General features: G+C 39.7%; 2 protein-coding genes across 10 annotated transcripts; both read left to right on the top strand.

Annotated features, from left to right (window-relative positions):
* Window positions 1-3758: 3758 nt before the first annotated feature.
* LOC117409215 (protein transport protein Sec31A) lies at window positions 3759-31744 on the top strand. Of its 9 annotated transcripts, none has more exons than XM_059014087.1 (29): window positions 3761-4260; window positions 6662-6741; window positions 6930-7053; window positions 8021-8219; window positions 8736-8831; window positions 9036-9176; window positions 9787-9929; window positions 10608-10707; window positions 11008-11169; window positions 11367-11519; window positions 12099-12338; window positions 12811-12885; window positions 12976-13026; window positions 13591-13665; window positions 14564-14642; window positions 15128-15306; window positions 16041-16167; window positions 16935-17080; window positions 18872-19045; window positions 19220-19402; window positions 20047-20139; window positions 22823-22937; window positions 23409-23747; window positions 25018-25056; window positions 25778-25836; window positions 28611-28859; window positions 29217-29336; window positions 29612-29683; window positions 30182-31744. In XM_059014087.1, exons 1-29 carry the CDS (start codon window positions 3932-3934, stop codon window positions 30359-30361), a joined length of 4122 nt encoding a protein of 1373 aa, XP_058870070.1. In that variant the 5' UTR covers window positions 3761-3931; the 3' UTR covers window positions 30362-31744. The 9 variants fall into 9 exon arrangements, with proteins under 9 accessions (XP_058870428.1, XP_058870070.1, XP_058870232.1 ...); XM_059014190.1 differs by having other exon boundaries at window positions 3762-4260; window positions 23409-23699; XM_059014249.1 differs by lacking the exon at window positions 13591-13665.
* Window positions 31745-34455: 2711 nt separating this feature from the next.
* Window positions 34456-50976, top strand: LOC117970737 (stearoyl-CoA desaturase 5-like). Its single transcript, XM_034918475.2, has 5 exons — window positions 34456-34885; window positions 42123-42253; window positions 44204-44409; window positions 47760-47992; window positions 48968-50976. The coding sequence occupies exons 1-5, from the start codon at window positions 34657-34659 to the stop codon at window positions 49156-49158; spliced, it is 990 nt and encodes a 329-aa protein (XP_034774366.1). The 5' UTR covers window positions 34456-34656; the 3' UTR covers window positions 49159-50976.
* The last annotated feature ends 409 nt before the right edge of the window (window positions 50977-51385 follow it).

Here is a 51385-nt window from a genome sequence, read left to right as displayed (position 1 = left end):
CCCTATATGTTTCCGTGTAAAAGCTTGCTTTCTTTCTCTTCTGATGGTGTTGAAAGCTGCAGTGATGGTGGTGTTTGGAGTCAGCGACAATCCAACGCCATCCTACTTGTTTCAGTCATGGGATTGTTCGAAACGCTGGCTACAAAAAGACAAGATCCCATGATATATTTGTTTTCTTGACAGTGCCTGAAGAAAAAATGATTAGCAGAGGTAAGAATTGTAAGAAGATTGATGGAGTCGATAGAAAAAAAAATGTGCTGGATCAGATACTTATTGAGGTCATACGCGTTTTCAAATTAATTTTGAATTATAATTTTTAGTCGAGTGTACCAGTCTGCACCGAAGTCTTTTCTAGCTTGGTTACGTGGTTCGAGAAACGCATGTGTCCGATGATTTAAACTTTTTACTGCTGTTCACATCATGACTTGCAAACACGTGATTACTGTATATTCTTATATGAGGACACAATAACATTTTTTTTTTTTTATTGGCTGGGCCTTTGGATCGATCACATTCACGTGAGATTTCGCACCAAAACCAGCATTTGTTTAAATGATGCATTTCGCGAGTTCATAAACATGCCAGTTTTACTGAAATACAATATGGTGACGTATATTGAAGGATTGCTTTGCAATTTAGTAAAGCATGTTTTACCAATATACCGTAAAGCTAATAGTATGTATGTAAGAGAATATTATTTTTTATTTATTTATTTATTTAGTTTTGTTTTAACATTTTTAGGTAACTTCCTTGCACCGAACGGGCATGGTGAACTGTGCAGTTCTCCATCGATAAACTGCTGTTAAGGTAAATCGAGTCGCATTCATGTAATCAAATGTGCTTTAACCAGAATATTCCCAGTTTAATAAAACGATTACGCTTTCTGATGTCCCTAAAAATCACACTACAGTACCACCCTCCCTTTGTGGAAGTCATTTGAGATATATTAGTCTTTGAATGTGCAGCTGGTCCAAGGCCATTCCACACCAGATTGAATTGCTTTTCGACCTGGGTGCTTAATAGGCTCAGTTTAACATGATGGGTACAAAGGGCATTTCCCTGCAGTGCACTTCATGCATTTGGCCCCCAATGATAATCTGTTTTGAAGTCAAAATATTCTCCTAAACATGCCCCATGTGTATTAATATGGCTACTGCAAGCTGGTCATTTGTATTTATCTTGTTGTTTTTTTGTTTTTCTTCTTGAAGGACTAATTCTCTGTCTGCTCCTGGAAGTTGGAGGAAGTGTGCAGTCCAGTACTGCTGTGTAGACATCGGGCAGGTAAGGTCTATGCCCTTGTTGCAGTCAACGTTGCTGTAAAGACTGTCCCCATGATTTAAACTTGTCACTCACTACCCATCTGACCCTGCAAAGGGGAAAGATTATGACGTTTTAATGAGGGTGCAGTCCATGTCTAGAAACCTAGAGGTCCTCTTGAATAGGAGGATTATGTTCAAGCTTCTCTAACCAGTACCACAAATGGAGGGAACTGTACTTTGTCAAAGTGTCCCTTTTTATGCATGTTGCAGATGCAAAGGACATGAAATGTTTCTAATATGGGTGCTGCAGTTAATTCAGTTGAAGAGAAATATCTAGGGAATAAATTACTTAACCTATTGTCAGCTTGATCTTTGTACACAAGAACCTGACCAGACTTGATTTACTGTAGCAGAGTAACTGCAAAGCTAGAGTGATTGTGATTTACTAACACATTGTCTGTACTTCCAGAATACACCGGTCGTGAAGGATGAGGAGTGAGTTTTGTTTCAATCGGGAGAACTGTATTGGGCATGGGCACCACCATTTCTATTCATGGATCCCCTGGAGATGGTCTTTGCTTCATGATGTCAAGCTGGACTTGCCAAGTTGCTCTCAGCTCATGCAGCTAACTGTTCGTTAGGAGCATGTACCAACACATTTTAAAACAGACTGGTTCAGTCACTTTGGATTTGTCACAAGCTTGTTGAGTATCTAAATAAAATATTTTGAAATGTTTGTTTGTTTGTGTGTGTGTGGGTGGGTGGGTGAGGGTGGGTTAAAGAATATTTAGGTGTCCAATGATTTAAACTTTCATTGCTGTTCACATCATGACTTGCTGTGATTACTGTTTAATATGAGGACACGTGGGTACAATTGATTGTAAAGCACCTGTGCAGTGTATGCTGTAACAAATAAAATCTACATAGGTTTACAATTTTTTTATTTTTTTTTCTTTTTTCTACATGTATGATTGGTGCTTGAAGGATTTTATTTAAGGGAGGAGGGAGGGTTACAGACTTGAATGTTGATTGTGATTGGTTGGAAGTTATGGGTGAATTACATCTGGAATCTTAACATAGTGAGAAGAAACAGATGGTTATAATATCTTGCTAATTATTTTTAACCATTTGCTGAGAACATGTTGCAGACACAGCCACTGATCAAGGCCTTAGCTGAAGGCTGAAAGTAATGCAATCTGCACCACAGACTGTTTTGTTCTACCTGTCCGTAATGTAAACGCATCCTTCAGCATGAAGCGATACTAACGTCCTGTCAATCATAAGTCCATGTTGATATGAGTGAAAGTCTTTAAGTGGTTTACATGATCAACCACAACAGGTACATAGTAAAAGCATTTCCATTCCAAGCTTGTGTTTTCTAAGGCTTTTGAACTTGAATTGCACTAATTAGAGATCAGTGGGGGTCTTTCAACTAATCATCTGTGTTTCTCTCCAGCCACATAAACACTGACCAATTTCTCATCTTCATTTGTTTATCAGCCAGATATCTTTACTAATGTTTTGAATCTATGGTAACAAACACTAACCACTTGTGTTGTAAAATGTGTGTGGATTTACTTCTGAGCACTATGAAACTTTAAAACGATGACCCGTCCAGGTTCATAGTAATTACTGAGAGCCCCAAATGCTGAAAAGCTGACATATCCACTGGAGTCCCAAGGTTTTTTAAAATTAAAAAAAATAATGTAGGCTAAATTGACTTACTTATTTGAAACTTTTCCAGCATTGTACACAAGTTACTTTACACAGATATCACTTATTTCTATGGATTTGAGATTATCTATTTCTTAGCAGATGCCCTTATCCAGGGCGACTTACAATTGTTATAAGATATCACATTATTTTTACATACGATTACCCATTTATACAGCTGGGTTTTTACTGGAGCAATCTAGGTAAAGTACCTTGCTCAAGGGTACAGCAGCAGTGTCCTCCACCTGGGATTGAACCCATGACCCTCCGGTCAAGAGTCCAGAGCCCTAACCACTACTCCACACTGCTGCCCAGAGATGAAGGTATTTTTAAACCTTGCATCAAATATCTTGTATTTTTCTAGATTCTGTTTTTTAGTTCTGTTGATGAATATACAATAGGTTGAGGGAAAATGTATTTAATTTACGCACAAACAAAAATCAGGGGGACTTAATTGACAACTTTAAAATCCTAATGTGAGTGTATAAGTTAACTCTAACCTATACTATTAAGAGCAGCATTACATTGAATCTAGTTTTCACCCTATTTAATAATATGCTGGAACATATTCAAACATATACAGTACCCTTATGGATGGTTTATGTTTAGAATATATGTGAGTTTTAAATATTTGTATTTTATCATTCTAATAAATGTTGGATGGTTAGGGATTAAACAGTGCACTTTGTATTATTCAAAAACAAAAAAAGGCCTATTATTTCGAGATGTTTAAATCAATCAGTAAAATGCAGCTGTCTGGGTGTCCGTGAGTGCTTGTGTAGCCTCGTACTTACTGGCAGTTACAAAAGTTTTTTCATAAATCTGGTGGATATGTTATTCTGGGGATGTCTTAATCTCACAAGAAGTCAGTTTAACTACTCAGTAATCGAAGACCGAATTCGTGAGATCAACATTTATTATATGTTACTCAGGGATACACAGTAAATGAGGCTTTCAATATGGGTACCACTAGTTTCTTTTTTCCTTCTTGTCTTCTCTCTACTGTACCCCCGGAAGTGTTCAGGGCTAGGGGTGTGGACTGCATTGCCACGTTGATGAGAGACGTGGACCCTGTACAGCCGCCGTTAGTTGCCTGCTTGCTTGCCTGCCTGCTTTCCTTCCTTCTTGTTTGCAAGCGAGAGCTGACACCACAAACCGTAAGCAAAGCAAGGAGAGAGCCTGCGGAAAACAGTACACAAACCCGGGTATTTCCGTGCAGCACACACTTTCCATCTGTGATTCGTCGTGTTGTATTTATTCTTGCGGGGCCAATACAGTACCGTCTAAGGTAAGGGAATGTTACCAACGTCTGTGATTGACATCGTTGTTGTTTTTTGGTGACAATATATAAGCTGTGTAGCAAACCACAATTCAGTTTGGTTATAAAGAATTCTGTGGCTTCATAATCACTAGGCCTAACTTGCAAAGCCGGTCAAATAATTAGCAAAGGTTTCATAATTTTAGCGTTATATATCAGTACTAGTTTATTCTCTAAATCAAAAGTGGCTTCCTTTCTTGTTTATTTTGCACGCGAAGCACAATTACGTTTGCTTAAAATTCCAGAATATAGCATACGTTTCTTTTCATTCATATCCGATGTGAAAAAGTTTCACATCCGAAAACTGCTTGATTGAGCCCATTCATTGTGTGATGGTGTTGAAAACAGTTTGATTTGTTAACAGTACAACAGTGCCAGCGGTAAACTGTAGACATGCAAAGTACAGTACTTTTAAAAGGGGTGCCTGGCCATGAAACCTATGTTTCTTTTCTGTGTCTTTCCCAAAGACACTAAAGAGAGGAATATAACCTTTGCCCTTCTAAGTTCTAGTCAAATATATCATATGTGGCAGGTATTTGGTGGCGTCGTGATGTAGCACCAAAGCGAGCTGCCAGATGTTGGAGCACTCAAACAAATACAAAACAAACGTGTTTACTTTCAGGAAAATGTTTACTTTCTACTTCAGTTTAGACCAAGTTATGTTTCTGCAAATTATCTGAATACAGGTTGTAGCTATATGGCAAGGCTGTTTTTTAACCCTTTCAATCTGATTATCACTTTTGGATACTTACTGTACAGTTCTTGTAGTGCTCTTCTGTAGGCTGCATTGCAATATCACAATATGGCAACCCGTTTTTATTTGATTGTGTTGCCTAGCCTACGTTTTTTTTTCTTTGCAGAGTATTAGGACATAAAGTGTTTTTGATGCCAATTGGTAACTCGGCATGAATTAGCCACGGCTGCAGGCTGATCTAGTCTTTAGAGGGTTAGCGGATAACTGCATACAAAGCTTCAATGGATCATAGTTATTTTTTAAGCGTTAAGATCTTGGCAGCCTTGTTATCCATGGAAGTACAAGACGGTTGTTACTAAGAGATTTTGGAACTTAAGGAGTTTATTGCCTACTAGCTAATTCTGGGGAGGTGTCCATTTGTAATAGATGATACATAACCACATGTGAGGGAGTAAAGGCTTCCAGGATAGATGTCTTGTTAATGCAAGTAAAGAGCTGTGTACTCTAACTCACAGACTACGTGGCTAGAAAGTATCTAATGCTTGTAAAAATGTCCCTTTGCTGATATTTTCTTTCAATGTGAAGAATAACACGAGTATCATTTAAAAACGTGTTTCAAGGGTTTAAAAACAACATTACGTATCATTTATATTTAGTGGTATTATATTTTGAGGATCAAAGAAAATTGTTGAATTTTAGTACTGGAAATGAATAGCAGGAATGTGCCCAAAGCAGAGCCCAAACCCATGTGCAAATAGATACTTTGAGACTGCCGACCATACTGTATGGGCACTTTGCTTGCCTATTGCAGCCCTTGAAGCACCTGGGCCTCTCTTGTCGAGCCTGTCTTGTCTTGCAAATTGTAAGCCCTTAAGGCACAGAATTGCTTACCTAAATACATGCCCATTCATTGTAGGCTTCAGGAAGCACAACATTGTTTAAGGTCTTCAGCCATGTGGCCCATTGAAATGAAAACTCAAGATTTTCATTTATTCCTGTGAAAGGGCTTCTTTTGATTCTGCTTGTCAGCTTGAGGCTTCCAAGTCTCATTTGGTTTCTTGACGGACAATTCAAATGTTGCAGTATAAAGAGGAATAAGAACACAGCTGCATCGTACTAAGTTTGTGGTAATTTGCGGTCTGTCGGGACGTTCGGTCCGCCTTTGGTAACCTGCAGTCCCGTTATGAAGATCACCACCTGTCGGGCATCAGGTCTGAACTTGTCTTCTCTTTGTTTTTCTCTTGCCTGTGGTGGCACATAGAAGACGAGGGTAAAGTTAATCAGGTCAGTAAAATTCAGCAGCACTTTTCAGTGTGAGAACTTGCCGCTCCTCCTAGTTGATCCATTGACCCGTGATGCTCTAGTACCTGAAGTTCTTCCACTGCGCCACTCTGCAGAGCTGACCTGGTAATGATTGCAGGGGTCATGTGGTTGGTGCTTATTTCAGGTTTTCCCATACGCTTCTAAACTTTAGCGCGATAGTGAATGCTATGTGAATGTGCTCCAAAATCTCATGTCTAGGACTCCAGAGCACACCCATAAACAGCCTTTGCAGAACGTCGATGGTTCATTTTGAGTTGGTTTAAAAATGATTACCAGATACTACCTGCACTAAAACGGATTGATGTATTTATACAGTACATGCTTAGTTGACTCATGGGGCTGTTTCTCCCTCAGGATGAAGCTAAAAGAGGTTGACCGCACTGCAATGCAGGCCTGGAGCCCTGCTCAGCAGCATCCTATCTATCTGGCCGCTGGTAAGAGACAACCGTTCCTGTTTATTCATGGATTTGCTTATAGAAATAAATAGATAAGAACATACTGAACATGCAAAAGTAACATACAAATGTAAAATGAATGAAGAATCACATGATTTTGGAGAAGTACAAAAATCGTCAAATGTAAACAAAATACTCCCTAATAGCTTTTCATTGTTTTTTTGTAGGTACTTCGGCTCAGCAACTTGACGCAACTTTCAGCACAAATGCTGCGCTTGAGATTTTTGAGCTGGATCTCGCAGACACTACGCTGGATATGAAATCATGTGGCACGTTCTCCTCTTCACACAGGTAGAGGCAGTCTGTGCCAGTCTTAATTGTGCATTGCGTTTTGTGGGGCAGTCTCTAGTATATGTCGATTATTGTTTTCAGTGAATTGTGAATTCCGTACCGATTGCTCCAATGTTATGTTGGATTGAGAGAGAGCCAGACTGGGGTTCATAATGACACCCGGAATGTTTCTGTAAACACCTACTGTATTCTGCTAATAGTGTTTATAATCTTGGTGTGGTTGTTATTTTAATACAAAGTCGTGTGATTAAAGGAGGGTGTTGCTTTGCTTTGTTTAGCTGTCATTTTCTATGTCCTGAATTACCCCCCCCCCCCTTCCCACGACCCCACTGAAATGTATCTAAAACATTTTTTTTTCCTTACCTTGAAATACATTATGCTTTTTAAAATATAAAAGCTTTATACTGGATACCACCCAAAAAGATTACAGGCTAATGCAGACACATGGGAAGTTATTGCATTCCCTAGCGGGCACAGGAACCTCCTTCATTCTGGAGAAAAGGATGCTTCCAGTAGCATTAAACAAATTGAGAACTGGCGTTCTAAACCAATCGGCATTAAGACTGAGCTGTATCAGCTTTTTATCTCTGTCAATGGAGATTTCGATCTGGGAATAACAGCTCCTTTAGACATGATGAGAGGTTAAATAGTGTTGTGTGTGTGGTTTTTTTTTGGTTTTTTTTTTAAATCGAGACATGCAGCTTATCAATGTGAAATTAAGTCAGTGTAGCAAAGCTGCACAACTTTCAGGGACTAAAGTATTGTTCTAACCTCCTCAGTCCTGAGTCCAGGTTTACTAAAAAACAAAATCTGGCCGTGAAACTTGTTATTTGCTTTCACGTGTATACCTGAGGGCTCTCTGGCTGATGGTAGCGTGGGCATTTTCAAATGAGAAATGTTCGGTATACTGAAAAAAAAGGACAGAGGAGGATAATTAGGAACTTTTGTTTTTGTTCTCCTCTCCCAGGTATCATAAACTGGTTTGGGGACCACATGGGATGAGTTCAGAAGAACATCCCTGTGGAGTCCTCATTGCTGGGGGTGAAAACGGAAACGTTATTCTGTACGACGCAGCGAAAATCATAGCTGGAGACAGCGATGTGGTCATCGCTCAGAATGATAAGCACACTGGACCAGTTAGAGCTCTGGATGTTAATTCATTCCAGGTAAGTCAAAATAACTCAGCAAGTGTTTATCTCGCAAGATAAATCAATACCCTGCCGTTTTGGAGAAACCTGTTCTCCTTACCCTTGAAATGACATGGAAAAATGCATGATGAGGTGTCAGTGTAATAAAAATAATAAAGCTTTGCTGTGAACTGTTTCTAAAAATATCTCTAGTAAAAATCCTCTATGATTATTTGTATCCACCAAAGTATTGTTGCAATATAAATTTTTCAATCTTTGGTTTGATTGGACCCTTTGATCTCTGATCTCTTGAGTAAGTTGACAATATGTTACTATTGGCAGTTTTGTTGTGTGAACAAATGTCTCCCAGTCTCAGTAACATGATAGCAACTTACCTTTAAAACATGGCATTCAATAACTATTTTTTATATTGCGTGAAACAAATGAGAGGGTGGATTGAATTTCAAATGCCATTAAAGTGTTCTTTGTCTGCTATGTTGTGCAAGCTTCTTTTGCATAATTCCTGTACTAACAAACTGTCAATTTGTTTCTCAGGCAAACCTTGTTGTCTCGGGAGGTAACGAGTCTGAAATCTACATTTGGGACCTGAACAATTTTGATTCTCCGATGACGCCTGGACCAAAATCTCAGGTAGAAACAGTAAAATAATGTTACTTATTTTGGGTGTGCAGACCTGATAGGGGAGCAGGCAGACAGTGCACTGCTGTGTGCAAATGGGTCACGATAATTATCAACAAGGTAAATGACTCTCAAGTGTGACTTGCTGTTGAATTGGAAAGGTTTGTTTAAAAATGTGTCTGCGTTTTTGTTTTTGTTTTTTCTTCTTTTCTTCAGCCTCTTGAAGACATCAGTAGTGTTGCTTGGAACAGGCAAGTCCAGCATATCTTGGCTTCAGCCAGCCCCAGTGGACGTGCGTCAGTGTGGGACCTGCGGAAAAACGAACCCATCATCAAAGTCAGCGACCACAGCAATAGGGTAGGAGATGCTCATTTCTGATTACTTTTGTGTTACTGAAGCGTATCTATTGCTTGTCAGGATGCAATCTCAGGCCCTGTTATCCCTGCCGGGAATTCATGTCCCCCGCAGGGGGGTGTAGTGGAGGTGGGCTGTGTCACACTTTGCAGTTATCTAGAGAGCTACTTCAGCTGAGTTGTGAAACTTGCTAAGGACCTTTCTTTAGGTGAAGTTGTTGAGTGCATCAAGACTGTGTGTCTGTCACACTTACATTTCTCTATCTATCTGAGAACTGCTTATTCAGTTGCGATGAACACCTCGAAGTGTGGTGGTTGTCTGTCTGTCTGTCTGTATGTATCTCGCACTTAGATTTATTTTTTATTTTTCAGCTTATCAGTAATGGAGGTGCCCTGTCTGTTTGTCTGAATTTCTCATTAACATATATCTAGAAACGCGTTTCATTGAGAGTATCAGAATGAGTGACTACAAAGGGAACTTAGTGTTTTTTATTTTTGATATTTCTATAATGGATGCAGGTCATGGTGATTGATGTATTAGGCAGTTTATTTATGTGAAGTTTGAACAGTGGTGTTAGTAACTCCGTATTAAGTGCCTGTGTTGTGCTGTACAGATGCATTGTTCAGGATTGGCTTGGAACCCTGAGGTGGCCACCCAGCTAGTGCTTGCATCAGAAGATGACAGGATGCCCGTTATTCAAATGTGGGACCTGAGGTTTGCCTCATCACCCCTAAAAGTCCTGGAAAACCACACAAGGTATAGGATCAGCAGAGCTCCTCAGTTGATGTAGTTTTTTGGTACTGTGTGATTGCATTACGCACCATAATGATTGCATAAAATGTGAATCTATATAAAGTATCAATTTTCTCTTTGTCTCATTTCAACTGCAAAACACACATTACCTCAAGTGTGCAGTACAGTACAGTACAATATACTGTATAACTATATCCTGAACATGACTTTGCACTATAACCAGAATTAGATTATAGATATGTTACCTTCAGTATCTGATTTTGCCGCACAGCAGCATGTAAAACAGCTGAATCCTTTCTTTGCCACCAGGTGTCTCCAGTGTAGGGATAATAGATACCATATTATAAACAGATGTATGAAAAGCATTCTTCAACAATGGGATGCAAGTTATACATTTCTGTTAAGATAATCTTAATGTCTTTTGATCTTGGATCATGACTACCATAAAATGTATTATTCCCTTTAAGTCGCCCCAGCTTGACACCTTTGTTATCACTCAGTCTGCTAAAGGCAATTCCAGTTAGTTGTAGAATTGTAGCCTAGAACAAAATGTGTGAGCATAACCACTGATGTACTGTATCAGATATATTCCATTTCTTATCATTTAACTTGCAGTAGTTGCTGCACATGCATTGCCTGTAAGACTCAAACCCACAATGTTTTAACTTGTGTGTTACACAGGGGAGTACTGGCCATTGCCTGGAGCTTGGCAGACCCTGAGTTGCTCCTGAGCTGTGGGAAGGACAACAGGATTCTCTGCTGGAATCCCAACTCTGGAGAGGTGAGCACCTTCAGACTTTCGGGGGTGTTATTTTCCACTGTGGACAAATTGCCCGTGTAGTCTGTTATTTACTTATGGGGTATATATCAGCCACCTTCTTAATGTATGTATGTGAAACTTGTACATACTGTTGCAAAATATGAGTGAGGAATAGTTTATTAAAATACGTAAGCAAGCAGTAAATATACCAAATCATATATGTCCTATACCTTCTGGTGCCTCATTTTAACATGTTCCTTTCTGACGTCTGCAATGTGTTTTGTTTTTTATTTATATAATGAATTCTATTAATACTGACAGGTGCTGTACGAGCTGCCCACCAGCACACAGTGGTGCTTCGATATCCAGTGGTGTCCCAGAAACCCAGCTGTCCTCTCTGCAGCAGCTTTTGATGGACACGTCAGCGTCTACTCTATCATGGGAGGCAGCTGTGATGGCCAGAGGCAGAAGCAAGCAGATCAGGTATTTCTCCAGAGTCTACCGGTATTTACATTTAAGCAATGTTGTAAAATAACACTCACCTCCTGAGAAGTGCATTATTTGGCAGCAGCACACACCCTGGCATGGCTCATTGCATTGTAACCGTTATTGCTTTGTTGGTGTGTTTTGTGTTGTTTTTTGGCTGCTAATGATTAGGTTCTGCTTTTTCCTTTCCAAAGCTCACCTCCTCCTTTGGGAATCTGGATCCCTTTGGTACTGGCCAGACCCTTCCTCCCCTGCAGCTCCGTCAGCCCGCAGTCCAGCAAAGCACAGTGATGCCTCTGAAGAAACCCCCCAAGTGGATACGCAGACCCGTTGGAGCGTCGTTCGCTGTATGTTCAAGTTATACCAAGCCTTCCCCTCTTCTTGTGACTCATCACAAACAGTACATCAGTCTTCTCAAGACAAAAGCCAGTGAACAACATCAACTGTCTTAACCGCTAATGAGTAGTGATGTCTGGTTTATTCTCAGTGCCTGCCCATAGCATTGGCATTTTTCCCTTCTCACCCTCGTCCAAACAAGTCAGAGCAGCAAAATACTGCACGACCCACTGCAGTTATGAAAAGAAACGAAACACAGTCATACTGTATTACATAACTGTGTTATGGCTTTTGAATTTTAAATTGAATTAATTCAACTACAAAATAAACCACACAGTTTTGTTTTTTTTGTTTGCATTTTCTTACTATTAAAAACATCCCCACACTCAGGGTTATGTTTTTGAAGTGGCAGGCTCATGGGTTCTGGCTGTATCTGCTCAAGAAATTAATGGGTTTTATTTGGCAAGAGGCTTGAAGGTTGCTGTGATTTTAATTATGCAGTTTTTCCGTTCCGTTCAGATAGCAATGTTTGTATTGTTGTTAAATATAATGTAACTTTCTCCGTATTCTTTTTTTCTTTTATTCCACAGTTTGGAGGCAAGCTGGTAACATTTGAAAATGTAATTGTCCAGCCTCAACAGCAGCAGCAGCAGCAGCAGCTAGTTCCTCATCACGTTTATGTGAGCCAGGTTGTCACGGAAACAGACTTCTTGGAGCGCTCTAATCAGCTTCAGACTGCTGTGCAGGCTGGGAATTTTTTCAATTTCTGTCAGTCTAAAGTAGAAGCTGCACAGACTGAATTTGAGAGGAACATCTGGTCTTTCTTAAAGGTGAATTGTTTATATGTAAATATAAGTCCTGGGCCTTATTTGTACTGTAAATAAACTGCATTAATCTGGAAGCTCAAGATAGTTCATTTCCAGTTATATGTTCATTTCCAGTTATAAGATCAACCACTCAATCAACAGCTCTTTAAGAATAAGAAAAGTTGGGCTGGCTAGGGCTCCCCATCCTGCTCTATGAAGTTTGCATATTCAGAATTATTATATATTCAGAGCTTTATCCATACACAGAGAAAACTAAATGAACAAACTTGAAAGATGTGTGGTCTGCAGTATTGTTAAGCAGTGTAGTGTTAAAGACGATCTGTGCTGTTTCAGTCCTACGGGGGCTGCAGTTCTAATGAAGGCCGTTCACAGGGAATGGGTGTATGTCTGCCATGATATATTCTGAGGAAGTAAAATCATATCTTTCTTTCTCTCTTTCTTGCATTTTAATCTTTTTTTATTATTTTTTATAAAGATCAACTTCGAGGTTGATCCTCGCAACAAATACTTGGAGCTTTTGGGGTATAAAAAGGAAGAACTTGTTAAGAAGGTAAAGTAATGCTCTGTTTATGGTTTAATGCATGTTTACAAAATGCTTTTTGTCTACATTATTATTTTTTTTTTTTTCTACCCTTTTCAGATTGCTGCTGCGTTAGAGAAAGACGCAATTGTAGATGGGAAAGCTGAGGAGGTAGGAAAAGATTAATAACTAAGCATGGCCTGTGCTGTGGTGTTGATGAAATAAACCATCTATAACCTGGCTGTTTAAACTGTGGTGGCGAATAGTCACTTTACAAAGAGCAGTCTTATCTTTGTCTGTATTAATCCATGAAAACCTTTTTTTTTTTGATACATTTATAGGTAAAATAAAAAAGAGATTTGAATTGAAATTTGGTTTTCAAAACGTGGATTTCATTGGACTAAACTCACTTTAAACTAAAGGGGCCTAAATGGGGCGTCAAGGTTATGGTAAACTTGCAGAACCCATCAATCTGCATTCTTTTTATGTACATCTGTAAACCAATGTAGCTAAAAAACAAAATCATAAGGAAATCTAAAAATGCCTGCTTGTTTCTGGATTATCCAGTAAGTACCCTGTATTATTTGTTTGGTGTGAGTGTACTTTCTGAAGTAATTCATATTGCTCGTGCATGCTGTTTTTTAAAAATGATTTGAACTCCTTTGAATCAAGAATCTTTACTGATTTGTTTCAACTCTCTCCCTGTTGCTGTCTTGGGGTTACTTCTGTATTCAGTCTGTTTGTGAAGCTGAGCAGGCAATGGACAGTGTTGAAGGGAGCCCTGTTGCAGAAGAGCAGACCCAGGGAGAGGTATTGAAACAGGCTTCCTTTCTTGCCTTGTCTAGGGGCTCTTCCAAACTCTTTGGCTGTTTTGTCTTTCTGTTTCTTTTTAATGATGAAGTCTGTCAACTGAAAAGTAGAATAATCTACATGCTAGTGCCGTTGTTTATCATGGTGCCGGTTATGTAAAGGTAATGGTATATCTGGAAATGTTCCAAATTAAAGATTAGATCGTGTACGAGACCAGGGAGTAAAAATCCTTTCACCTAAAATCTAGTTCTCTAAATCAAAGAAATATTGCATCCCAGGAATTAAGAGTAATTTAGTCATTGCTGTCTGTAGACTGATTTGCTTGTGTGATAGTTGAGATATATTGGCTGGGCAGTGTGACTGCCAAAACTGTAAATAATCACGCGCTTTAGACAATACTGCCATTACGCAAACCTATTAAATGTGCATGCTTTCGAATTGTTTTCCATCTTCCCCATCTGTATAGTATAGATCAGATACACCACTTGGTAGCTTTATTTTAATCTGTTGTAGGCATGTTGTGTAGCAGGGTGGGTTTTATTCAGTATTCATGTAGTGCAAACGTATGCTTTTTCAGTATTGTCTGTGCCCGGAACATAAGGCACTGTTCTTCTGTATTGTTCTTGAAAACCACATACAGTATATTCAGCTCTTGAGTTACTGTATCTCATCAATTACATGTATTCCTTGCTGTGCTTGAGTGTTCTTGGGACGTCTGCATTTTAACTTATGCAGTATATAAGGGAACAGTTGTTTTACAGGTGGGAAGTGGTCTACCCCATGAACATATGCTTATTCAACACAGATTTCTCCCAGCAGACTCAAGCAAGACATATTTGGTTGATCACTATTCTTCGTCCCTGCTTCTCAGTAACCTGTACACACTTGTCTAATCCAGACAGAGCACCCTGTTGATGCTGATCTTCAAGAACAAGCTTCTGAAGCAAAGGAGACCTTGAACATCTCTGTCAGTGGAGGCAAGCGCTTACTCTTTCCACCAAAACTGCTTAGCGATCATATGGCAGTGAAGATTCCATTTACAGTGCCTTGCACTACAAATCTTTCTTGGAGTAGAACACTATATTAAAAACTCAATTGGCTGGTTCCCGGAAGATCAACAAATAAGTGGAAGAAAACATATTTAAAATTATGAAGTCAAAAGTTTTTCACTGTAGGCTTAAAAAAAAAAAAAAAAAAAGGTGCCATGCAATGTCACACTTAATATATATTTTTTTTTACATACTGCTGGCTCTTATTTTGTATTTACCTGCATGGCATGATTGTTGAATTGAAGACACTGTGTTTTTTTAAAGGGCCCTAATAGAGGTAACAGAAGTGATGGGTATTAGTCCTATGGGTAAAGTCTAAAGATGCTATTTTGTTGTTCTACCCCATGATGACTTCAACAGTCCTACATCGTGCTGTTCTTGTTTGCTTAACTGTTTGACTGTTTTGCTTACAGATGTTGATGGGCTCATTACCCAGGCCTTGCTCACTGGTGACTTTGAGGGTGCTGTGGATCTCTGTCTCCATGACAACCGCATGGCAGACGCCATCATCCTGGCCATCGCAGGAGGGCAGGAGCTCCTGACAAAGACTCAGGAAAAATACTTCGCCAAAACGCAGAGCAAGATCACCAGGGTAAAAGTGTTTCTTATAAAAATGCTCCCAGATACGGCAACTCTGCTGTGAAGCACTGATGTTCTTCAATTCAGGGTTTGATGGGCGATTTATTTTTATAATGCTCCTAGATGTGTTTAGCCCGGGAGTGGGTGCTCTGTTATAACAATGTGCAGTTGTCCGTGTTTCCTCCCCCACCGCGGTGCAGGCGTATACAAATTTCCAAATCAATCCAAGAAGCATTCCTAGAAACAAACATTTAAACATCTCTCCTTAGAAAATGTGTCCAAGCACTACTTGCTGCAAGGTGGCACACCTAGTTAGAAAGGAGTGCATGTTTGTAAATGTCACTGTCTTTCTGCTTGCCAGCAATTACCACAATCTATCCTGCAGTCCACAGATCTACAGGTTCTGTGCATTTGTGTGAGCAGTAGAAAAGGCTTGTGTGAGTGCATGCGTGAGGAGGATTGTGTACCCCAAGGATGTGCAGTGTTTTGGAGTTTTTTGTGTTTAATTTTTACATTTTCCAACATACTATGATTTTATATGCAGCCCCAACTGACTCACTACTTCAAGATAAAATAACCCCAAATTGATTTACTGTAAATGCTTAAGTGTTGACATTAAACCTAGTCTTGCATTTTAATCTATGGTTCTTAATTCCTGAGAATGCTGTGACTCTGGTATTTAAATCAAGAGAACGAGACGATAACAAGTCTGTGTGGGTTTTTTTCTTTTTTTTTTCACCGTTTCAGCTGATTACTGCAGTGGTCACTAAGGACTGGAAGGAGATTGTTCAGTCATGTGACCTGCAGAACTGGAGAGAGGCGCTGGCTGCTGTGCTGACGTACGCTCGCCCTGATGAATTTGCAGCCCTTTGCGGTGAGCACAGCCTCTTGTTTCAAAGCTACTTTCTGCATCTTTATCTTTTTGACACACACACACACATATATATATATATATATATATATATATATATATATATATATATATATATATATATATATATATATATATATATGCATGTGCCAAATGTTTCACATCGATGACTGATTCAATTACTTTTACTACCACTTCTATTTTTACAGAATCCTCTCCAATTTTATATTTCTACATTCATTTTAATAGTTTTAATACTAACTCTAGATCTGCCACTGCAGCTGCTTACAAATCAAAATGGTAGAATTGCTCTCAATATCCTGTACCCCGTGGCAGTCAGGTAGAATCGGACTTCATATTAATCTGGCATTGTGTCTCATGGTTGCTTGATGATTTTCTTTCGGCCTGACTTGCTTTTATTATTGGTTTTGTGGAGAATAAAACACAGTAGAGTTATGTGTTGGCTCACTCAATTGAGGCACGTTAAAAAAAGCAAAGTGGGGCTGGCTATTCAGCACTGTGCCTTTCCATCCATACCAAGAGATTTAACCAGGATTAAATCTTGGGTTTTTCTCGCTAGAAAAAGACCTTCCTTTCTTCTGTGTTCTAATTGTCACGTAAGTTATTTGATTTACCTTCTTTAGATCGTGTGCACGACCCCCCATACAGGCTAGTTTCCTACTGTACTACTTTTGTTTTTTTCCACCTTGCTTTTTCATTACAATAGTAACTCAAATCTAAACACACTGCACACACTATGCTCGCCTCAGGTGATCTTGGTACCCGACTGGAAAGAGATGGAGACCTCAGCCTCCAGGCCCAGGCCTGCCTGTGCTACATCTGTGCTGGTAATGTGGAGAAGCTGGTAGCATGCTGGACCAAAGCACAAGACGGGAACTCGCCACTGTCCTTGCAGGTAGGTCTCAAAACAACATTTTCATTTCTTAGAGAATGCTTTGATAGTATAGCTACAGACAATGAAATGTCTCCTTTCAGCTGTGATATTATATAGAGGAACAATGTGCAATAATAACACATTTTAAGTGCATTTTATTTTTGTTGATTTTGTGTAGTATATTAAGACCTTTTTCATGCAGTTGGGATTTAATTTAAGGGAAATGGTCACATCCCTTAAAAACAAACCAGTTCCTCAACTGACCATGTGATTTGGTAGTCATGGTGTTAGCTAGTTTAGCACACTGGTGTGTATAGCTTGTGTGTGTTGCCTCTTTTCCACTGGACAACAGAGCCGCACCAGGGCCGTACCGAGCCCTCACGGTGTGGTTAAGGAGAGCCTGGGTTGTTTTTCCATTGCAGAGCCGAGCCGTGCTACTGACATCACATGCAACAAAAGACCGTTGTTATTAATTAAATCAGTTTCCCAAAAGATGCACAAACAAATGATGTTCAACGACCAACGATATAGCTGTATCTAGTATCACTATATTTTGTAAAAATATTTAGGAATTTCTTTATAACCCACAAATTATTATATCAACTGTAATGTAGCCTCTCCGTACTCGGCTCGTTTGCCCTTTAAAACATAGACCCAGACACAAGAACTGCACAGCGAAGCACCTTCGTGGACTTTTTTATTTTCACAAAGCAAAAATAAACTAAACAAAAGCCTAGCTGACACGTAGAGCCTAACTGCACTTTAAACAATCCCTAACTATCAGACTGGACGGCTAAGCCGTTTTACCAGTCACAGAAACTTTCACAAACACTTCACACACAAGTGTAACTTTACACAATACCTTTCTTTAACACAGCACTTCTCTTCACAAACCAGCTCCCTGGTGATCTCTCTCTAATGGAGCTAGAAGCTCTCTTGCTGAACTTTTCTCTCATCACACTCGCTGCCCGCCATGTTTGTTGTTTTTCTTTCTGGAGTGTACTGACTGATGAAACGTAATGACAAAAATCCTTAACCCTTCCCCTGGCTCGGCTCGGCTCACAGCCGGATTCAGATGTCTTGTGAGGCCGGAGTTTCACGGTTTGGTTCTCGCTTGGCTCGACAAATAGCCAGTGGGGTAGCACCCATACCCATACCGTACCGAGCCCTCACGGGTCAGATGCACCAGTGGAGAAGGAGTATGAGTGACCATGGTGCTGTCTTCCAGTCCTCTAGGCACTCCCTGCTGCTCGGTGGAAGGTAGACTCGCAACAGTATTCGTTTTGGTCCTTTTCAGACTAAGTGCTCAGCTTTCTGAATATCAAGGCCCTGTTTTCTCCACTAGGGTTTGCTATGTTGCAACACATTGATAATCCTGAAGTGCCTCCACACTGGGGGGCCTTTTATCTCAGGAACCGTTTGAGGTAGTGACTTCATATTTGTGAGTGTGGTGTTGTGTTTTTTTTTTTTAAAACCCTCTATGGTAAGTGTGCTGGTGACCTCATTAACCTGTGACCTAATAGGACTGCTCTGGACATATGAATGATACAGATCTTTTTCACACATCTATTTTGCTTCATCTTTTAAAAATCAATTCGATCAAATGTGCCTTTCCGTGTCGACATCCCAAAGAATGCTTTGCTTTTGTTCACAAAAAATCCCATTTCTAGTTATTTATGATTGGACCTTCCATACTGTTACATCCACATTCAGCGATTTCATTTTAAATAATGTTTTATTTTTTTTTATTTTACTAATGATGCCTTTAAGAAATGTTGATCATTGGCAGTGTAATGTTGTTTTTTTCCACAGGACTTGGTTGAGAAGGTAGTGATCTTGCGTAAGGCAGTTGAAATGACCCAGGGAGTGAGCAGCAATGCTGTAGGAGCTCTCCTGGCTGAGAAGATGAGTCACTATGCCAGTCTGCTGGCAGCTCAAGGCAGTCTGAGCACTGCCATGGCCTACCTGCCAAGCAACACTGATCAGGTATGGCACTCCAGTGAAAGTACTTGTAAAATATTCACTGTATGCTGTTGCAGTTGTGCCCCAACAATGTGTTACCTATCCTCTTCCCAGTTTTCTTTTCTGGATAGCCAGCTACTTTTAAAGACCTGTTACAAAAATAAAAAAATAAAACCTTTTTTTTTTTTTTTAAACCAGACAAACATTGTGCATTTGCGTGACAGACTTTATAGAGCACAGGCTGAACAAGCTCCAGGAACACAGGTTCCTTATGAGAGACAACAGGCAACCAAAGGAAGGGCTTCCGCCAAGCAGGCCCACCCTCCCGGGCAGATGCCACAGCACCAGCCACAAGCCCAGACACAACAGTACTACCCACAGGTAAGGCTGCAGCTGCTGTCCCTATTGTTAGTTGCACTGTGAGACTAGACTCTTTATTGCAGTTAAATGACTGGTATTTCTTAAGGTTTAGTTAAGCCCAAGGGATGTGATACACTGTAAGAGTTGTTTTTAAACCTCCTATAAGCATCTTTTTTTAATGAAATTCTGTAAATGCTCAAAATACAGCCTGGGCAGTCATATTGTCTGTACATTGGCTTGTTTTTTCTGGATTCTATTGGAGAGGATCAATCAACGCAACACCACGGGCGAGCAAAAACCCTGGAAGGGTCACATTCTTGTGATGCAGTATACGTTCTTGATCAGATAATGACGTATCAGATTTGTATTGTGAACAGTATAGGTAGCCTCATTAGTAAGAGAATAGTACAGAAATCCCTAAATGATAACCCAGTACAATAGTGAACTTTTCAGTACACGGTCAGTCAAGACTGGGCAGTATTTCAAGCATGTACAGTTCGATGTTCTGGGAGTGTCAGAATTTACATTGACTTGTGCAGTGCGTGTGTGTGTGTTTTTTTTTTTTTTTTTTTACCATGACCCTTTTTCTTCTCTCTGTTGGTTCTTTCTCTGGGATTTTTGTTGCCCCCTCCCCCATCATTGGTGTTTGTCTTTGTTTAATTCAGGTAAGACCTGCCTCTACTGTCACTTCTTGGAGTAACCAAACTCCCACTGCCCTTCCAAGTATTCCACCTGCAGCCTCTGCCTCAGACACTCAGGTATACAGCTCCATTCCTCAGCTCTCCTACAGCGCATACAATTAGCAACAGACCACTTCTGTACAATCAACCACTTTCCATTCGGCACACGCACTCCAAACACAAACTCGTATCCCGTTCCTGAGACACGAGGCTGCTTTTTGGATTTCCATCGACACTCATTTGAATGTATTTATTATAGATTATGTTTCAATACCGTGTCACTTCAGGGGTGTGGCAGTAGTAGCAGATATCTGCTTCAGCATGGTTAGGGCACCTGTTCTCTTAGTTACAAGCATTCATTATGTGTGTATACCTATTCAATGCACTTGGCTTCTAGGCAAGCTGTCATGGAGGCTTAGCAACATAATAAAGCAAATTATTGGTGCCTGGCACAAATAATACAATGAGGAGTAGAGCTGTAGATCGGCGAGTCACACGACGGGAGATCATTTTAATTTACTTTAATGCATCATCCTGTGCCGTAGTTTCAAATGCTTTAGCAATCATTCGCGTATCACTAACCAAGCGGAAAATGTGCTCTCTGTAAAGAGAGAGTGTTCCGTCAGTTGTAACTAAGTGATACATTTCCCAAATGTATTTGCAAAGTCTGTTGTGGTTTTGAGGACGCTGTTTTCAGAAAATGGGCGGTTTTAAATCTATGGAACGTAGGTAGCACTGTGAAGTAACATCTTGAATAAATTCCTGTTCTGGAAAGCTTGTTTTCCACATTTTACAAGACTTTATCCAACCTGGATTATTTTACTTCGTATTCCCCTTTTCTATCCCAACACATCTCGGAGGCTGTAATTTTGGAATATATATTTTTCATATAATTTCCCTGGACAGGTTTGAAAGCAGCAGGTGCTCTTTTTATAACCCTTCACTACATAATACCTAAATGATTCAGTAGCCTAATAAAAATCCATAACAAAAAGAAACCTACCCCACATCAATTCATATATCTTTGAAATATATACAGGGATATATTCAATTCAATTCAAACCTTTATTTAACCAGGTAAGACATAAAAGTACATACTCCATAGAATATAAAGTACAGTACTTCCACAGACTAGCACCGTTTCAGAATATCGTTTTCACATCAAGTACAGACACTTGTCATAAGAAATTAGGATGGGGGTGTCTATTTCCAGCATAACCAGATGAGCCTACACAATGTAATTGGATAGTGTAAGCTTAATACCACTGAGCTGCCAGGTGATTTGTGCTTCCACCATGTAAATGCGTACCTTGGGTAAACTTTGGTCTAGAATGGCTCGGTGTGACTAACCTTTTCATCATCTTTATGTACTAAGGTTGGTACACAAGTAGTTCACATGGTGCATATAATATGAGCCAGGAATGACTTTTAGAGGAGTCTTTTCAAAGCATTTACTCCAGTCTTTCATAAGCTCCTATATTTTTTTAAAGGAAAACAAACAGTTTTGACATTCTCAGCTTTATGAATCAAATAAGTTGAGAGTGCTTAACAGATGTTGAATTCTAACTTTCAGGTGTTTGGTTCAGCTTTTGTAGAAATATCTGGTGTGTTTAGGAGTTAATTAAAGATCAAAGTAAACGTTTTGAAAAATATATACCTGTTTGCTCTAATCTGAATAATTTGCGCATGAAGACAGGTTTATTTGATATGGGTTTAGAAGTGACATTAGTTTTGTGCCTTTTGTCTGTCAGGATTGTAAGGTGGAGCAGGAGTAGTCTAGCACTAATGGATTGAAAACATACACTAATCAACGTGTTATGCTGTGCTTTGTGTTGAGATGTATTAAGAAATATCCTTTGCCTTAAGATTTAAGATCTGCTGCTCATAAGGAAAAATGCAGCTTTTTTTCCACCCCTGAGCAGTGCTAAGCTGATTAACTTCCTTTTCTATTAGTTTGATGTATGACCGCACACAGCTTCATGTTAGTTTGATGTATGACCGCACGCAGGTTCGTGTTAGTTTGATGTATGACCGCACGCAGGTTCCTGTTAGTTTGATGTATGACCGCACGCAGGTTCGTGTTAGTTTGATGTATGACCGCACGCAGGTTCCTGTTAGTTTGATGTATGACCGCACGCAGGTTCCTGTTAGTTGGATGTATGACCGCACGCAGGTTACTGTTAGTTTGATGTATGACCGCACGCAGGTTACTGTTAGTTTGATGTATGACCGCACGCAGGTTCCTGTTTGTTTGATGTATGACCGCACGCAGGTTACTGTTAGTTTGATGTATGACCGCACGCAGGTTACTGTTAGTTTGATGTATGACCGCACGCAGGTTACTGTTAGTTTGATGTATGACCGCACGCAGGTTCCTGTTTGTTTGATGTATGACCGCACGCAGGTTAGTGTGACATTATTTTTGTTTTAAAATCTTTTCTTTTTTAAAGATTTCAGCTAAAATGTAAGACTTAAAAAACGTAAAGCTGGTTTGATTCATTCTACAATACTTAAGACCCTGCTTTGAGAAACTCCTCTGATCCTGTTTTTTATTGTTTATGTTAAATCTTTCAGGACCTCTCTTGTCATTGCTTTTGTGGCCATGATATGACATTTGGTCAAAATTATGTAAGGCATGTGGCTCTAACAAGAATGGGTGTTTATACCACTTTAATATTAATTGTTGCTTACAAAGTCTGAAACGCTTACTGGTTATACAGCCTAATCTGAGGTCAAGTTTATTTTCTTTATTTTTGCCTAGGTTGAACCCCCACCTCCAGGTTTCATTATGCAGGGACCTGCTAACCCTGTAGCTGTCAGCGCAGCCCCTGGTTATATGTACGGGCAGCCCAGCGCACGACAGCAGTACCTGCAGAGTAAGTGCTGTACACAGCAGGGATGAGGGGGGGAGGAGGAGTGTTCTGAAAAGACAGGTCTATTGCATTAGTAAATGGCTTTGGATTAAGCAGTGAGGGATGATTTTGAAATACATGTTTTGTTTGAACAAAATTGTCAATGCTTTAATCCTGTGTGTGTGTGTGTGTGTGTGTGTGGTGGTTGATTAGTTCACAACAAAGAATAGGTATGCATGAACAGGTAAAGTCAGAAAAAGACATACAGTACTGTATCATTAAAGCTTTAACATGTTCATATATATATATATATATATATATATATATATATATATATATATATATATATATATATATATATATATATATATATATATATATAATTGATTTCCTCATCTAATTAAACCTTTTCCTCACACCTCCCTATGATAAACAGACTTTAAGTCTGGCTCTAACAAGGATATGTAACTAACACTATCTGTTCTTTTTGTCCAGCTTACCCTCAGACACAGCAGTACCCTCAAGGCATGGGGGGGCCATCAATCTATCAACCTCAGCAACCCACTGCATCTCCTCCTCCTCCTTCACCCTCTGCTTCTTACCCTTCTCACTACCTGCACTCTGCATCCTCTCACTCTATGTACACGGGACAGCCTCCAGCCTCGGCTCCAGGACCCGTCTCCCCTGCTTCCTCTTTCCCTCCTCCTGCTTCTGGAGCCTCCTTCCAGCATGGCGGGCCTGGAGCTCCAGCCTCTTCTTACCCACCACCGCCTACAGGACCAACAGGTACCCTGCCTGCCGCCCAAATCGAGCTGCCTGCTTCGCAGAGAACAGGTCGGAGCATGTTAACATTCAGGTTTCTTTTTTCAAATGTTCATTCATTCATTCATTCATTCGTTCATTCATTCATTTATTTAGAAAATCCCAAACGCTGAGATTTTTTTTTTTTTTTTTAATTCGGTTATTACTGCCATTAAGTAAACTCAATTAGCTTGGTTTAGTGCTGCATCAGTTGCATGCATTGCCACCACATGATGCTTTTAAGGCTTGCCTGCTGCATGTTGTTTGAAAATAAGTCTTCGCTGTCCTTGGTCTCTCTCCAAGGCCGAGCATTGTGTCTGGTAACAGCCTGAAGAGCTTATATTTCACCCTTGTTTTTGTTCTTTTTAACCTTCAGAAGTGGGCCCCAAAAATGATCATATACACATACGTACCATATTCCTTTGATAACCCTTGAATTTAAGACGCTTCCCAAATTTCCCAGCCTCAATCTGAGGAAAAAATAAAACCATCAAATAAAGATGCGTTTACAAAGATGCAAGATCAATTGTGCGTAGAAGAGCCATTTATACAAAGGACTGCTCAAGTCATCTTCCTCTGAATTGGAGGAGGCCTCTTTATTACTTGACATCTCCCAGACAGTGTCATCTTCTGTTCTGTTGAGCGGTTCGATACGTAACATTTTTGAAGGAGTGCACCATGTCTCTTTAATAATCCACTCACACGAGCGGGGCAGAGGTGCACGGCGCATTCTTCCAGTTGCCGTCAGTTGTTTAGTAATGTCATATTTTTGTTTGTCTTTTCTTAGGCAGTCAGTCACGTTCCTGTTTGTGTACTCGGGTAGTAACGTCTTTTGCTGGTGATTTTTAATACACGCCATTTTTTTAAGAAGAAAAAATTGGTTTACAAAGTGCGTCTTAAATTCGAAGGAATACTACTGGGGTGTGTGTGTATGTGTGTGTGATATTTAAATTCATATTCTTGCAGGTATTTAAATGTATAGAAAACATACACGTATTAAATCAAGCTGATCCCTGTTAGGTCAATTAAATAAGTTACTCTTATAAATGACATAAGTGCAAAGGTTTCTTGTGGATTCATTTATTTTGTTTAGTGTGCTCATTTTAGCTATAACCCTGCAAGCTACAGACAGAATCAAATATTAGCTGCTAAGTACAATATGTCAGTGATCCAGATGTTTGTTAGTTTGTCCACTGGATCATAAAAACTCCCCAGTTTGGAAGTTGATAGCTTGGTTTTGTACGAGGCCGTGCCCATTAATCATGCTTTAGAGTCTATGAAATAATGTTGGTTTCATCTGCAGGAGGAATAAACACCCCAGACATAACCTGCTTCCTAGAAGGTGAATTAGAACTCATATAAAAAAAATCACCTCCTGAAATTTAACTTTGATTTTAATATTTATATAAATCATCTAATTGCAGTACCAGATCAGTGCACATTAATTCTTAATTAGTACTGATTTACCATTTTGAAATTAAGTACTGATTTGAATTCAAATTTTACTTTATTATGTGGTTTCAAATCAAATATTTTGGATGCTTATTTAATTACATTTTGAAGGATATAAAAACTTTCTTGATTATCCCAAAATGCTGCAATTTGCTACATACTGCTGATCGCTTGTGTGCCACGCATCGCGGGTTTTAGAGTCACAAAACCCAGACAAGTGGCAGAAATAGGATTCACACAAGCAATAGATCAGGGAAAATAATCCACAGCCTAATGGCTGACCTACATAATCCACCAGCCAAAAACTGACATCACTCCGCAGACTGTCAGAATCCTATTTCATGTATATTTGTACAATTTGGACGAGGAGGCACTGCAACAAACGGACAGCCGCTTGAAAAAGGGTTGGTTAGCTCCCGAGTCTTCAGTTTAATTCCGGCAGTGATTGGGAGTCGTTTCCACATGCTGCCTTTTTTAATTTGCTCAAATCATAATTGCATTGTTTTTTTTATGGCTGCTTTTGATCATTAGTTTTGTTCTGCAGTCATGTCTGTGATCGTGCTGCATTTCCTGAAATAACTTTTTTTTTTTTTCTCCCTCTGGCCCCACAGGACCACAAAATGGATGGAACGATCCTCCCAGTCTGAGCAGAGTACCAAAGAAGAAGAAGGTAAACAGCCAGCTCAGTTTTACTGTAGAGTTATACAACAATAAGACACACACATTCCTCCTTAACAGGTATCTTGGAAGATGAATACATTTTACTACAAAAAGTGGGTTACTGCAATTGTGACTTGTACCAGTTTCGTGTCTCCCGCACCCCCCCCACCCCGGCAGAAACCCATTTTCTGGTCACAATTTTAACTTTAGACTAAAAGATGTATGGCCATCCTAAGGGACTGATGGATCTAGAAATTATATACAATTAGTAACATAGATGAAATGGTAGCTGTATCAGTCCAGAGATGGTAGGCAAAGAGAAGGAGAAATGATACCTTTTATTGAACTAACTAAATAATAATTAATCGCAAGCTATCAAGGCCTCAAAATTCTCCTCTTCAGGTGAAAGTAGAAGAGAGAGCACCTGAAGAGATGTGGCAAAATGGTTTATAGTGCGCAGGTGTAGAGGTGATGCAGGGCTTCAGACAATGACAAACACAGTTCTGGTGATATGATGGTTTTTATTTATAATCCAACGGTCGAAACTGACCAACAGAAATTATAATGAAATACAGGAAGTATCCAATGCTTGGTACTGCTCTGTATAAATAATGCATGGGGCAGTCCCAAATAATAACACACAAGAATAGACTCACACAGACAGTAGTGTGCAGTAGTGCTCGTGGTGAATATACACTACATTGTGATTTTAGTGCAGTGTTGTTCTGGGGGGGTGCTGGCCTCTGGAGACAGCTCTGGAACGTGTTTACCCGTGTAACAAGCAACAGTCAGACAAACAAAACACTCACGATACGATGACACGGGTCCTTCCAGTCTCAATACAGTCACCAAAACAAAGGAACAGATTATGATTCTCCGTCCCCTTTTATGCCATCACACATGACCCCTTGGTAAACGAGTGCAACCGCCTCTCCAATCTGCGGCTGCCACGTCGTTTGCCTTCCGGGTCAATGCGTTACTGCAACGGAGTCTCTCCCCCTTCCAGGCTGGCCGACTTCCCTTGAACCCAGGGAAAGAACTGTCAGACCAGCCCGTCCAGAGAACTCTGTTCTCGCTGCTTAGCGCCCTCGCAGGTTGGGAGGGAGATTTACAACCAAGAATCATTGTATTTCTGTCACATATCCCACCGCTCAGAGTGGAGCTGAAGGAACACTCGGCTGAATCTATCGTTCCCATTACTCCCCCCTCCCGGGAAAAATAATCCACATTTTGGTGTTCTTTCCCTGTACGATGTACCATGTGGTACATGAAGGGCTGCAATGCCTGATACCACTGAGTTATCCGGGCATTGCTGTCCTTCATTGTGCTTAAACACTTGAGTGGGATGTGGTCAGTGACGAGATCAAATGAGTGTCCCAGCAGGTAATGTCGTAAAGAGTGAGTAGCCCATTTAATGGCCAAACACTCCATTTAGACTACGGAGTAGTTGCGCTCCTGAGGTAGCATCTTTTTACTGAGGTACAGTATCGGGTGTTCTACTCCGTCTACCTTTTGGGACAAGACAGCAACCAAATTCACGTCCGACGCATCGGTGTTGAGGATGAATCTATTGGTGAAATCAGGTGTGATAAGGGTGGGGGCCTGGCAGAGTTTATGCTTAATAGTATCAAATGCCCCCTGACACTCAGCTGACCACTTTTGGACCACTTTTGGTGAGGTCAACTAAAGGGTTAAACACTGTGGCATACTCTGGGATAAAGGTAATAACTGGCTAATTCAAGTAGTGACATCACCTGAGTCTTGGTTTTGGGGATCACTGCGTTGACCAAAGCCTGGATTTTGGTGACCACAGGTCTTACCCTTCCATTTCCCATTAAAAATCCCAAATATTGAGTTTCTGTCTTGGCAAACGCACGTTTTCTCAAGTTAGCTGTTAGCCGGGCTACCCTTAGAGACTGAAGGACGGCTGTAACGACTGCCAAATGCTCTTGCCAGGTGGAGCTGTAAATCACCACATGAATGTACGCTGCTGCATATTCATGATGTGGGTGTAAAACCTGGTCCATCAGTCTCTGAAAGGCAGCGGGCGCACCATGTAGCCGAAACGGCATGGTTCTGAAGTGAAACAGCCCTCCTGGTATTGAAAATGCAGTTTTCTCTCTAGAACTGCGGGTTAAGGGCATCTGCCATTATCCCTTTGTCAGGTCCAGAGTCGAGATAAACTTCGCCTTTCCCAGTCTATCTAGAAGTTTGTACACATCGAGGAGTCTGTGGTCAGGGGCCTAAATCATCCTCTACGTTGCCTGGGGCTAATAAATAAGACCTCCCTTGCCTGCCAGGGCTTTAATAAATTTACACAATAAATTCTACATTCAGTACGGCGATCGGGCTGTCTAATTTCATAATTCACCTTTCCTGCAGCCTGAATTACTTCATGTGGCCCCTGCCATTTAGCACATAATTTCGATTCTGAGGAGGGAAGTAACTTTGTCTCCTGGTCGAAAGGTTCGAATTAGTGCATTTTTGTTGTACTGCACTAATGTAATTTCTGTCACAAGAGATCATCGTGGTCTTGAAAGCTTGTGATTAATCTTTCTTTAGTTAGTCCAATAAAAGGTATCGCATCTCCTTCACTTTGTCTATACAATTAGTGAAAAACTGAGTGTATGCTACACACATTCAAGACATTGTAGCAAAACAAGCAACTTTGGGAACGTGAACAAATGGCTGCCTTCACTTTTGACTAGCTAGCTCTAAATATGTCCCTACATGTTGGTGAACTTAAGATGGTTTATTCTGTTCTTTTTGTAATCCATCGTGCAGCTTCCAGACCACTACACTCCTCCAGCTCCAATCACAGCCCCGATAATGAACCCCTTAGGGGATCCCCAGGCACAGCAGTCCTCTCCCCCTCCCACCTTCCAGCCCCACCAGCACCCTGCAGGACAGCCAGGGCTGCAGCCCTCCTTCCCCGGGATCCAACAGCCGCTGCCGCAGTCTGCTCTACAGCCCTCTGCACCGAAGCTCAGTGCTGAAGGGCCGCCCGGTGCACCTATAGGAGACGTCTCGCAGGTAAGGATGCTGCCCTCTCTTTCACCGCACATGCACCAACTATGCTGGTACACCTACGGTCTGATGTGTTTGAAGTACAAATACAGGTGTAGTGTCATAAGTTTTTAACACACGACTATGTTTCAGGCTTTAGTCACAGTTTGTAAACCGTTTCAAGAGGTAAATAAAGGAGGGCTGGTAATTTTAGCAGAATATTTGTTTCTGTTTCACTATTATATCGAAGACTGTAAATGAGGTAAACTTTTTATAAAGCATAATTAATAGTACCGTGGAGCTGGAAATGGTCATTTACAGAACATGTTTTTGCTTGTCTGTACAGCCATGATTTTGAAATTTCTGAACTTAACATTTTTCTAGCCATTTCAATCCATACCGGCTGAAAAAATCACCAAAAAGCCCATTCCTGATGAGCACCTGGTCCTCAAGACAGCGTTTGAAGGGTTAATTCAGAAGTGTATGAATGCTGCTACAGATCCGGTATGTGCACTAATTCTGTCATCTACTGCGTTTTGGGTTGTTGGTGGTTCTTTTGAGTTCTTGGTCTTCCAGTACAATGAACAGGAGCATGGAATATGAAAGTGATATGCAATTTAAAAAGAAACATGAGGGGGATTATGGCATAATTGTTTTACTTTGCTATATGAAATAAGTCACACCTTATATTACAGCAAAGTCTAAAATAGGGGCTGTTATTCAGTAAAGATTTAAATTCATTCAACAATTCACATGTATTAACTTTGCATTTTGTGCAGCAAACCAGGAGAAAGTTGGATGACGCAAACAAACGCCTGGAATCCTTGTATGATAAACTGCGTGACCAAACGGTAAGTGCCCTGTTAGTCATGTTTGTATTAGTGAAGAAAACCGATTCGAGCCAGGCAGATGATTCAGTCCTAACTCTGCGCTTAGCCGACAGCAACCTGAATATTTAAAAAGTATTCTGCTGGGAAGACAAACATGGTCATTTGGAGGCTTTTATTGGAGCTGAATTTCCTGGAACTATAACCTCAAAACTACAGAAAATGTCTTCATGCTCTTGAATTTGCCCATTGCCTGAAGGGAATCAATATAGTGTCTTATTGTAGAAGAGTAATTTTATAAAGTATGGTAGACTCCTGTTAATATGACTGCTTTGAGACTGGACCCTGTTCAGGCTAGTGATGGTAATGATTTACCATACTGAAGCAATGTTGGAGTGCATTGCTGTTTCAAATATAACTCATTTTAAAGTGTTTCTTGTATGTTTTATGTTTTTTTTAATTAAATGTATTTATTTAAAATCTAAATTTTCCCTTTTTTGTTTTGTTTGTTTTTTTAAACAGCTCTCCCCAACAATTGTCAATGGTTTACATAACATCGCCAGGAGTATTGAAGCACGGAATTACATGGAGGGGTTGAACATGCACACCCACATAGTCGGTAACAGCAACTTCAGCGAGACGTCTGCTTTCATGCCTGTCCTCAAAGTAGTCCTTACACAGGCCAACAAGCTGGGGGTGTAGTCTTTACAGGATACCGGATCATTCCGTAAAACTGCTTCTGTACCATGACAAGCAAGAACAGATAGGACCAGCTATGATAGCATGTATAGTCTTACTGTGTCACCACTGGCATATGCTAAAGGTCTTAAACATCAACATTTTAAAGCTTTTTTTTTGTGTGTTTTTAATGTGTAATCATCAAATCCTAAGAGCAGAGTGCAATGGCCTTGGTGCTTTTTTTAATTTTTTTTTAGTTTTTTTTAGTGTTCAACAAAGGGCAACTAAATGTAAACAGTATTGTAAAAAAAAAAATGGCCTGCTTTTAATGATCGACATGGTGTGCGAGAAGAAGTCTGTATAAAACGTGGAAGTTTGAATAAGAAGACTGTACAAGAGAAGCCTGTATGTGTTTGTATATGTGTCCGTTGATTAATCACTTTATTATTTAGTCTTTAAGGCTTTTATCACAAAATGCTGCCTGTTCTTTCTTAGTTTTTTGTTCTAATTTTTTTTCCCCTCTTAAACAACTAGGACATTACACAGTTGTGCATTGCATTTTTTTTTTCTAAGAAAGAAACGCCAACAACATGCAATATTTAAAATAAGCAATCATTTATTTATTTATAGATGAAGTGGTATTGGAAATATCTTTTTCTCTTGTCATCTCCTGGTAGATTTTTATGAAGTGTTTCATTTCTGTTAAGCAATGGCATTGTTGTTGTTGATGTTGTGACGAGTCCTACCATTTTTTGTGTTTGCAGTTCTTTCAGTTTGGTCTGGTTTTAATATGTTTGAAGTGTATCCCCATTAATATACATAAGCAGGCACTTGTCTGGAGATGATCATGCAGGCTGATTCCTAGAAAAGCTCTTGCTCCTTGAAACAAATTGCAAATTGAATTGTCCTGATATTCTTAAATAAAACTCATCATATGCACATGTGAAAATCATCACCATGAATTTACAACAAACAGGCATTGCTCTGAACTCAATAATGCATACTGATTCTTAAAATGATTGTGATCCCTTAAAAACATGGCAAAGTACATGTTGTAGTATTTCTTCATTAAGATTCCCACATGTGTACAAACCTGCATTATAAAGTTTGATTGTCTATTTTCATTTTTATTGAATACATGTAAGTCTTGCTTATTTTTAAAGCATTAAATGCAATATATATATATATAATTATATAATTTGTAAATTGTGTTTACAGATGACACTGTTGTATTGCACTATGCCATAGAACTGTCCTAGTATAATTATGCCTGAAATGTATTCCCTCTTTCACTAAATTATCTGAATGTTCTCTGACCACGGTCTACCTTGGTAACGACATTTTAAACCAATACATTGACAAGTATTCTATGTGTATCATTAAAATGTAATCAGTCATCCCATTTAATACATCAGCATTGTCGTTTTAATGGAAGGACAAGTAATTGGTAAAGTATAAGCCTCCTAGCATAACATACATTAGATATTTGAAATATAGGCTTATTAGTGTTTGCCAACATAGCTATAATTGTCCGAGCAACTGTATGTATAAATAGGAGCCGTTTAAACCCAGGTGACTCAAGTCAAACAATTTAAACATTGTATTTAAAATAGCGTTTAACTTAATGAAACACTAACAGTATTTGTCAGTTCAGGAAACAAGGTCAAGGTTACTATAGCATTATTTTGTTCAGAATCGTCCAATTTCCTGTTTTTTTTTTTTTTTTTTTACGTACACTTTTTTATCTCCTTATAGAACAGTGACGTGGAAGTTGGAACTGGTTTTCATGTGTTTTTTTTTTTTTTTTTTAAAGCATTGACCACTTAACATTTACGCATGAATATAGTGTTCTAAGTGTAGGAGTCATTTAGTATTAGGATTTAAATTGAGATTACACTCGATAATGCTCAATGCTTTTTTATTTATTTATTTATTTATTTAAATTGTATTTAATATATAACGAAAATCACATGATAAAAGACTTCCTCGATGCCTGATGAAACAGTCAAATGAATTCAAGTCTTTAAACGCACGTCAGAATTCATGTTACGCGAAGGTGTGTTTCAACGGCAGTAATACTTCAGTTCTGTTCTGCAGGTTGAAAAATATCATAAAACAGATTGTTATTGGTATCGCCCTAGTGCAGCAATGAAACCTGTTTAAAGCTTTCGTGTCGTTTGTGTTGCGCAACCTGATGCTTTCGTTTACCTTATAAACTAAGCACACTATTTAGTAAGGTGTTCTGGAATAATAAGAAAATGATTGCATGTGAATTAGTAGGTGATTCATACAATTCCAAAGACATAATCTAGCTTTTCCCCTCTGTATGGATTTAGAGCCCATACAAAACAGTACTGCAAAAAAAAACAAAAACAAAAAAAAAATGTATGACCTGTTTTTTTTTTTTTTAGCAAGCCTGGCACGTGCCTGGTTATCGCTTCTTGATCCGTGCGTCACTATAATAAACTACTCCAGCTGCAACATTTTTGCGTGGAAACTGAGCATCTATTTCAGATTCTAGCACATTCTCTACTGCAAGAACAAAAAGATAGAATACTGGAAAATCATTTTTAATTTATAAAACCTTATTTGGATAAAATGAAATACTGTACCGTCCTGCTCTCTGGAGGGTGCTTCTCCTTCATGCGAACGCTGACCGCAGAGTCTATAAAGTCATATGCTCCTGTCGTCACTTTAAATGAGCTTTAAAACGCAACACCAAACGTCAAATGATTAGCATTATTGTTATTTTTTAGTTGATTTGTGAGATTAACACAATCCAATGCGAATTTCAGGTTACAGGCTTGATTCCCATTTTAGCGGTCGTAGGATATCAGTCTATGGTTATTTTGTTGTGGGGCTCAAGTTTTAAAAAGAACAAGAACGTGTTTGCAAGTATAATTTTTCAGACACTCATTAAAATATACAGTTCTATTTTAGGCTATTTATATAGGTTCAGTTTGGGGAACGTTACACAGAACTGTATAGGACTGTTCCTTTGTGTAATCTTTGCAGTCTTTACACGATAACACCTGCTAAACCAGTGATTACTATCCACCCGATCTTCAAAGTATTAGACTGTTAACACACAATCGTTTTATTCAGATCAAACCATCTCTGGAGTTATCTCTCTTCATGATCCAACTAATGTATTCCATGGAATTGCGATAGGAAAACTCACATACCCGTATCAAAATGACAAGGCCCTGTTGTACCCTACACCTGGTGATGTCTGAGTTTACTAACAGTAAACACCAGAAAGCAGGTTTATTATATTGTAAATGTATTGCGCAGGTTTTTGGTATTGTAAATGTATTGTGCTTTTGAGTGGGTGCTTTACAAAGAACATGCAGTCGAATAGCGCAGTCTGGTTCTTTAATGCCATTGAGGACATCAGGGAGGCCAAAGCAGGGCACCTGCTGTGAAGATAGGGTCATTCATACACAGGGGTCCCATGTGAGGAGTTAATGCAGCAGTAGAGGAACGTCATAGGGATTCATGTGTCACTCTGTACAGGAAGGAGGTGGTACAAGCAGTTGGTCAGGGGGTACCCTATGAAGCAATTACAAGGAGACAGAACGGGTGAGCAGTGGCACTGGAACCATTTTTAAAGTGGGGTCGCTGAAAGCCATTGAACAAAACTGTAACCCCTGTATATGATGGAAGCCATGCCACACCACCAGCACTCCCAGTTCCAGAGCCCCTGCAGGTGAGAGCAGGGAGCCACTAATGTACTTCCACTTGCTTCTCAGTGACGCACTGCCTTCCATCCCTGCTTTTGTTTCTACAGCTTGCAGATCTGCCCTTAGTTGGAATAATAAAATACACGGGCAATAACATTCTGTATCAGGTGAAAATAAACATTAGACAGGAAAATGCCACATTGGCCTCGCCCTGTACAGCGCACGAACGAGTCATTGCCGTTCAACGACCGCGTACGTTTTTTTAAGTTTGACGTACTTTGACAAATTTCAATGTATTTACATTTTATTCAGTCTAGACTCTAAAGATAAGCGTTGTTGCAGACGAGCGTTTCACAAGCATCTCTGAGAGGGACTCTTTTCTCTTTGAGGCACGGCACGTCAGCAGCATGCGATTGGCCGCAGCAATGCAGGGCTCTGTGCGTAGCTGTAGAGAGTTCAGCCACTCCATCACCATGCATGAGATGCCAGCAACATATGCTCGTCTCTTTTACCACTCGTTCGTGTTATTATAAGAAAAAAAACTCGGCTGTTTCATTTTCTCAGATATTCCTGAACATTGATCTGCAGTCACTTTTTTATTTCCCTGATTAACCAAGTGATTCGTTTAATGCAGAGATGGTGATGGTGGAGGATGAAAGTGTAATGCAGAATGTAGAGGAGGTGTCATCCTCTAATGGTGTAGGAGCAGACAGGCAAGCGGCATCGGCAGAGAGCAGGGATGGCAAAGACCGTCGTTCTCAGGAGATTGTCTGGAGAAATGTTGTTCTGATGGCTCTTTACCACATTGGAGCGGTGTATGCTCTCTCGCTCATCCCAAAGGCGTACCCTCTCACCTGGATCTGGGGTGAGTCAAGACTGCTTGTTTACGTTTCTTTATTTAAAATTGTGTTTAGTCGAAGAAAACAAAGTCACCTGCCCACACCTACGCACCGAAACATTACTAGCCTGTGTGAGTTTGTTGATGGTCCGCGGGTGTAATATTTTACTGTGGCGTTTGAGCATTTCACACACCTACTTATTAGCAACTGTGGATGCAAATTATAGCATTATACTATAAATAAATGATACATTATACGTAAACATGACTGAAACCGTTTATTGTTTATCATTGTATAGAACAAACACCTCAAAATGTACAATTTCATAATTTATATATATATATATATATATATAACCCTGTATTTATACTTATGCACACTTTATTTCTATTACTGCAACCATATATGCATATATTCATATTCATACTACACCGTTGGCATATTATGAACAGCAGACGTTGTTTTTTTTTTTGTTTTTTTTTTTATATATAAATATTTAATCCATCTAGCACTGCGTCACAAGACGTTTTATACACTTTGGTTCGCGACAGGTGCTGCGTTCATCCACCATTATTTTTAAATATGTACGTAAAGTTCAATTTTTGTAAATCAAATATATTAATTAAATGGTCGAGACAAGTGGGCTGTATTATATATTTCGATTTACTAAAATATATCCTAGCGCTGGAGGATTATGGATTACCTTATTATTATTATTATTATTATTATTATTATTATTATTATTATTATTATTATTATTATTATTATTTGTTTATTTAGCAGACGCCGTTATCCAAGGCGACTTACAGAGACTAGGGTGTGTGAACTATGCTTCAGCTGCAGAGTCACTTACAACTACGTCTCACCCGAAAGACGGAGCACAAGGAGGTTAAGTGACTTGCTCAGGGTCACACAATGAGTCAGTGGCTGAGGTGGAATTTGAACCGGGGACCTCCTGGTTACAAGCCCTTTTCTTTAACCAAAGGACCACACAGCCTCCTGTATTATTATTATTATTATTATTATTATTATTATTATTACTACTACTACAGTATGCTAATAGTAATGACAGCAAACACAATTGGAATGCTATTTATTTATTATTAAAAAGTAATTTATCTATGTATGTAGTTATAGTTCACTAAAGTAGTTTTTTGTTGCTTAACAAATAACAGTGAACCACACAACCGGGGTAGAACATATTTACCCTTTAATGGCCATTAAATAATGAGGCCAGTGCCTCCTCAGCTCCTGTTCAGGTAATTAATGGTGATGAGTGAGTTGACTCTTGTCGGGCCACGCCTTCCTCATAATGGGATTTGAGTTCAGTGATAGATTGAAGTGTGGAGTAATCATGCCAATGAGCCTGGTCTTCACTTCTCAAGACATACCTACAGTTCTTGTTTACCACCAGTTATTGGTTCAGTTTTGCTCAATCTAAAGCAGCAGTAGCCACATCTACCGAATAGTCACGCAAATAGACTTGTGATCTTATGTAACGAGAGCGCCCTTATAGAGGAGATAAGAGCAAGAAATAAAAAAAGTGAAAATCTATTAGAAATCCCATTGCAAGTCATTAATGTACTGTATTATCAATTTTACAATCGCAGTTTACCAGGCTGGTATTTATTAAAGCAGATTTAAAACATTATAAACTATATTCCCATACAGATGATCCACACTACAGAACATTGAGTAATAGTTTGTAATTAATTTTAGAGAGTGTGATCTAATTTTAGAGAGTGTGATAAGGTGTCCAGAAGGTGGCAGTACTGTATATACACTGCATTTCCATAAAACAACTCAGTCCAGGAATTAAGCACTACAAATCGGTCTACATCCAACAGACCTGGGGTCAGTCACAATTGTAATTGTGTAATTCGTAATTAATTGTAATTACAATGTAATTGTAATTGTAATGGTAGTTGAACATTGGCACAGCTGCTTAATTGTAATTATACCACGTCGTTGATTAATTGCAGTTCAATTACACACAAGTGATTTGTGATTAATAGTAGATGGCTGCTGCAGAGGTTTGTGACACTAAAGAGTGCCAGTCAATGCATTCAATAAACCCAAATATTTAATGTAGGCAGTGAGCAGCCAGTACGAACTAGAGCTTTGTACAGAGAGTTACGCAGCAACTAATATAATATTATAAGAATATGCACATATCCCATACAGCAAAACCCAGAATATGAAAACACTTCGCATGAATATTTATTATATTATTTATATTGCATGCAAATTATTCCATACGTTGTGTTCAGGATTTTTGGGGTTTTTTTCTTTTTCCTTTGGGGGGGGTGGGGGGGGTAAATAACTCTTCTTTAAGAGAAAAATGTTTAAAAATAAAAAAAAAACAATTTAATGAAAAGAGGATCAGGGGTAACAGCTGCTAATGGTAACAATAGAAATGCATACATTGTTAACAGACTTGAAAGAGATGCACCTCACTGTTACAAATCAATTTGGGTCACAATGGGGAAAAAACAGCAGATCTCACAGACGGTGGTAGTAGGTGCTCTATGCACAAATTCTCCCATAACCTGATTTCATGAGGAACAGCCTCAAAATGAGTGACGCTATGAGAATTAGAGTAAAATACTTTTCATCTTGGGTAAAAAAAAAAAAAAAAAAAGATTTGGGATAGCTTGTGAATCCGTTTTGGGAATTATGGCGAGTGTTGCTAACAGGCATCCATCACAGGCTCCAACCTGCTGCCCTACTGCAGTACATACAAGAAACATGAGAGTAACAGCAATCCAGCCGGAGAGCTGTAATAAAAGGAAAAGAAAGACCCTTCAAAATGCACTTCAGTTCCACGTGAATCATGTGTTTTATAACCCTAATTATGTTGCTTTGTGTTAGTCTTGTTATTGCATTCACCAAAGTTCATTCAGTAAAGAGCTTTGTTTATGGAAATTGTCATAAATCAAACTAAGTGAAAGGTCAGTTCAGTGGATAAGCTGTGTATTTGATTATATTATTAGTGATGCTGTTTGCACTGTGCAATAGAACAGGCAGTGGCGGATGTGCTTCATGTAATGCTAAACTGTGGAAACAGCTAGACTGTGAGTGCCTGGTCTCTATGGAAACAAGGGCTCAGGGAAGTAAAAAAAAAAGACCATAATTATCTGTAAATAAGCAAATACATAGTATAGACCTTATTTTTCTCGATATAAATTTGTTTATGTTTCTTTTTCTGAAAGGACCACAAAATGTAAATGTAACAATACAAGTTAGATAATTAACTGGAGTGCTTACTAGGTTGGTAACTTCACAGAAAAAAAAAAACTGAGCAAAATTGAATAATGAAATCCCTGCAGACTAACCACTGTGAAGCTCAGTGTTATTTCTGTGCCACAGTATTTTTGGTTGTGAATGTTATATATACAGTATATATATTAGAGTTAAGTTTAATATTTGGATGTATATTAGAGCTGACCTTTTTTTGGATGTACACAAAAGTTTTAAATGATAAAAAAAAAAAAAATTCTTTCATGATGTTTCCACGAAGTAAAACCAAACAGGGTAAAACAAAAATCCTACTATAACCGTTGAGCGGATATGTTGACTGCACCTCTTTCAGCTCTATTGATATACATTTCCTGGCAAAAATATAATAAAACAATGCAAATATTGCAATTCATTTTTAAAGTGTGTGTATTGTCAATGATCAGTGTAAAAAGCAAAGGGAGAATGACACAGTTTGTGAGGCTTTGACAATTAGCTAGAAAGAGAAAACACTTTTGACACTTCGATTTTGATTCAATCCATCTCTTTATAGAAAAAAAAAACAAGCTAATGGAGCACTGAACTTCATTTCTGTGGGTCTGGCTGCCTGCTTGCTCCCTGCTGGATTATGAAAACCTGCCTTGTGAGAGGGACCGGACTGTGATAACAGCGAATCCGCACCACATTATGTTGTTCTTTTGATTTATTGTTCACTGTACAGTATATGCAGGGTATGTTGGTGTGCAGTGTTTGGACAACAAAGCTAATGGAGTGTAGTTGAAAGAAGTGGGGTCTCTTTGAAGTAGTGGGATACTGGCATGGTTTATTCTTCAGGATGATTCAACCGAAATATAAAAGGAAATGCTGTAGATGACATCTGTCTAAACCTCTATAGGGCTGTCAGATTACTGGCTGGCACTCTGTTCCATGGCACATAACCTCCAGCATGATTTGCACAGGGGCATCTATTCCTTTAGAACCAAGCAGCCCTGGTTTATTAAAGATATTTTTATAGCTGTGTAGGAGGCTTCATAACAGTGTTGTTATCTCCCTGCCTGCTGCTGCTTTGTTTCGTTGATTCCTTGTTATTGTTCCCCAACATCCAGTGAAGCGGAACAGTGCAGGAAACAGCGCTGCTGTTAACCCCAAACGCTGTATTACAATGGAGGGTTTATAACACTGCAGGGATAATGGTATTACAATGGATTATCTGTAAAAAGCTTTTACCATGGTTTACTACAGTAAGGGTAACATTGATAAGGGTAACAGGCATAGATGAACTCATAACAAAGTCATAAAACATAAATACATTTGAACATTTATTGAAAAATACTTTAAAATAATATTTTGGGGGGTTTGAATGGATCTGTAGGTTATATAAACATTTTTAGAAATGACCCATTTGAGTTCACATTCAAATGAGCTCCATATTAGTCAAACAGTTTCAAAGATAGACGAGAAAACAATTGCTCAAAATATAAGTATATGACATGATAAATGGTTTGGTGCTCCTCTGTAATGTACTGCTTGGTAAAGTTTTACACTTGCTTTTAATCTAAACTCTGTAATTCTAATTTTAGAAACTGTTTTAGGCAAAATAATCTGGGATCTCCCACCTAGATATGCTTAATGGTGCCTTTGATCCTGATGGCTAATGCTGTTTATGAGATAAACTTAATTTTGTGCTTCCAGTTTAGACATTTTAACCAAATGTAGTCCTCGTGGTACCAGGCAGCACTTAGTTACATCAGTTATGCTAAATAACACGATTTCTTTTCAGAACTAGGCTTTGGATTGTGATAGCAGAAATCGACACATCATTTAAATAGATCCTAATCGATGTTTTTGAATTGGCCTTTTTTTAAAAAAATGATCAAACAGACAGATAACAAATTCTGTAATGGTCCCCAAACTAATCTTATAACCTTGCAGTCTACAGAACATCATCTTTCTTTCATTTACATGCTCCCGTTGTGTATTTTACTCCCTTTGAAATGCCCCCGAATTGAAATTCCCAGTTTGAATGTCACCTCAGCCCCTGCAGCCCACTCAGGAGAACTGGAGATCAAGAGCCAACATCCATTCCTGTCAGCCTGCAGCTCCTTCTCAGGTCTAAACTGCTTCTGCTAGTGATGCCAGACATGCAGTAAGCAATACAGGCAGCACCGCCTAATCGGGATCCTGATAATCGGGATTGCTGTTTAAATGGAATACAACTCTGGAGACGGTTCTTTCCAGTGTTATTTATGTCATTTAATTGGGACGTCACTTCATTTAATTGGGTTACAGTATTTTCAAATGATGAACAGAGGCTGCATTTCAGAGCAAGACAGGTTGCGTAGCACAGTCAGTGTTGCCAAGTGTCACGAGAATAAAAAGAGGCACAGCCTTTCAAAACAAGCCCAACTCATTTCAGAGGGAGAGGAGTGGGGGTGGTTATACAAATTCCATATTTGTTTCTAATGACGTGCACATACATTGACACCAGTCAATCACCAAAACCACTCCTACAACCATTTTAACTGTTGAAGTCACGTCACCTATTACAAAAAAACCTGCGACCCTCAAAAAATTAAAGCAACTCTCAATAAAAATAAGCCCAATCCCGCTTATTATAAGCGGACTTGGCAACTATGAGCACAGTGCAGTGAGTACGTGATTACGCTGTGACTTGCGTAAATTGCGTAAATCACGTTGAACTCTTGAAGGAGGAGGAGTTTCCTCATAGATATAGAAGGATATATCTATGAGTCTTCTGTGGTTTCTCAGACTATTGTTGCAAAGAAAGTTAGGGTGCCAACATGGCAGGTGCCTCACCTTGTGATAAGATGTGGTTTCATTCTTTTTCCTTTTGTGTAGAAATTAAAAAAACAGCGATTCATTTTGTTTAGGAATAAAAAAACAAACATTGACTCGTATTTTAAATTACGTATTTAACATTTAATCATAATGTGGTGTGATTTCATTCTTTTTCTTTTCATCAAGCAACAAAAAAAGTGTGACTAAGGTCGTCTCAACTGCCTCTCGTTTAGTTGGGACAGCCGCTTATTCGGGATATGTTTCCTTCTCCTGAGGCGTCCCGATAAGGTGCGCTGACACATCGCTGACCATTATTGTGAATAGGGTGACTAGTGGTATAATATTAGCCATGATGATGTCAAAACAATGATGCCCATGTTAATAGTTCCTAGTGTAAGTGATGTAACAGGAATAAAGTATGATACAAATGTCGGGGATCTACCCCTCCAGTGATATAAACAACACATTACACAGTGTGGGGATCTACCCCTCCAGTGATATAAACAACACATTGCACAGGTGTGGGGATCTACCCCTCCAGTGATATAAACAACACATTACACAGGTGTCAGGGATCTACCCCTCCAGTGTTATAAACAACACATTACACAGGTGTCGGTCAATAGCAGGAAAAGTAAAAGTTGCTACGGCAGAGTAATAACAGAGTAATATCAAATGTCCAAGCAAAATCTCAACATATTCAGGTAAGTGGTTTTGAACTATCAAACTAATTATTTGATTAAATGAACACATTTAACACTTCTCTCCAGGCCTCAAAGTGTTTCATAGGTCATGTAACTTAAATCAAGTGCATTTTCTAAATCATCAACGGTAAAAGACCTTGAAAAATATTCTATATGTCCAATTGAACAAATAATTAGATCAATTGTGTTAATTGAGAACTTAAGTGGGAATGAAAACCAGAAGACCCCACGGCCCTCGAGGACTGGAGTTTGACACCCGTGGTTTAATTTAAAAAGGATATTTTATAAATTACACAGCGCTGATACTGCTAGTTGTGACAGACATTCAGTATAATAGTAACATTGTTGACCATTACCAAGCATTACATCCAAAATCATGATGCCCATGTTTGGGAGAGAACAGAAAAACAAAAAAATCTACTGTATCATCCAGATTAGCAGCAATGTAAAAGCTTGGCTCTCGTGGAGCACCTCAGTCAGAGCAGGGACCCCACTAACTCGAGGGCTCTTTTGTGTTTTGCAGCGTATCTGTGCTTCTTGGTCACGGCTCTGGGGGTGACCGCTGGGGCTCATCGATTGTGGAGCCACAGATCTTATAAAGCGAAACTGCCCCTGAGGATATTCCTGGCTGCAGCCAACTCTATGGCTTTCCAGGTTAGTAGAGTAAGAGGCAACCCCCCAGGTTCTGCTGCACTGATAATTGCTAACTAGCTGTTACGAGACTGGAGGTTTAAACCATGAGGGCCATGCCAAAGAAGGAACAGCACTGAATGAGATAAAGAACGGCTGTCAAAGCATCCCCTTGGAAACCTCTCAACTCCGCTCTTCTGTGAGCACTAGAGAACACAGCTGCACCGCAAACGGGACAGACAGACTGACAAAGCTTTTCACTACAGATCCTTTCTTAGAAAAAAAAAAACACAGCAATTATAATTCCAAAAGGTTTGGTTTAAAGAGCTTTCAAAGTCTATTTAATTGAGTATAAAAACAGCCATTAGCAGACCTGAGCAGTATAACAATGCAAGTGTGTTTTATTTTATTTTTAAATGTTGTTTTTGTTTTTTCCAGAGTTTGTATGTTTTCCATGTATGAGATGTAATAGCATACAAGGCTTATAGTGTGGCCAAAAGTTTTGCATCACCCTATATAATTAACTACTGTAATTTTGCTTCATAAAGTCGAATGAAACCTGATGAATAATGTCACATTAACATATTGAATTAAATACCGCTTTGTAGTTTTCTCTTTAGCCGCAGAACAGAGATAGGAGAAGCAGGGTCAGTATAGGCTCTTTGGAGGGACCGCACTCTTTGAGGCTGTGAAGAAGCAGGGCAGTATAGGCCCTTTGGAGGGACCGCACTCTTTGAGGTTGTGAAGAAGCAGGGCAATAGAGGCTCTTTGAAGGGACCACACTCTGAGGCTGTGAAGAAGCAGGGGCAGTATAGGCTCTTTGGAGGGACCGCACTCTTTGAGGCAGTGAAGAAGCAGGGCAGTAGAGGCTCTTTGAAGGGACCACACTCTGAGGCTGTGAAGAAGCAGGGGCAGTATAGGCTCTTTGGAGGGACCGCACTCTTTGAGGCTATGAAGAAGCAGGGGCAGTATAGGCCCTTTGGAGGGACCACACTCTTTGAGGTTGTGAAGAAGCAGGGCAGTATAGGCTCTTTGAAGGGACCACACTCTGAAGCTGTGATGAAGCAGGGGCAGTATAGGCTCTTTGGAGGGACCGCACTCTTTGAGGCTGTGAAGAAGCAGGGTCAGTATAGGCTCTTTGGAGGGACCGCACTCTTTGAGGCTGTGAAGAAGCAGGGCAGTATAGGCCCTTTGGAGGGACCGCACTCTTTGAGGTTGTGAAGAAGCAGGGCAATAGAGGCTCTTTGAAGGGACCACACTCTGAGGCTGTGAAGAAGCAGGGGCAGTATAGGCTCTTTGGAGGGACCGCACTCTTTGAGGCAGTGAAGAAGCAGGGCAGTAGAGGCTCTTTGAAGGGACCACACTCTGAGGCTGTGAAGAAGCAGGGGCAGTATAGGCTCTTTGGAGGGACCGCACTCTTTGAGGCTATGAAGAAGCAGGGGCAGTATAGGCCCTTTGGAGGGACCACACTCTTTGAGGTTGTGAAGAAGCAGGGCAGTATAGGCTCTTTGAAGGGACCACACTCTGAAGCTGTGATGAAGCAGGGGCAGTATAGGCTCTTTGGAGGGACCGCACTCTTTGAGGCTGTGAAGAAGCAGGGTCAGTATAGGCTCTTTGGAGGGACCGCACTCTTTGAGGCGGTGAAGAAGCAGGGGCAGTATAGGCTCTTTGGAAGTACACCACACTATTTGAGGTTGTGAAGAAGCAGGGAAGTATAGGCTCTGGAGGGACCACACTCTTTGAGGCTGTAAAGAAGCAGGGTCAGTATAGGCTCTTTGGAGGGACCGCACTCTTTGAGGCTGTGAAGAAGCAGTTCAGTCTCCATGCCCTTCCTGTCATTGCATGTCTTTTTTCATTCAAGCGAAGTTGCATCCAGATTACGCTGCGACCAAACTCATTCCACTAGTGGCCTAGGCTGGATTTGAACTTCCAGAGATGAAAGATGAGTTCATTGCTTGCTCTCTCTCTGTGCAGAACGACATCTTCGAGTGGTCACGGGATCACAGAGTGCACCACAAGTACTCCGAGACAGACGCCGACCCACACAACGCCACGCGAGGCTTCTTCTTCTCCCACGTGGGCTGGCTGTTCATTAGGAAGCACCGCGACGTCATCGACAAGGGGAAGAAGCTGGACTTCAGCGACCTGATGGCCGACCCCGTTGTGGTGTTTCAACGGAAGTGAGTATTTCAGGAGAGACGGGGCATTCTTTTTTGCTTGCAGGTTTATTGCTGTTGTGTAATACTGTATGTAATCCTGGATGTAATTATATCTCATTTTAAAACAAACAAACCCAAAATATTCCTGTAAAACCTATGGAACAATGATGACTTCTGCGTTTTGGTCAACTTTGTATTCCTGCTGTGACGCGTGTGTCCGCTTCAATATTTATCCATGTATTTTCCATTTGCAATGCCCAGAATGTCTGCTCCTGAGTAACCCCCTTTTTATGGTCCCTTTCCACGTAGACAGCCGCCGTACATTCAGGTAATAGGGGCGGGGCTTGTGCGGCGGGAATTGAGCGGCTGAAAGAAGTGTATGTATTATAAGTATATGAATATATATTGTGAAAGCGTCAACGATGGATAGAACATGGATAAATAAAAGCGTGGCTGATACTAGTCGGAAAATCGAAAAAAAAAAGGTTTGACGTGCAAATTCCGTGGCGAGTGGAAAGAAATAGAAATGAACAAGTTTGAAAGGACAGTGAAGGTTACAGCTTGACATTTACTTCACGACATTGGCAGGTTGTTTTTGGATTTAATTAATGTGCCTTGCCTTTATATTTTGTTGATCTGTTGACAATTGTTATTCTCTTATTTATGCCACCTGATCTTTTGTACGTATATACAATATACATTACCCCCCCCCCCCACACACACACACATGCACATATATATATATATATATATATAGAGAGAGAGAGAGAGAGAGAGAGAGAGAGTAATGTATGGGCTGCATTTCATCAAGGTGTTCTTCGCATCCAGATCTGCAGGTGGTGACAAGGACTTTAAGATTCACGCTTAGCTCATTATTTTTTTGACACATGGTACACCACTTCTACACCGTTATCCAAAGTGTTTTCTGTGTGATATTTGATAAGCATTGTGTTCTCTTTTTCTTTTTACTCGAGATCTCTGCTAAAGGTGTTGATGAGATTGAAATAGAATAAGCAAAGCTTAGCAGGCACATATTTGAAAATGATTATTAAAATCATGCTTTTGAGTTCATCTGGTGACAAATCCTCACTTTATAATTACAGTCCTGTACCCTATCCTCAGGAATATAACAGCTGTCACTATTCCAAGGGCTTGCTGTGCCTGTGTAGTACAGTCTTCAGGGGTCCCGTACACACAAACAAGGACACAGTTTGGTTCAGGAACAAAGAAAGTCGGGTTTCATTTAAAAACCTAATAAACAAACAAAAGACTGGCTTGAGGGCCGGAAAGTATAAATTATAAATGTTCCAAACAAACATGCCACAGAGGCTTCTCTCTCTCATAGAAACTTGCTCCACACAGGTTTTCTCTTCTCACATTCTCCAACACACTCCCCCAACAAACACCCTTTTATACCATGTGGCCAGGGCTGACTGACAGTGAATTATTCAGTCCCCACCTGACTACATTCCACACTTTTCTCCCAGTCACTTACACAGTCAACCAATCACTCCCACATTTAGACAGTCACACAATGCCATCACCATGTGAGCCTACAAAGTCACCCATGTGCAGAGCCTATGTTGTGTCACACAGCGCAGAGGCACATTTTAATTCAATTGAATTTGTGTAATCTGTTGCAATATTGGTACCATAGCTTGTGACAAAAAAAACCCATTCCACTGAAGTCTGCACAACAAATTGAATGTAAAATGAACTAACCTGAAAAATGAAAAGTCCTGCTTTTGTGCTCTCGATCAGTTGAGTTGTATTTGTGTGGAATGTGATTTTCTCTACAAACAACAGCTTAGTTCAGTTCATATTTAACAAACAGGAGTCAAAGATGGTAATTGAGCAAGAAGGGTATAGGGTGGAGTAATAGGGTTAGTTGCTGTAATGAAATCTACAGTTTTTCTTGTAGTATTACTCCTGTCTCGTCATGGGGGAAACATTTTTGTCAGCCTTCTTTTTTCTTCTCTAAACACTTTCTTTGGCACACAGTAACTCATAGACAAGTTGATGGAATAGGGTTACCAGATTTCCAGATTGAAAAACTGGGATTTCAGTTCCTTGAAGCTGTATCAACTCTGAAGCAGTTAAAATAAGTATATAGTAATAACAGTCTTAATTTAAGAATGAAACAGTGGGTGTTTATACTGTATACATTTGAAATCAGTTATAAAATGACTGTGTTTATCAGAACACAATAGGGACTAACTTAAAAGGCTAACTGGGCTGGTGACACTTCCAAGATAAAATAAAAAAAGCAAACAAAAAAAAAACTAGCCAAGAGAATATTAATTATTAAACACATAATCTAAATTATTGAACAGGCAATCCATAAATGTCTTCTTTTTTTGTATAATAAATTACTGTGCTGTCAACTTGCTAAGCGCACTGCTACCGTGTTGTACTTATAAAAAATGTGACAGGGGGGAAAAATGAAGGCAGAAAGCTGGGACAATCCCACTTTTGCTGGGACGTCTGGTAACCCTATGATGGAACATTGTGTACTTTTGCATTTCTGGATTTGGGTGGCGATTTAGGGCTCTGGACTGGGAGGATGATAGCCCCAGGGGAATGGTCAGGGTGGTGTTGCCAGGGGTGAGGCTCAATGAAAGGGGGTAAGGACTTGTGTGCTGTGCACTGCATGGCAAATCCCACTTAGTTTCGTTCATGATGGGCAGTCAGGCTTCACACACAAGATCACAGCTCATCACTGCGTGTTACTTCTACTTAGCGAGACTAAGGCGCACAAGAATTTCATTCTAGTGCTTGCCAAGCTATTTCATATCATTTAGGTTCACAGTGAATTTCATTAGAATGCCGTTTTTGTTTTGTGCAAGTTAGTTTAAATAGTAAAGTGCTAATGAAGTCCACAGGCAATGTGACCAAATATTAATCATTTATCCTTGCAGATGAGGGTTGTAAAAAAACAAAAGCCTTGGAAATTATTTTTAGCTGAAAAATTTTGCATGGTCTCTCTATGAATTGCTAATTTGTTAGAACATGATTTGTTACCTTTGTTTTTCTGATAAAATCTGTGTAAGGGATAATGTACAGTGCAGAACAGAGTAATTGCTTGCTTCAGGTGTCTGAAGTCTGAATAATAGCTCAATCTCCTTTACAAAACTGGTAATAACTGAACACAAAATAAAACAAAGAATAGCATAACGTTTTCTGTCAATAAAATAACTAAATAATCTTACAAGGACACAGCTAACAACGGTTCTCTTTTGTTGAACTTGTTGCTGTGATTTTTCTCCCCACACTGATCCCTGTTCAGTTACTCTAATTGTATTGTAGTGCTGCTGTTTGAATCTTGCTGGTGCCAGTCTGCTGTGCTGACAAGTCCTTGCTGTGTTGTGCAGGTATTACAAGAGCTCTGTGCTTCTCATGTGCTTCATGCTCCCTACCCTGGTGCCCTGCTACTTCTGGGGAGAGAGCCTGTGGAACTCCTTCTTCCTGGCCTCCATCCTGCGCTACACCATGTGCCTGAACGTCACCTGGCTGGTGAACAGCGCTGCACACATGTATGGCAACCGGCCGTACGACAAGAGCATCAGTCCCAGGGAGAACCGATTTGTCACATTCGGAGCCATTGGTTAGTAGGAAAACTTAATTTCTAAATCATAGCCTAAATTCCAAATCTGTTTGGAACAATCTCATATATTATTATTTATTTATTTCTTAGCAGACGCCCTTATCCAGGACGATTTACAGTTGTAAACAAAAATACATTTCAAGAATCACAGTACAAGTAATAATACAATTAAGAGCAAGATAAATACAATGACTTTGGTTCTAGCAAGTACAAGTATGACAAAATATGATTCAATAACGGAGCAGATAACAGTGTCAGTGATAGTTACATCAGGATATAATTAAATACAAAATACTACAGATTAAATAACACTTGACAGATTACAATACTCTAAAGTACAGGATTAAATGCAGTAAAATAGGGGCAGATAAGAGCAAGTAAAGCGCATTTAAGGAAGAGTGATAAAGTGTCCAGAGGGAAAAGAGGAGTTCTACAGGTGGTGTCTGAAGAGGTGAGTCTTGAGGAGGCGCTGGAAGGTGGTCAGGGACTGGGCAGTCCTGACATCTGTAGGAAGGTCATTCCACCACTGCGGGGCGAGGGTGGAGAAGGAGCGGGCTCTGGAGGGAGGGGAGCGTAAAGGAGGTAGAGGTGGGAGAAGCGAGGCAGAGAGAACACCAGGCGAGCAGCGGAGTTCTGGATGAGCTGGAGTGGACGGGTGGTGGACGCAGGGAGGCCAGCCAGGAGGGAGTTGCAGTAGTCTAGGCGGGAGAGTACCAGGGCCTGGACCAGGAGCTGGGTGGCGTAGTTGGTAAGGAAGGGTCGGATTCTTCGTATGTTGCTCAGGAAGAATTGGCAAGTGCGTACTGTCCTGACAGTAACTTACCGTATGTGGTACAAGCCATAGGATATTTTTCATTATGATTGATGTTCATTGTTCAGCTCTGGAGGTTGTTCATTGTATCTCTGCTTTTTTAAGTAGAATAAAAGCCTTGGGAATCCCTCAGCATATGTGGGTATGTTTGTCTTTTGCCACAGGTGAAGGGTTCCACAACTACCACCACACCTTTCCCTTTGACTACTCCACCAGCGAGTTCGGGCTGCGGCTGAACCCGACCACGTGTTTCATTGATCTCATGTGCTGGCTGGGCCTGGCGAGCGACCGGAAACGAGCCTCCAAAGAAATCATCGAGGCCCGCAAGAAAAGAACTGGGGACGGCAGCTCCTGAAGAAAACACTCAACACCTAACGAAGAAGAACAAGAAGAAGACTAAAGCCTTGCATTCTGTAAAAAAAGAAATAAAAATAAGAAATTCAGCTGTTGTGATCTTTTAGGATACATTTGTAATTTCAAACTATCAACTATGTGTTTCCAACCCCCCCCCCCCCCTCCTTTTAAGGTGTAGTTTTCTTTTTATTTATTTTTTAAATGTGAACATAAAGTGAACAGAATGGGATGTTAAGAATAGCAGTGGAATAAATGCTGTCCCCTGCAGCCTCAGAGGGGCTCTCAAGGCGTAGTCTTGATGATTCAGGTCAAGGTTCATACTTAACACACTTAACTAGACCCGAACTTGAACTGGACCTGGAATCATCAGATCTTTAACATGGTGGGGGGAGGGGTTGCTATGATAATTCAAGAAGTAGTTAGATAGCACACTAGGTGCACTAAAAACAAATTGACCAAATTACATATTTTCCTTCCTAAGGATTCCTCTCGGGAAATTCATAACTATGAGAAAAGCTGAAATGAGTTAATGATTTACAGCTTACCCTGATTCTTATAATATATATTTTTTTATTAGTGGTCAAAATAACCATGAGTCATCAACCCAAAGTGTGAGCAAAAACAAAAGATATGCACAATTTATAAGTAAATAGTGTCCACCTGACATGCCCTAAGATGTTGTTTAAAACATCCATGGAAAAGCAAGCATATTCTTTACAAACAGAAAACGTTATATAGTAATTAAATTAAAGACAAAGACATGTAAATGCTCTAAAGCATTAATACATTCATCTTCTATAGCACCACACTGGCTGCAGTAGTGCTGTCATTTAGATTGAACCCAGTTCTCATCAGTGTTAAACCCAGTTAAACTGAGAACCGCTAATAAAAAAATAGAATTTCCTTCTTGGGGGGTTTAAAACTGCCATTGCCAATGTAAGAAACCTTATATTAATGCCAGTATTGAAACACCAAGAGCCTTGCATTGGGGGCTGAAGGTTTACGTTCAATAAAAAATTAAGATGAACACATAATGAATTCATACAAAAATACACATTCAAAATCTATAGTAGCTTGAAATAGGTGTCAAACAATGGACTGCACATGTCCACACTGAAATGCAACTACAGAGGGATAGAGTGGTTTTTTTTTTCATAATTTCATTTTTTATTTTTGAGACATTTTAACTTACTGACGTACCGGGCTGTTCCTTTCATGTACTGTATTTTTTGCTCAAAGTATTCTCTCTTGTCCAGAGTGCTTTATGATCTGCATATATATATATTGTGATGATTTTTAATTTAAATGTGTCGAAGGAAATGGTGTCCTTTGAAGAGCGAGCCATCTGATTTACAGATGTCTGACTTTTAAGTGATTGTAAAACAGCTTTCAACAATGCCAAAATACACAATTTCCTTACTGGACATTTCATATATGTCATGTAGAAGCTACGTTCTGTATTTTAGCTATAATGGAACTCAACAAATGAACAAAGTTGCATTATGTCTTTTGTCTTTTTACTTGCTTGTGGTGTTACTGCCTTCACTTGCTTTTTAAATATACACCTCCCTACGTGGAAGCTCTAAATGTCTCCTTTTCAAACGTGTTTTCAACGCACTGCTTTCAGGCACGCGTGCACTTTGAGAAAGGAAGTAGCTATCTGAATTTTCTTTTGGTCTGTTGTAAAAGTAACATTTAGTAATGCCAAAATGTGATTTCGTAAACCAGAGGCTTTCAATATCAATGTGTTGGCTTAAGTATCATTGGCTGTTGTGTAGAATTCTGAAGTTTTTATTTTCAATAAATACTGCAAATATGAGATGGTGCTGTTTGCTTTGCTTTTTCTCTTTTTTTTTTTTTTTTGAAGGGTGTGTGAATTCAAATTTAAATTCTGAAGGGCGTACTAGAACTGCGTAGGTGGATGTCTGTTTTGTTTTTCACATTCACGAGTTGCTTTGATGACTGGATGAGTGAAATGTTGTTTTTTTTAAACGGTTTGCTCTACATTTTTAAAATATGATTTCAAAAATATGTATTTCCATCCCAGTAATCTGTAAAACTGATTTTGTGAGTTGCATAAAAATGTTAAGGAGACAATGGGGTTATTGTTCCACTGTGCAGTGATCGAATAAGGCAGAATCACAGTAGGATCTACGGTGTTTAATCTCCATAAAGACGATTTGACCTGATGCTCCGGGGGGGTGGGGGGGGGGGGGGGGTTTATGGGT

Source organism: Acipenser ruthenus, chromosome 1, assembly GCF_902713425.1.
Source record: "Acipenser ruthenus chromosome 1, fAciRut3.2 maternal haplotype, whole genome shotgun sequence".
NCBI classification, from domain to species: Eukaryota; Metazoa; Chordata; class Actinopteri; order Acipenseriformes; family Acipenseridae; genus Acipenser; species Acipenser ruthenus.
This window is presented reverse-complemented; position numbering and strand designations above follow the sequence as displayed.

Excerpts from the sequence above, each read along its gene's own strand:
- LOC117409215 (XM_059014087.1), top strand. The coding sequence starts at position 3,932 with ATGGGTACCACTAGTTTCTTTTTTCCTTCTTGTCTTCTCTCTACTGTA. Across the intron at positions 20,140-22,822 it reads CCTCTGCCTCAGACACTCAG|GTTGAACCCCCACCTCCAGG; the intron begins GTATACAGCTCC and ends ATTTTTGCCTAG. Across the intron at positions 25,057-25,777 it reads CATAACCTGCTTCCTAGAAG|GACCACAAAATGGATGGAAC; the intron begins GTGAATTAGAAC and ends CTGGCCCCACAG.
- LOC117970737 (XM_034918475.2), top strand. The coding sequence starts at position 34,657 with ATGGTGATGGTGGAGGATGAAAGTGTAATGCAGAATGTAGAGGAGGTG. Across the intron at positions 34,886-42,122 it reads CCCTCTCACCTGGATCTGGG|CGTATCTGTGCTTCTTGGTC; the intron begins GTGAGTCAAGAC and ends TGTGTTTTGCAG. Across the intron at positions 47,993-48,967 it reads TGTCACATTCGGAGCCATTG|GTGAAGGGTTCCACAACTAC; the intron begins GTTAGTAGGAAA and ends CTTTTGCCACAG.